The sequence below is a fragment of the Dermacentor variabilis genome, chromosome 1, assembly GCF_050947875.1.
Source record: "Dermacentor variabilis isolate Ectoservices chromosome 1, ASM5094787v1, whole genome shotgun sequence".
NCBI classification, from domain to species: Eukaryota; Metazoa; Arthropoda; class Arachnida; order Ixodida; family Ixodidae; genus Dermacentor; species Dermacentor variabilis.
Window position 1 is genome coordinate 70,799,276 of NC_134568.1, and position 72,089 is coordinate 70,871,364.

The following is a 72,089-nucleotide window of genomic DNA, read 5'->3' on the forward strand; positions in this document are numbered from 1 at the left end:
TGAGTCTCTAGGTGCTCACGTAGTGCACCACGACTCGCGGCGTAACACTTCTTTCGCACTTTTGTCGGTTGCGCACTCAATTCACGCTTCGCAGATGCAGATATAGAGCCTATTGTGACGTAGCTTTAGTCCCGTTTTCTTGGCTGCACTTCGTCTTACACACTTGACTACTTCTGTTGCCAACATCTTCTTCAGTTCTCTGTAGCCTAATTGCTCCTCGCTCAATTTAGTTTGGTTTGGTGCGTAATGGTACGGCTCATCCCCTTACGGGTGGTCGGGCTTGAATAGAGTGCTCAGCGCGTGCTATGGTCAAATTTTGCGAGCTTCACTTCTTTCTCCGCAGTTGACGACTGATTTTGCGTCTTCACTCCTTTGTAGCCGACTTCTTTAATTTTTCTGTAGCCTACTTCTTCACTTCTCGCCTCTTGTCCTGCTTGTTGTTCATACGAGCACATACTTGTGGCGCATGCCACTTCTAAGGCGTTAGCCAAAGATTGGTATACACCCGGTGTCATATGCCTAGTGGCACATATCCAGTAGCATAAGTAGTTTACTTGGTACCCGCTAAGTGGGAGGAGGCAGCAAAGAAAGCTTCCCTTTAAAACGTGCACACTCAAACACACGAAATACTCGAGCACCTAAGTTATCTATGCAGTCTTATTGAGACCTGTGTCGCACAAGAATGCTAGAAGCGCAATTATAGTAGTGCGAAAAGCAGTGCCAGGACACCACCATAGTCTACGACGTATGTCAAGACACAAGTTTAAAGCGTTTATTAGGGCAGCCCTTGGTGGTTTTTATTCATCTGCAAAGGCGAATCACATGGTCTGAGCCCGAGTGAACAACGCAAGGAGTTCTAGCGTTGCCACAGTTCCTCGCTTACATAAACAAACTGCGTGGTCATATGAGAAAAAGGTGACAGCGATAAAAAAGAAAATTAAACGTAACCTCCTTGAGCGGGAACTGTGCGAGATATGCGTAGCTTTACATGGCGGTCGGCGTGGTGCGGAAAGTCTTATGCGTGGTAATGATGTGTGTGGGGGGTTATGGTGATGTAGTATGCGTTATTTATTCATGTGTGCGTGAGAAGCACGAGCAGAGAGATGCACATATTTGCATTGCTGAGCTTATACATGCCGCGCCACGCCGACTACCATATAATACCACTCATATCTTCGACACTTCCTCTTCAGGGAGGTTCCGCTTAATTTGCTTGCGCGATGCCCGGAGCAACATAACCAACTTGTTCATACCGTCATAGGCAGCGGAGTAGGGGGGGGGGAGAGGGCGGTTGAGCGTGCATGCGTAATTAATGCACAAGTGGGACATTGTCTCGTTGTGCGTCCCTTTAGTCCTTTAGTCCCTTTAGTCACCTTCCATTATCACTAGTCGGGTGTTTACCAGGGCGTCCCACACTGTTTGATATCCCCCCTTTTAGTAGACTTAGGCATAATAAACTTAGGCATTTCTGGACCAGGTTTTCTTTTCATTTCTGGACGACGCAACCTTTCTACGTGTTCCGTATGGGGACGGAGAAAGTGGATGGGCTCATAGAAATATAGAGGCCGCTTCTTGGCCAATTCCCCGTTTTGGGTATGTGCAATAGTATGGAAATCAATATCATAATCAAAACGCGGCGATAATCTAAATAAGCCATTTAGCGTTGTCACAATAGAAGCATAACTGCTATTGAGATGAAACTAAACTAATTTGATTTGATAATGTTTACAGCATTTGGGTGCTGTGTATGTTGAACGTCCCGTCGCCGGACTCGCTTTTTTGAAGAGTGAGGATGAATCTGTTCAGCGAGAACCCGACCAGGGACCGACCGACCGACCCAGGCTAAACCATGGGATGGCCGGCAAAGAAAGCTTCACTTTAAAAAGTGCATGCGTGCGTATGGTGTGTGTCAGAGAGGAGGCTGTGGGTGATAAGCGTTGCACTTAACACCACTTTGGGCTGCAGAAGCTGAATTGCAGTGCTTAGCAAGCAAAGGTTACGATCAAGATTTCCTGGGAAGTATTGCGGATCGGAGAAATGACGAAAGACTTACTTTCCCTACTAGCGATTTGGCTCACTCCGAGATTTTAATCTTATGTACACCCCCATGGTAGCTGACCCCTGAGGCAAGCTAGCTGACCCGCACGGGTCACTCGAGCCGTGACTCTGACTCCGTGCCTATCGAGGCCCGCGTCATTTGAGCGGCCGCTATAATGATCGGTCCCCTACATCCACACAGGTGAGCGGCTAACTGGAACTCGGAGATGAATTCCTTGAGGACCGGTTTGGCAGCGCCTCCATTCTCCTACGCTTTCACGCTGGATTTCATTTCCGGTAGAACGCCTGGACGCTTCCTTGCGCCAATTGCGTGCCCGGTGAAGTTCTTCACGATGCTTGCCTATGATCGCTACCGGCGTTATTAAACTTGGTTTCTGCGGGCACTTCTTTTTAATTTAATTTTATACATTTCTGCTTAGTTAATGGTCACGCCTGGAAGCTTGTTTAGCGTAGGCAGTATTCGTTTTTCGAGTGAGTTCCTCCTTCAAGTTGAAGCCAGTGCGGACGCGTTTAGCCGGCGTTGTTCTTTATTTGGGGGGGGGGGGGGGGCGCTCATTTAGAACTCGGCGTTGACCGCTCGCAGTTTTATTGCATCATTCAAGCTAAAATCTTTCCGCGTTTGCAGGTGATCGCGCACCGGATCGTTAGTCGAGTCGGATAGCTATAATTCTAGCTCGTTCATGTGTGTGTGCGTGCGTGCGTGCGTGTGTGTGTGTGTGTGTGTGTGTGTGTGTGTGTGTGTGTGTGTGTGTGTGTGTGTGTGTGTGTGTGTGTGTGTGTGTGTGTGTGTGTGTGTGTGTGTGTGTGTGTGTGTGTGTGTGTGTGTGTTTGTGTAAATAAACTTTATACGTAACCGCACGCGAGCGAAGCGAGTGTGAGCAGTTCGTGCGCTATGAAGTGGGTGGTCCCTTCACTGCAAGAGTCCAGTGGCTTCATCTGCCCTTCTCGCTGGGTTGGTCAGTTCGAGTTCGTGCATGTAACATTGCTTTTGTTAGGACCAGCCAAGGTGGACACTGCAAATCAAAATAAGATCACTGTAAGGTCGCATTTTGCTTAGGGTGTTGACAGGAGCAGCGTTGCGTAAGCGCGATAATTTTTCTTAACTGGGACATACAGGGTGTCCGAGCTAACTTTAGGCAGAGTTTAAAAATATGCGAATGCCATTTACCTGGACAGAACCAAGGTAATGTTGTTTGCCATCGCTTGGAGATACTCAAATTGTTTTTTAGTTCCGCCTAATTGGATAATTAGCCTTAATAAATTGATCAACTTCTCAAGTATACTCAGATGAAATGTGTCAATGACAAAATTATAGAGCGACTTGAAAAATTCCCGATACAACTTTCTGTTGCTCAATACGTGCTACATAAAAGTATTTTTTCCGAGCGTGCAACAAGCCCGCGGCTACACGTGTAAAATTGCAGCGCGACTTGCCGCTTGAGGCACTTCGCGTACATGCGCGGGCTTCTTACAGTAGTCTGTAAACAAATTTTTGGGCTGTACTTCAAGAAATGTTGGGCTTGCATTTTGGCATGAAAATCTCTTAATATAGGTACTTTGAAAATAAATTCACTTCAGAGACGTATCTGTTTCCTTTTTGGCAATAACCTTTTTTTAAATAGATTTTCCAACATCTGGCTCATTGGTTAAGCTGTTACGCAAATCACACAGCCATTCGAACTATTGGCTTCAAACTTATTTAACACTGATTGCTCTTCACTTCGACTTCGAATGCAGAAATTTATGTTTGCACAGGCCTATGCACTAAATTATGTTATCCTGTATTTTGCTTTGTATTAGGTTGCGTAGTGTACTTGTGAGCCTCAGAGGTCATCCGTCTCCTCATCTCCACTATGGTTCCCTTTTCTTTTGCGATAGCAAATATATGGACGCTCCAGGCGAATTCTCACTGTTAGCGCGGGCGTGGAGTTTCGTATAAAAGTCCGAGTTCGATAAGATCGTACCTCGCGCGCCGTTTGTTGTGGGCGCGAGGGAAAACGTACGAGGGTGAGCCGAGAAGGATAGGTGGTTTGATGCCCGCCGTCCTCTCCCGTGTCCAGCGTTAGACATCACGTGATAAAATGCGCGCTTGAGTAGATAGGGCGGAGGGGGGGGGGGCGAAGCTGAGCAAGCGTCTGCTCCTCTACCACAGCCGTGTCTGCACACGGCTGCCCGCGCGGCTGAGCGCATACGCGGGGCTACGCGCCGTATCTCGGCGGTGATCTGCGGCGGTCGCCGAGGTGACTGGTCGCTTCACGTGCGCTGTCTTTCTGCACGCTTATGGTATCTTCGACTGGTCGCCTGTATGCCCCGAAGCAGAGTCGGGTAGATCGGTCGTTTCCCGAGCTCAAAGGTAGGGGACAAGCGCGCAAGCCGAACGTGCGACTCGCTCTCGGAGGAGGAAACTGCTGATGCGAAACCACGTGACTACTGCCAACGTGCTATGTTTCGCCCAACCAAAGCTCCCGGCGCTGCCGGAAAAATCGGCGGACGTGCCGGCGGGACCGACGCTCGTCGAGACGCCAGCATGCAGTGGCCTAGGTTGCCAAGGTTACGGTGGGCCGTCGCCAACAGCAGCGACGCGGCGCTGCGATGACGTTTCAATCTCGATGACTGCTCCGACGACAGGGCTCGGAGCGCCTCAGAGCGCTCCAAGATAGAGGAGAGCAATCGAGAACCAGCCGAACGCAGGGCGCCCACCCTCTTTCAACCAGCCGAAGACAACGCCGCTCGCGAGAGCGCTCCAGAGTGCTCAGAAACGACCAGCCGAAGATAGCATTAGTGTTGGAGGTTGCGTAATCTCAAGAGTCGGCCACGCATTGATTGAAGCGAGAAGCAGGCTGAAATTATTGCTCCCCGAGGCCGGCATTCTGCCTCACGCCAGCGTTGTGACAGCTGGTGTTCGTGGTCATCGAATGAGATCTGTTAATGTTTGCATGTGCGCGCGTGACACCGTCATTGTTAAATCAATTAGCGAGTGAATGCTTACTGCAGTTTATACGGTCAATGAAAGTAGGAACTTCACTTCAGGTACTTGTTTAATACATTGTTATCGCTACCAATGCTTCGCCTTTCGAGCGAAGCTGCGACTTTTATGTCTTTATGCCGGTTCTTAAGGCCAGTCTTGTCGATTTTGTCATGCTGCGCTTCGTGTGTATTGCTCGAAATGAAGTGGTCATTTTTTTTTCACTCCTCAACGTCCTCTGTCTTTCGCCAGAGAGGCAAACGCCTTTGCCTATTTCTAGTCATTTGCCTCTCGAGTACGTCACGAGCCATCTTCAATAAAGTTTCATTCATTCATTCATTCATTCATTCATTCATTCATTCATTCATTCATTCATTCATTCATTCATTCATTCATTCATTTCCCCCTACAAATAAATTGGATGAAGGTGATTAATACATGAGTTGCTGACACATCTTCCACCAATTTCCCTGTTAACTTCATGCACCCGACAGAAATATTCGGATAGCGATTAACCAATTCGATACATCTTAATATTGCCTCTACACGGTCAATAGGGAGGTCTCCGAAATCAGCCTTCTCGAGCGGCCGCCTGACGGCACGCTGTGTTCTCCTGCGCTAAAATTATTCCCTTGCCATGTTAATTATACCTCCGGTTAATGTCCCATCCTCTTTTTTGAGCTTTTTCGGATTTGGGGGCGATGCAACATAACCGTGTAGGGAGCCAGATGGGGAACGCGACCGCTCAATAAGAGATTTGGGCCGTGCGTAAAATAAATAGATAGATAGATAGATAGATAGATAGATAGATAGATAGATAGATAGATAGATAGATAGATAGATAGATAGATAGATAGATAGATAGATAGATAGATAGATAGATAGATAGATAGATAGAATATTTGGCAGTCAGAAAGCGATGCAAGGTCTTTGCAACCGACCGACACGATAAAAACAGGGGGAAAGCGCGTATCTTGCCTCAGTGCGTTCGTGAATGAACGAGCTCGGAGAGCGAGATGCTCTAAACATGACTCAAGCTACCCTGTTGAAAAACTTCAGATGCAGAACTTTCTAATCCACGACTGATTCCTAACAATTTACTCAAAGGATTGTCGCGACGCTTGTACATTGCGGGGATGTGTATTATTGGACCATTTAAGCGCTTGTAGAGCAAAAAGTAAGAGTGGTAGGGACCCGTTCGCTTTGGCGAAATGCGAGGATGAAAGCGCGACAGATGTTTTTATAGGCTAGGATTGATAACTTCAGTGAAACCTTTGAACAAATGGAGGAAATGAGTGACCAATTGATGTCCGGCAAAGAAGGATATGCTATATAGTGGTAGGATCTGCGCATACTCTAGAAACATGGGCAAAAAAAGAATAAGAAATGCTAGAGGCCGCCACTGGGTCCAGTGTTTGGCTTCAATAACAAAATTAGCCCTCTATGTGTCATCGGCTTGGCGCCTTGTTTGCGAAGCGTCTCAGTGCACGTAATACGTTTGCTTTCTTTCAGACTCCGCGTTTACCATTGCCCAACGCTGCGGTCGCCTTCTTCGCTCTTCCGTCGTGGTTGCTTTTCACTGAATATTGCTGCGCGCAGTACCACTTCCGCTTTGTCCTAGGATAATTGGCAGGGTGTTTATTTCGCAGTATTCGTGTAGAAATATGGATTTTGGTGGATTTATTCCTCTCGATGAGCTCCTTTGTTGGTGTACCTGTTGCACGCTTATTAATAATTAGACAGCACTGAGGGCCACTGCCTACGAACTCTTTTTTTTATTGTTTGCTAGAAGGACAAAGTATACACGTGAATGACGTACACGTGCGTGAAACTTCACGCAACAAGTTCGCGTTCACGACTGCTAGTTTTGCAGCACGTGGTCACCACCTGCGTCCCCCCACTGCAAATGGCCATGGAAGCGTCAGCGTTAAATGCTCATCGACATTTTGTTATACGACACGCGGCCGAAAATTGCTGGAGCTTTGCCCAAATCTCTTCTCGCCCCGAAATGGGCTCACACGTGGAGCGAGTAGTGTTTGTGCTGGCAAATGTGCACAACCTGTATAACTTTACACTACCGCGGGAAATACGACTTGTCTGAACAGATGAACCGCATACGTAGTATTCAGCGATTCATGTCGCCAGTTTATTTGTTCATGCCAGTCGTGTGCCGCTGCTGTATTGCGAATCTACTTCGTACCAACTCAGGGGAGAAGCCTACGCCGTGCTCAACTTTATTATGTATTTATTATATATTATGTTGCAAGAAGTAGCAAGTATGCGCGATATTCATTCTATAGTATAACGACAGCAGTAATACTGCAGCTGTATAGGTAGCTGCGTGTTATCGTAGCTTTCGAGCGGATTTGTGCCGTCGTGGAAGAAACGCTTGCGCCGCAGCGATGATTCTACCTCGGGTAACAACTGCGTCAGCCATCTGGCCGGCAGCGCAGTAGCCAATTGAGCCATTTGTAGCTCTCAGGGCTGTATTAGCCTTACTTGTAGGTAAACTGAGCAATGCACCCGGCGCAAACACCGAGCGCCTAGAGACAATCTGGAATTCTCCAAGGTGTTTCTTCTGTAATTTGCACCGGTGTAAAGTTATGCTTGGATAAATGCGCACAAGCAAAAGGCGCCAAGGCCGATCTTCAAAACTGATCTTGCGTGAGACAACTGCCCTGTTGTCCGGCTTTCCACTTCCCTCCAGTCATAACAGCAATCGGCGGGATAACAAGACCATCGTAACAGCGGTAGCTAGCCGTAGACGGTAGCATAAGGGAGATAAGTGTTGTGAATGCGGGCCCAGGTGGCTACCGAACTTTCCTGGTTGACATTGTGCCTGATGTGAGCACCGTATTGAACCACCAGTCATGACCTCGATGACAACGACCAATCGCTTACCTTTGTCGTTTCCACGTGTAATTGGCAGGGGTGAGGGCCCTACAAACTAAGTTTAGGAGGATAGAAAGCTGCTTGCGTGGCGATATTGTCGATACTGTTCCTTTCCTCGAACGATCGTGGCGGTATTTTTTCTTTCATATCTGTTCCGCAGAAATACCGCATCTTCAGGGGCTGCGCCCGTATATACCAGTATTTCAGTTTACCGAAGAGCTAAGAGAAAGCTCACATGCACTAGACAACCCATACACGTTTGAGTCTAGATTTAAGAGTGCTATAACAGCGTTTTTCACGTAACTTGGGCCAAACATTAAAAATATGCAAATGCCACGTAGCTAGGCCGAACCAAGGTAATGTTATTTGCCGTCGCTTGGAGGTACTTAAATTATTTTAGCTTGCCACCTAAATACATAATTAGTCATAATTAATTGATGAACTTCTCAAGTATTATAATTATATGAAAAGTGTCAATGAGAAAATTGTGGAGCACATGAAAAACTTCCGATACAGCTTTCTGTTGCTCAATACGTGCTACATAAAACTATTTTTCCAAGCGCGAAAGAATTATGCCCGCGAATACACGGAAAGTACTTCGAGGGGCCAGCCGCGCGGCAATTTTTAGTGTATTCGGGGGCTTCTTTCATGCTTGGAAAAACACTTTTATGTAGCACGTATTGAGCAACAGAAAGCTGTATCGGGAGTTTTTCATTTTGCTCTAAAATGTTCTTATGGACACTTTTCATATAATTATAATATTTGAGACGTTGATTAGTTAATTAAGACTAATTATCTATTTAGGCGGAATGCAAAAAATAATCTGGGCATGTCCAAGCGGCGGCAAACAACATTACCTTGGTTCTGTTCGGCTGCGTGGCATTTGCATATTTTTTAAGTTTGGCTCAAGTTAAGTAAAACTCCCTGTATAGTTACAGGCCCCACATTCGAGTACAAAATTGCAATTGATATTCTTATTATTGATATTCGTCGAGCTTTTTTCTTATAGTCCACATTACAACAACTTTTGCGTGCGGGTATACTCTGAAGGAGACAGAGAGACGAGCGACACGTAAAAGAGGCCGGGGGGGGGGATGTAAGTGGACAAACGTGTTTATCTGAATCTAACGCTCACGGCATTGGTTTTCTGTTTTATATTTCGTACGATTTCCTCCGCAGGAGGTAGTAGCAGAATTTATCTTCATAAAGTATGTGATCATAATTCCCTGAGAACGCTTATGAAAGTACAATTTTCATGTTTTGGGAGCAACTCATAGAATGGTAAGAAAGTTGAGAAGGACAACGTTGCTTTATAAACGGAATTTCAGCCTTCGTACCGTATTCCTTTCATGGCTGTTAATACGTAATAGCTTACATAACGCAAGGTAGCGGTAATTACATTTATAAAGTATGCGATCAGTCCTCGGCAACGTTTATTAAAGTGCGAGTTTCATGTTTTGGTAGCAGCTCAAATAAAGGTGAAAAATTTGAAAAGGACAACATTGTTTTATAAGCGCAATCTCAACCTTCGGACCTTATTCTTTACGTAGCTGTTGATATGTCACTGCTTGCATAGCGCAAGGTTTGTCTAGCACTGAAGCCTCTCGTCTTTTTTGCATTTGTGTTGCCAGCACTCGGACAACTAATGCCATGTGTGTGAGACGCTCAGGTGGAGCAATTTCCGGCCTCGTTCGCCAGGCTAAACACGCTTGTACGTACAACCCACCACCACCAGCTCTACCACCCCCCACCTGCTGATATTGTACAAAAAAAAGGAAGGAAAACACAGATATTACTCAGAGCCGTTCTTTTCATAATCTGCTGATGCCAATTTACGAATGTTTTATCTCGAATTCCTTCACACCACGCCGTTGTGGGGGACTCCGAAAATATTTGGATCATCTGCAGTGGCGTAGCCAGAAATTTCGTTCGGGGGGGGGGGGGGGAGGCTCACATTGCAGTTTGGCCTCCTCCTAAGAGACAACATTAGGTCGATGCTCCTATCTAAATAGATTTGGAAGGAGAATTCATTCTTCTCGGCAACCACAGCACCAAATTTGATGAAGTTTGTTGCATTTAAAAGAAAAACTAAAGTTCTAGTGACTGTTTGGTTTGAATTTTCGATTTAGGTCGTCAATATTTTATTCAAAAGTGGCAAAAATTGAAAAATTTCCAGAAAACGAAACAATGAAGTTTACAACTCTGTAACTGAGCCATGAAAATTGATATCACAATTCCGTGATTTGCACATAATAGTACATCTACAGCGGACAAAATTTATATGTTACACATGAATCTCAAAAAATTAAATATTATGGAAATACGGCTCTTGCAGAACCCTTGTACATAACATAATCAATTCATGTAAGACACAAATAGACATATCGAATTCGTCTGCTTTGAATGGGGTAATGGATGCCGTTTACAGAACGGCGATATCTGTTCTTGATGCAGAGCTATTAATTTGTAAACTTCGCCCTCCTATATTTTTCAAAGTTTCGAATTTTTCAAAAAATTTTAAACAAAGTTCCGGCCCTAAAGCTAAATTCCGCTTCCAACAGGCACTAGAATTTAACTTTCTATCTCAAATGCAACAAATTTCATTAAAAGCGATTCAGGAGTTATCTCAGAAAAGCGTTTCTGCGTTTTGCATGTATCTGAATAGGCTGCGTCGGAGTTGGGCCCAAGCTAAAGCTTCCTCTTAAACAATTTGCCTAGGGATCAAATACATGAAAAATAACTGCATTGCCATTGCCAAAGATACTGTAAACGAATTCTTGAATGCTACGCACTGTCAATACAAGTAAAATATGTATTGTTCCATCAAATATTACACTCGTATATGCCAAAAATTGTGCCCAACATAACTGAAGTCGATGTTTCCAAGTTTTTGGTCTATTTAATAAGTAAAGAAAATATCACACGAGCTTTAGAACTACATCAGTTCGAAAGCAGCAAAGCAGTGCATGCCGCTGATATGAAAAATGTAAAGGCCATGAAATGAACAAGTTGAGGACAAATATGTTAATGAAACTTTGTCATTCAAGATCCTTGTTTACATTCTTGTACATATGCAACGGCCAGTGAAAAATATCAATGACGCTGTCACTTGTTTCAATGTATTACGCAGGAGCAACTGTCAACGGTCGTGTATCGTGAGTAATTGCACCGAAATTATAGTCGCAGCAGAGAGCACGTATAAAAAGCAGGAGTTCTGCAGAATATACGAGGGCGAGTCAAATGAAAGTGAGCCAATGCGAATATACGACAAACGGGGCACTTTATTTAAAAGTAGCCTCCATGAGCATTTAGACATTTGTCCCATTCGCTATCGAGTCGCGTAATTGCCGTCTCATAAAGCTCCTTGGGTTGCCGCTTCAAAACTTCTGCAACTGACTTTCACGTCATCGTCCGTGACGAATCTGGTTCTCCTGAGCTTTTTATTCGGTTGCCCCAAGAAGTGGAAGTTGCAAGGCGACAGATTTGAGCTGTATGGTGGATATTGCAGCGTTTCCCACTTGCACTTCGCCAGTTTTATATTAACCACATCAGCGACGTGGGAACGGGCACTGTCGTGGAACAAGATGATCCCATTCGTCAATTTTTCACGTAGTTTGTTCTTTATTGCGACACGCAGCCGATCCGGCGTTTCACAATATCGGAAACAATTCATAGCCTCTCAAGATTTAGCAAATTCTATCAGTAACGGCCCCTGACGAGCGACAAGTAAAAGTCAACAACACCTTTCTTGCGGAGATGATGGCCTTTGCTTTCTTTGGGGGTGGTGAATTCGAATGTTTCCATTGTAAGCTTTGCCGTCGTGTTTCAAGCTCGTAGTAGTGGCATCATGGTTGGTCCGCGATCACAACTGCAGACAAGAAATCGTCACCCTTATTGTGATACCAGATCAAATGAGTAAAGGCAGCGCCGAACTTCTCCGTATTCAGGCGGTGCATGGTTCAAAATCTTGAGCATCCATTGCGCACACAAGAGCCGATAACCGAGATGTTCATGAATTATGGCGTGAACGGTGACGGTGAAGTGAACCGTGACTGATGTTCACACGCTGTGCCAATTCATCGATGCTTATCCTCCGTTCTTGTGTCATCAGCTCATCAACCTTTGCAATTTTGTTAGGGGTGATTGCACGATGGCTTTGGCCTGGTCTGGGGTCGTCTTTGCAACTTTCACGTCCTTCTTTGAACCATTTGTTCTAACGCTTCACAGTGGCCGATGAAATGCAATGTTGCAAATGTAATAAGTGAATAACTGATATTGTCTTCACCCTTTTGTACCATTTTTACGCATGGCTATGCACACATATACAGGGTGTTTCAGCGAACATTTCCTAAAACTTTTAAATGTTCCCTGTGGCAGATAGCCCAATTATAGTTCATGAGCTGCTCTACTGGAAGACGCGGACATTATTTGCAAAAAAAGAAAAATTGAAATGCATAATCTACTAATTCATAAACATCACTAATTAAGTTTTTAACTAATTACCTTATGGCCCATATTGCAATTTACAAATTCTAGCAGTGGAGTTCGCGAGGAGGATCCACTTGGAACGAATTCTCAAGATGACACTAGTTTCGATATATTAATTTTCGATCTTTGCGGAAAAATCCATTGGCGTTTCACTTAAGTTACAAAACGTCGTTTTATGCGTTGAAGCACAAAGGTAACTGGTACGCCAATGCACTTTTCCGCAAAGTCCGGGAATTAATATATTGAAACTGGGGTCATCCTGAGAATTCGTTCCATGTGGATTCGCCTTGCGAAATTCACGGCTAGAATTTGTAAATTGCAAAATGGGCCATAATGTAATTAGTTAAAAACATATTTAGGGTATGTTTGGTAATTAGTTGACTAGGCATTTCAATTTTTTTTGCAGATAATGTCCGCCTCTTCGAGTAGAGCAGCGCATCAAATATAATTGTGGTATCTGCCACAGGCAACCTTTAAAAATTTTGAAAATGTTCACTGAAGCATCCTATAAATGTGTATACAACTATGCGCGAAAAATAGAACAAAAGGTTGCGGAAGATATCACCTAATATATATATATATATATATATATATATATATATATATATATATATATATATATATATATATATACTAGTCTGCTACTCTGAGCAGGGGACGTAGTAATGGATGCGAAAAAGAATGACGAAAGATTATTATGAGGCCAAGAAGAAGGGACGTGCCTATACATAAAGACAAGGCACTACGCGTATCACATGTAAGACTACTGATGAACGCATCTGTCGTGAAGCCTGTACGTAGAGCAAAGAAGGTCAACTCAATACTCCCGAAAAAGTGTTCTGGACATCTGTATTATACGCCACCCACATGATGAAACGTCGTACACAGCGTGCGCCGATAAGGCTGTTTGTCCGAGCGCCGTAGCAGCGAAAGCATAAAGTTGTATAGCGGCGTCCGTATTGCGAACACATGCGCCCCAAAGCAAATACACACGCACGCACAGCGAGAGAGGGAGTGATAAAAACACATAGAAACAGCCGTAGGTCTTCGTGCGTTTCGCCATCCCTCACGTCGGTTAACTTTCGGTTGAACCGTAAGCTATATGGAAGACGGCGTGCCCACCGTGGGGTCACGCCCATGCATGACCGCCATGATGGAGGGGAGGAAGTAATAACGTGGAGAGGCGAAGATATCTTTATGTGCTTCGTAGGCATGCTTTGGCCTTTAGGCTTTTCACTGTGGCCGCATCATTGGAACTGCATATTCATCTAAGTCGGAAAATGTAAAGATCGACAGCCGTGATTGACAACAGGGTTCGCCGATCGTGTAATGCTGAGAAAACCACAGAAAGCAAGCGCAACAACGATGACTCCCTTCTTTTAGACGTTAAATTTGAAGAAAAATTAAGTAGAAAGAAAGAGCATGGCTGCTATGGAACTTCGGTATCGTTTGATGCCGCCATCGGTGAGCAATACGCACGACCGGAAATTGAATACTCAGACCTTTCACGCAGGAGAAAGATCACCAGCTCTTCATATTCGAATCCAATGACATGCGTAAGTTGGAAGCGAGTATAGGGGCATCGATGGCAGGACGCATAGGCTATACGTGTAATCTGGCGACCACAGCGCACCGGCTGCCGTGTGTGGGCGGCCTATGCATGAATTATTGCGAGCGCTAGAAAATTACACGCAGGTGGAACGAATGCGCCGCCAGCTCTGTGGGAGAGAAATGACCAGCTGTCGGCGTTGCCATGGGAATCGAAAATCCTCAAAAAGGCTGAAATGAAGATGCATGGCTGCAAACAAGCAAACAAACAAACAAACAAACAAACAAACAAACAAACAAACAAACAAACAAACAAACAAACAAACAAACATGCAAGCTGTATAACTAAATAACAAGCTAACACACTAACTAAATAGCTAGCTGATAAAAAAAGGTTAAGCGATGTTAACTCTAATGGACGACAGCACGCTAATCGAATGGACAGTGCGCCGACTCCGCTGTCATCTGTTACTACCACGTAACAGATGGACGTTATCACATGGACGTTGTGGCGGGCGCAAGTAAGACAAGCGTTTTCTTGCTGCTTTAGGTCAGCAAGTTCGGCAAAATCTCCCTGAATTTTCCTTATATGTACAAATATTCCGTCGTGCCGCTTGGAAGATCAAAAAGTAATTTAAGTTAGCACTTTTTTTATGTTGTTTGTTACTGGGAGCACCGTCGGAGAAGGTATTATACGGGGACGTGTGTTTTGACTTGAAGTTCTAAAAAAAAACATTTTTACACTTACCGCTGCTCCGTTCTAATGCCATCTGCTTGGAAAAGGGGCAACTACTAATAATCACCTAACCTTCTCGAGCCAATCAGGTTTTACTGCACCTATAACAGTCTAGCGTTGTTCCTATCCATATTTTTATGTCCTTTGTCTTAATTAAAACATGTATCTCTATATTGTAAAGCTACCTATAGCTGTTATTGTTCCGCCTCCCCTTGCTTTCTTTCCCCCACTAGCACTTAAAAAATATATGGCTTTTCTGGAGTGCTTAGCATAAGCTTTGAATCCCAGTGTTTCTGCAAGATGGACCTTCCCTATGGTCCTGGCTCGGTGAATATCTTGACATCTTGGCATTTTTACAATGTGCTCAGTTTTCTCCGGACTTCCTGTCTTTCCTTTGCTTTTAGCTTTCGCTATTTCTCTTTCAGATATCTGATATGTAGCTGATATTTTCTCCGGTATGCTTTTGTCCTCAGACAGCCAGCCCGGGTCCGAAATAGCAAGGCACTGCCCCTTTGTGTTATCCTACAAATCTCCTCTCCTGATTCCTTGCTTGCTGTCTTTGTAGATCTCCATGCACTTCTCTGTTTACATCTCCTATAACGAATTTACTGTTTCCTTTTCCAAACTTACTTATAGATGACTTGGGGTTGTCAATTTGAACTTCAAATTACACTATACTTTGTTTCCAACTTTCTTGGCCACTATTCTGTGTCCGCGCGCTTGAGGTACAGGTATAGTTGGGCACTTTAGCCGCCAATTTCTTTCCATACATGTTCCTGAGTATTTCTTCAAAACTAAATTTGCTTCTTTCAGAAATGCGCAGCAGAGCGACCTCTGCGTTATGGATTTATCCTCCGTCAAGTCCCGTTAATTTGATTCCAGGCAGCGTGCGATCGAACCATGTCGCAGCACGATCATAGGAGATCGTTTCTAAAATGCGAACCCTCTGTGCTATAGTTTCGCAGCTTGGAGTGCCGACGCGTTCCTTGTCTCGTTTTGATGATGTGCACACGTCACGATTAGGTGCGCTGCAGCTCGCCGCCTCGTTTTCAGCCGGCCGAGCCCGTTGGCGGTGTATAATAGCGTAATACACTCTGTCGACGAGCTCGCGTGTGCTGTTAAATCTGACACGATGCCGTGCCTGCCCTAGGGAACAAGGTAAGGCGCCGTTGTAACCAAGGCAACAACAGCGCCTGCAGTAGCCAACCGAGAGCCGCTGTTCATTCCCTAATGCGTGGCCGTGCCACTTGGGTGCCGATGCAACGGTCGCATCGCTTCCCCCCTGCACTGTGCTGCTTTTAGTGCCCGCTCTTCTCGCGTACTGTTTTCTTTATTTCGTCGCTCCCTCTTGGAGCGCGCATGGCGCCGACATGTGCTTGTTGCCGCCAGGGGTGGCTCCACCCTTTCCTGGAATGTTTTGTAGTAGAAAGAAAGAAACCCAACTTCCTGAGTCAGCGGGCTCTCCATATTTCACCACGCTGGCCTGTATACGCCGGTTCTCTCCGCTGTGCAGCGCGTGATGTATTCTAATAAGGACGGTTCGCTGGGCCGTGCGCGAATTTTACCAAGTCAATATTAAGCATTCTGAGCAGAGGAAAGAATAAATAAACAGAGACACGTAACTAAGCGAGAGTGGGCAAGGTAGTGACAGACCATACATACAGTGCTACCCCTCGTCTGATGTCGAAACATTTGTCGTGCGTTTCCGTGCAAACGTTGGTAAAAGAACAGATTCCCTAAACTCAGTCAAATTCCTCCTCGCCATAAATTACGGCCAGCTTTTGGGTGGTCTCTAGGGAAGATATAAAAGCAACATATGAGGACAAAAGGGCACAGTTGCTGTTTCTGAGGATTAACTCAGAGTATGCGAAGTAAGGATAAAAACAAAAGGAGAGAGGTAGGGAGGGATGCTGCTAGCTGCAGGTGTACCTTGAGTGAGTGAGTGAGGGAATAAACTTTATTGTAGGTCCGGCGAGGACGCGAACTCGTCGCGCACCCGGCTAGTCCCACGTCGGGACCGGCAGGTCTAGCCCACCGGCCCGGTCGCGGGCACGCTGGACGGCCAGGATTTGCTTTTCTAGAGCGGGGCTACGCAAAAGCGAGTCCCACTCCTCCTTGATGAACTTGGGGTATGTCGACCCACACTCCCACAGCATGTGCGCTAGAGTGGAGGTCTGGCCGCAGGAGGGGCAGGCGTCGTCGCGATACACGTCCGGGTAAGCCTCGTGGAGAACGGACAGACACGGATACGTACAGGTCTGCAGAAGCCTAAGCGAAACGGCTTGCGCCCTATTCAACTTGGGGTGAGGGGGTGGAAAGACCCTTCTAGACATGTAGAAGAATTTAATAAGCTCGTTATGAGTAGCGGGAGCGTCCCTGTGGCCGTAGGGAGGAGGGGAGTCGGTGCTTCTTGTAGAGGAAGCGCGGTCGGTGAGGTCACGCGCAGCCTCGTGAGCAGACTCATTGAGGTTCGGGGGAGCACCCTCGACCGACCCTACGTGAGCTGGAAACCAGTGGATTGAATGATGCGTGAGAGCATCTCGACTCGAGCTGCTAAGAAGACGAGCAGCTTGCTTGGCGATGCAACCCTTCTGAAAAGCCCTAACTGCTGTTTTGGAATCGCTATATATCTCGGATCCACGACCGTCTAGCAGGGTGAGGGCGATGGCGGCTTGTTCGGCGACACCGGGGTCTGAAGTGCGAATGGAGGCGCAGTTGGAAATCTTGCCGCTGGAGTCGACCACAACGATGGCAAAGGTCTTCCCATCGCTGTACTCCGCGGCGTCGACGAAGCCTGCTCTAATGTCTCGTTGCTTGATCTGTTTGAGGATGGCTGCTGCTCTGGCCTTGCGTCTGCCCTCGTTATGGACGGGATGGACGTTTCGGGGCACAGGCGCCACTTCGAACCTGTCTCGAATGCACCTGGGGATCGGGGTACTGACCATCGGGAATCCCGCAGGTTGGTAACCCAGCTCTTCGAGGATGTGTCTACCTGCCGCTGTGGTGCTCAAGCGAGTGAGTTGCGCGCGTTCTTGGGCTTCGGCAATCTCCTCGGCAGTGTTATGCACCCCCAGCCTAAGGAGATCCTCGGTATGGGTCCTGATGGGTAGCCCGAGAGCCCTCTTGACCACTTTGCGGATGAGAGCGTTGAGTTTGTCTCGCTCCGCTCTGAGCCAGTTATGCATAGAAATTGTGTACGTAAAGTGACATAGTACGAATGCATTGATAAGCCTGAGGAGATTGTTTTCCTTCATTCCTCGGTGCCGGTTTGCTATTCTGCGAAAGAGGCGGAAAGCGTTGTCCGTCTTTGCGATGATCTTGCGGAGAGCCGTTCCGTTCCCGCCGTTGAATTCGACAAACATGCCCAGGACCCGAATAACGTCAACCCTGGGTATCACCCCCCCGTCACAAGTGCGAAGACTGATGCTGCTTTCGGAGACTGGCTTCCAATCTTTGGGTCTGCCTCCCTTCTCTTTTCTGTAAAGCAGAAGCTCCGACTTGGCGGGGGAGCATCGAAGTCCGGTGGGGCGGAGATACTCCTCGATCACGTCTATCGCCTCCTGCATGGATTCTTCGACTCTGCCCTCGCAGCCGCTGGAGCACCATAAGGTGATGTCGTCGGCGTATATGGTGTGCTTGACGCCCTCTACGCGTGCCAACCTTTCGGAAAGACCAATCATACAGATGTTGAACAGGGTGGGTGAGATGACGGCGCCCTGAGGAGTGCCCCGCCCTCCGAGGGGCACATCGTTGGAGCGGAAGTCCCCAATGCGAAGCTTGGCCTTCCTGTCCGTTAGGAAAGAGCTGACGTAGCTATGGAATCTGGAGCCGAGACCCAGATCTGAAATGGTCTTTACGATGAAGCTATGGAGCACGTTGTCGAAAGCTTTCTCGAGGTCCAGACCGAGCAAAGCCTTGACGTCTCTGGAACGGCCATCCACAATCTGATGCTTTATTAGGCGCATTGCATCCTGCGTCGAGAGTCCGGCGCGGAAGCCGACCATGTTGTACGTGTAAACCTCGTTGTCTTCGAGGTACCCGTTGACCCTGTTGAGGACGACGCGCTCCATGACCTTGCCGACGCAGGAGGTTAGAGAAATCGGCCTGAGGTTCTCGATGTTCGGGGCCTTGCCGGGCTTGGGAATGAGCACCGTGCAGGCCATCTTCCATTCTGCAGGAACAACGCCGCTATTCCAGGACTCGTTGATTTTGTCGGTCAGGAAGACGATCGACGTGTCCTCGAGGTTTCTCAACATTCTGTTGGTGACTCCGTCTGGACCCGGCGCAGACTTGCGGTTGAGCGCGAAGATGGCCTGTCTAACCTCGGCAATGGAGAAGTCTTCGTCGAGCTCGGGGCGTGGAGGGCCTCGGTAGACTGGGAGTTGGGTCACTGGATCTCCGTCGCGACGGACGGGCAAGTACTTCTGTACCAGTTTTGCGACGAGCTCATCGACCGTGTGAGACCTGGTGGCCTCGTGAAGGGCCCTGGCCAACGTATGCCTCTGATTTGACTTTGAGCCGCTTTCGTCGAGAAGGTGCTTCAGCATACCCCAGGATTTGCCGTTGCGCATCTGTCCGTCGATGGATTCGCAGAGCTCGTCCCACTGCTGCTGGCATAGCGCCTTGCAGTGGTCATCGATGACCTTGTTGAGCTCCGAGATCTTTTTTCGGAGTCTGCGATTGAGCCTTTGACCCTTCCATCGGCGGAGCAGGGCGTTTTTGGCCTCGATCAGGTGGGCAAGTCTGCTGTCCATCCGCTCGACGTCGAGATCGGTTTCCACTTTCTTGGTAGCCGCGGAAGCGTCGTTCCGGACGCCTTCGCACCATTCTTCGAGGGTGGCGGGTGCCCTGGCTCTGCTGGGTTCTTCGCGAATCTTGCGAAAGTGGTCCCAATCGATCAACGTGAATTCCTTGATCCTACTCCGAGACACCTTGAAGTTGGTCTCGAGAATGTAATGGTCGCTGCCGAACTCCATGGCGGTGTTCTCCCAGCCTACGTCCTCAACGTTCCTGACGAACGCTAGGTCAGGTGTCGAGTCCCGGGTGACGGAGTTGCCGATGCGAGTAGGAAAATTCTTGTCAGTGACCAGAGTGAGGTCCATCTCGTTGGCGTCTTGCCACAGGTTGCGCCCCTTGGTAGTGTCGTAGACGTAACCCCAGATGCCGTACGGTGCGTTGAAGTCACCGACGACGACCAAGGGTCGAGGGCCGGCCAAGTCGGTCGCTTTCTTGAGGATGGTCTTGAACTGCTGGCGCGAGTCCCTGGGGTTGCTATAGATATTGAGGACGAACACGCTGTTTCTGCGCTGATTCTGGTGTGGTACGTCGAGCAGGATCTCAACCATGACATATTCAATTCTACCACACCCCAGCTTGAGGTCGTGGGTGAGATGAGTGAGCCTTTTATCAATCAAGGTGCAAATCCCTCGCCCCCCGGGCAGGCCCGACACGGCCCTGTAGCCCTGGAGCGAGGCGGCGGAGACTAACGTTTCCTGGAGAGCAATGACTTGAGGTTTGACAGCGAAGGACCTGAAGAACTGCTGCAGAGGGGCTTTTTTGTTAGAATATCCCCTGCAGTTCCATTGCCAAATGCGAAAACTCTCTTTGGACCTATCCATTATGGCGGACCGGATGGACTACCACCTAACGGGGCAGTTAGGGCTGTGCAAAGACTGGGTCCTCCTGACGCCGCTCTGGTTGGATATTGAAGTCTAGCTTCCTTTAGTATGGCGGGAACGGTGAGCGGTTGTACGACGGAGGCGGGTGTAGCCATTCGCGCCTCAATGGCGTCTATGCGATCAGCGAGAGCTCCGAGGCCCCTGTTGGGGTCTCCGAGTGCAACCTGAATTTGACGAACGTTATCGGTGAGACAATTGACGCTAGCAGTGACCTGTTTGAGGCCATCTGCCAGCCCAAAGAGAGATTGCTTAATCTCGCTGACTTCTGAGGACATCGCTCCCGATTCACCTGTTTGTTTTACTACTGCTCTGCGTTTGGAGGACGTCGCAGTACCGTCTACTGGGGCTGGGATTGGAGTCTCTGTGGCCCTGTCTGGCGCACCGTTATCAGACGCATTCGTAACGAGTTTCCGAATCTCTGCCATTTCGTTAACTAGCCTCTTGATCATGTTCTTGAGGTCGTCGTTTTCTTTTCGTAAGCGAATGACTTCCGCGTCCCTAGCTCGCTCTGGGTGTGGGCCATTACGAGGTGCCTGAGCAGCTTCTATATTGGCACCGGGCTTGGGACGTACCAGATCGGCCCAAAGGAGGGTCGGCTGCTTCCCCAAACGTGTAGAGGCCAGCTGAGGTCCAGATGCTGGCTGGGTTCTGCAACCTGGGCGGCCCCTAGAGCCGGATCTGGATCTTGATCGGACTCGGGATCTTGACATCGACCTGGCCCTGGAGACGGAGCGGCTCCTGGTGCGACCCCTGGAGCGGCCACGAGACTTGGATCTCCCCCTGGACCGGGAGCGGCTGCGACCGTATTGGCGTTCAGGCGATGCTTGCCGGGCTTGATTCGCGCCCTCCATGGGCGGGAAATGTTCGGCGTTGAGGGCGCGGGAGCGTTCCCCCCGTCTGCGCCTGACGAGATATGGCGTCTGAAATCGTCGCTTGCACTCCTTGGCGGCGGTAAGGTGGTCGCCACCGCACAGCTTGCATTTGGGATCGCACCTATGCTGGGCGTCAGGGTTTGCTTCTCCGCATCCTCTGCAGATGGCGTCGTTGGGCGAAGGGCAGACGTCGGAGCGGTGCCCGAGCCTGCCGCAGCTGTAACACACATCCATTTGCTTGCGAAATAAAGTGCACCTGACGATAGTGCCGCCGTAGGAGACAAAATTTGGCACTCGGTACCCCTCGAACAGGACCACTACGGTGCCGGTGTTCTTGATTCTTTTGGCGCCCAGCGCCGTGGGATTTCTCGGGTTTACGAGTTTTTTGTCGAGCACCGCGGGCCCGTCGGTAAGGGAGACGCCTCGGATGACGCCCTTGCACGTGTAGTGGGGGGCGGCCTCGTAGGCGCTCACCTCGAAACGTTGACCGGCGACGGAGATGCCTTCGATACCGACGTAGCGTGCAGCGTTGTCCCGGTTTGGTGTGCTGATCACCATTATGTTTTGTTGAAAGTTGGGACACATCGTGTCCGTGTCTCGCGACGCCGGATCGAGCCCGGCAGCCTGCCATATGGCGTCGGCGACTGCGGTAGGTCCACACTTGCTGATACACAGTCCTCCCCTGGGCCGCACGACGATCTTTGCCTCTTCTTTGGGCAGCGGAGGCATCCTGGCCCCGCGAATTATCTTGCTTTTAATGCCCGCGCGGTCGGCGGGACGCCGAGCGTTGGAACCGGCGTTATGCTGAACGTCGGCCGCACTGGCATTGGCCGCATTTCTCTTGCTCCTTAAAGAACGTCTGGCGGCAACGAGCTGCCACCCGGAGTCTTTAGTGAAGTCCTCGGGGGATAAAAACTCCCCTTCCACCTCACACTCCATCACAAATTCCGTGGAAAAAGCCTCTGACGAGAAGAGGTGGGCGAGCGATGCCTCGCCTCGCGAACCCTAACACGGTTAGGCTCAGCACACAGTGATGGCGTAGTCGAAAGAAAAACGGGAAGAAATGTCACAAAAGTCCACCCACCCACAAAAGTCGGGTATCGGCGTGTTCCTCGTGACGTCACAGATCCGGAAATGTGGAAAGTTCAGGGGTACACACTCGAAAAACATCCGAAAACGATGGCAAAAAGCGGGAGCCGAGCGAACCACGTCAGGTGTGGCTCAAACCCACTGCTCGGTGTACCTTGCCTTGCAAAATCTGCCGGCAGTTGCTCCGCCCGAGTCTCACTTATCAAGTGCGGTATAGGGTCTCAAGCCCGCCACAACACTTGCAGCGAAGACTAACGCTGAGGACAGAGTTCAATCGGGATACAACATGCCGCGTGCCATCCATTCCACCCCCTAGTAGCCCGCCCGCGGATATCCCCGTTCACACTCCAACTCTGTATCGCGGAGGAACTCCAGGAGGAGCGGGAACACCTCCCTCGTAAATATCCAACGTCCTCACGGGAACTAACTGCTGCTCGCAATTGTGTGTGGAGCAATTAAACGCTTGAGTCAATCTGTAGGATTCGGCGTTTTCTATCAAATTCCGGACATGCTAACAAATAATGTTTAGTGTCACCCAGTTGACAGCGCATGCAGGATGATGACGCTGGAATTTGCGCTGATCCCATGCAGATGCGATAAAAGAGGGAGCGTCAGTTCTGCCTAGTCGCTTAGTTAAATATGAATAGAACCATGCACTAGCGCGTAGAATACAGGAGAAATGACGCAAATGTTCTATCCGCTGTTTCTAGTACATTGATTAGCTTATGAAAGAACACCCGCTAAAATAAAAGGGATACACAAAAGGATTGTGTGAAGACATTGTCATACTGAATGGACAGGGCACCCCTGACTGTCATCATAATTATTCAGGACCTAAGGACATTAATGTGGAGTGCACTGATACCACCACCATATGGTGCACCTCGCCATTCAATATTCAAAATTTTCGCGATGGCGCAAACAGTGACGTTTGTCAACTTGTGCGATAATTCAGGGCAATGAGCGCAGCCTCAGCAAGGAAGTTTTAATAATAATAATAATAATAATAATAATAATAATAATAATAATAATAATAATAATAATAATAATCAGTATGCCGGAATGAAACGAATGTACATCATCATCATAAGCCTATTTTATGTCCACTGCAGGACGAAGGCCTCTCCCTGCGATCTACAATTGGCCCTGTCCTGCGCCAACCGATTCCAACTAGTACCCGCGAATTTCCTAATTTCATCGCCCCACCTAGTTTTCTGCCGTCCTCGACTGCGCTTCCCTTCTCTTGGTACCGATTCTGTAACCCTAATGGTCCAACGGTTATCTAACCTGCGCATTACATGACCTGAAACGAATGTACATTCTGCACAAAATACAGTGAACTCTCACATCAGTGAACTTCAAGGGACCCCAGGAGATAGTTCACTTAAAGGGACCCTAAAGGCAAATACTAGGTGGACGTGGACTGTTTAAATACCATTTCAGAAACCTCGCAATGCTGTTCTCGTGCCAAGAAAAGCCTTAGTTTACGAGAAATTTGCATCTGAAGGGTCCGAATACCTTTTTTAAAATTCAAATCTCCCGACACTCAACCGGGGGACTGGTGACGTTGCCTACGCCATCACCACTGATTGAAGTGTTTATTAGAAAGGATGGCCCGTGGCCTAAGATGGGGGTAAGGGATAAGGTGAACGGTAAAATGCCTGCCTCCTTAGCAAAGGACAGCAAAGCGTTCATTCTTCTGGTGGCTTATACTTGCGGTGCGACCCAGTCTTCGTATGCGACTCCACCCTTAAATGCAGGGTGTGCTTATCCCTGAGGCTGGATGTGGCAGGAGAGGACCAGATCAGGTGTTTGAGATTGATGTTGATCGCAGGGCAGTTGGGGTACTCCACTTGTGTTCCTCCTCTCCATTTGCTCGGAACACCCTGTGTAATGGATGTCTTAGCGGTGGATTCGCGGCTGCAATTGCTTTTTTGGTCTAGTGGCGTAGACCATTAGATCATCTTGCGACATCACGTGGAAGTTGAATTCTCTGCTACTCGCAGTTTGTGCGAATTTCGGAAACCAGCAAAACCAGCGTAGCACTACGCGATAACGAAACTACTGAAACGCGAAAGCGTGGCCGGCGCAGAGTCGAGCGAAAACGAAACCTTTCGGCCGCCCGCGTCGTTGTGAAGAGTAATTTCAATGAGCTGTTTTTTCTAAAACTGAAATAGAACTAGGCAAGTAGCATTTTATTTCGTCTTATAATACCATAAAGAGGTGTTTTTTGGAACGAATGGTTGAGTACTAGTGACAAAACTCAACTGAGGAGTGCTTTCGCCATCGGGCAAATACTTGAATGTCCTGGGGGAGTCTCTAAACGTGTCCTGCATTTACCTCAATTTCTCGATTATTAAGGCTCTCTTCGTGATAATATTGACGCCTTAGATATTCTAGAGCACTAGTCTATCACTTCACCTTAACTTAACATTTGCATTTAGTGTCCCTTTAACTGAAAGTTCACGAAACTGAGTATTCACTAGAATGTGGAAAAGCATAGGGCACAGCAGACAACGAGTCAAAAGTGTGAAATGCAATTTTACAATATGCAAGTTATGGAGTTATCAATATATACAAAGTGCGTAACAGTTACGTTGAAGCTTATCTCATTTTGAAAAGAAAATGCAATTTTCATTTGGACTGGTGCTATTAAAGTGTAAGAAGTAACACAGCTCTCCAGAGTCTATCTTTTTGTGCACTTCCTATGGCACAGCTTGTTGATAAGACACGAAGTCTCGCAACTTTCCAATGCATCCTACAGCCTCGGCTAGAGTTACAGTATTTGAATCGGCCTCTACTAGTGCATCTTCCTCGCCGCGCCCTTTTTAGGGACGAACACTGGAAACAGTTTCCAGGTCTAATAGTTCAGCACAGGTAAGAAGCTCCCTGTCACTGCACATAGTCTTCAAACGAAGTGTTGCTGTCAACATCCAGCTGGTGACAGACCTCTGTCCACATCACTGGGTCGATCATCTCGTTGCGCTGTTGCTCTTGCTCGCTTTCACCGCACAGGGGGGAAATGCCAAATTTATGCCAGCAGTTTTTAATTGTAGCCGATGTTACTGTCCACCAGGAGCCTCAAGTTCGTTCAACTGAAGTATTCGCTATTCAGAAATTTGTTTAGCTGAACTCTTTTTGCATGGAATAAATAGGAGACCCGCCGGGATTTCCTAAAAGTTCATTATTCTGAAATATGCGTTAAACCGACGTTCGTACAAGTAAGAGTTTACTGTTTTATAAATGAACTGTCATTGGGATCATTGGCCAAGCCTTCAGTTAGATTGTGCTTCAACTATGTACTTTATTGGGAACAAATTGTGTGTTTATCTGGAAGTTATTATCAACCTAATAAACTTAACACTGGTATTCCACTTGGTTCGATACTTGGACCACTTTTATACTTAATTTATGATAATGACTTACCCCTGTGTTTAGTACCTTATAGTTGTATACTCTATGCTGACGACATCACCATTGTTTTTTCTGATTAACACGTGGATATTTTGTTAGCCAAACTGAATGCCGATGCAGAGAATATATCAAACTGTTGTGAAAGGAATGGACTTTTAATTAATCCTAAAAAATCTTGATTTGCAATTTTCACGTGTCCGCAAAGAAACGTCCCCAGCAGTCCCGCTATACGTAATGGCAGCATTGTTGTTGTTGCGTCTCACCATGCTAATTTTTTAGGTGTCGAATTGACCGATCACCTAAAATTTTACATCCATATTGCCGCATTAACAAAAAAAAAGTAGCGTTTGACATTAGGGTACTCATTAAAGCTCGCTGATACTTTACATCGACAGTCTTCATCTCTCTTTAGTACGCCTTCATTCATAGTCATTATGATTATTGCATTTCCACCTGAGGTAATACCCCTCACACGCTCATTGCAGCATATTTAGAACTCAGCACTACTCATCATAACTTTCAGCAGTCCTACGACTAACTTCTCCACACTTCTACGTACTCACAACCTATTATCTGTGCAGAAGCTTCATAAATACTCGCCAGATATTCTGATGCACAAATCCCTTTAATGTAAAACTTAATGTTAAGGTAACTGAGGAAAACCAGCTTATCCATTCTACATCTACGCGATTTCTTTCCAATAATAGCCACTTGCTTCCTATGCCCAAGACTAACAATGGCAGGTTTTACGCTATGTTTTCTGCTACTTAAATTTGGAATTCGTTACCGCCGAACCTTAACCAAAACCCTGCACTATTAGCCTTTTTTAAACACAACCTTCGCGCTTTTTTTTATTCATGTACCTAAAGGACCTATTACAGGTATTACATAGGGGATTACAGAACATTGCATAACATATCACGGTGAATACATAATGAAAACATAGAAGCAAGACGAGCGCCATTTGCTGAAAAACCTAACGTTATAAAAACATACTGAAAAACGCACTGCAAACACTGAGAATATGCTGAAAGAAGTAGAACTATAATGGCAATGACAACAATAGAGAATAATACAATTCTAAACAGTCGGCACGCAATAAGCACTTCAGTTTGCTAACAAAAGCGTCGTGGTTGTTGACAGAAAAGATTTCCGCAGGCAGCTTATTCCAATGGTAAATGGCAAGGAACAATGGTGAATGACGCATAAGCTTGGTACGAGCGATCTTTGGTTGTACTTTAAAGCCGTGGCATAATCGGGGAAAGATGAGATGAGCCGGTTTGATATGAGACTCTGTGAATGGATTGTAATAAAGTCGGTGAAAGTGAGATAACAGGGTAACAAGTCTTCGCGTTTCCAGTGAACATAAATTTAGACGCGATTTGATATCAGTAATGCTGGAGTAGTGAGAGTACTTCCTTGTGATAAACCTAGCGGCCTTATTCGGCAATGATTCGAGTTTCCCGGCAACGTATGCTTCCAGATGATGATGGCGTATTGCAGTTGCGATCTGACTAAAGTTGTGTATGCTTATAGCGTGGTTTCCTGATTTGCGGAATGTGACGCGTAATAAAACCCAGGGTCTTCGAAGCTTTGGTGGTGATGTAATCAATCTGTTTATGCCATGTCAGGTCTATGTGAACGCCTAAGTATTTGACTGCAGGAACTTTCTCAATGGTCACGTTATCGATAGTATAAAAGGGGGACGCAGTGAGTTTAGCCGTGGTAAATTTTACAGCTTTTGTTTTGAAAACATTAATCTCCATCTGCAATTGTTCACACCACTTAGCGATTTTGTCAAGATCGGACTGCAATGCATTAGTATCAGAAGGGTCAGTGACCTTTCTGTAGATAACACAGTCGCCGGCACATGGTCTAGTAGTAGAAGTAAGGTTGCTGCTTATGCCATTAATATAAATAATAAATATAAATAAAATATAAATAAGAAAATCGGCCCAAGCACAGAACCTTGCGGCACACCAGACTTTACACTGTTTAGTGCAGAACAAGATGCATTGGCAGAAAAAAAGTGGTGTCGGTTAGTTAAAAATTCCAATCGTGTACTTCTGTATTAAGTAGAATTGACACGTTTTATTTCTTGTTGTTTTCACCACAGACGCTGCACTATATGAATAATTAAATTTCATGTTATCGGAAACTAGTCCTCCCTTCAGTCTTTGTCTATGGGACCTCCTCCTATATATACCTTGTAGATGTAACATATATCCTATGCATAATAAAAAAAACATTCTAATTCTGATTCTGAACTACATAGTGGTTCTCTCCCATAGGAAACCGTGCTGTCTAGCTCGCAGCTTCTATGGATGCTCGTTTATGCTCCCAGTTACTGAGCTTCACGAAAGAAGTGTCAACAAGAACGGGAAGATTGCCCCCCCCCTCAAAAAAAAAAAAATTTACGCGCCTAAAGTTTGAGTCACTAAGCACGGTTTAATGCACCGTCGCGCAAAGTAGAAAGTATCTATGGAAATGCCTCTCTAATGCAAGACACTGTCTTAGCGAGAACGCGCGGGACAAAATACAACAATAGCATATAGCAAGTTTTGACAACGTTTTTTTGAAGTTATGTACGTTGCCATTCACCATGCAAATGCGTACTGTAATTGCAGCTTTAACTCCTTATTTGTTGTCACACATCGGGTATTGAGTTTCTTGTAAATTACCCATGAAATGCTCAACTTAAACCTTTGCTTACCAGTGCCTAATGTGTCCCAAGCGATCTCTCCAGACCGTTTCTTCGTAAGGGGCCGCTTTGTGCCCCAATTTCGGAGGCTCCTACTCATCTACCTTTACCCCACGTAAGATACATAAGCGCTTTGGATCATTATAGTCGGGGCACTTTAACAGATAACTGCTCTCGCATAACTGATGGCGCATTCCGTTGGCAGAATAGGAGCAGAGGCAGTGAGCAATAGCGCAGCGAGAGAGCGACTGCTTCCTCCCTCAATTAACGTTCCATCCGTTCCGAGAGCAGGTGCGAGGGTGAAGGCGGCTTCACGTGATCCATATTGTTTACGCTGAACCGGAATGACGAAAACAATAAAAATCGTAGTTTCGCCCGAAAGGCGAAGCATCAATTGCAATAGCAAATTAGTAGACAGCTATACGAAGTAAGGATAGCAGTTTTATCGGCCGTATGAACTTGTAAACATTTGCTTATTAACTAAATTAACAAGCACGGTGTCCAGAGCGCACACGTAAACATGAAAACATGACCGCGGAAACTCGCTGTCAAACCGCTGGAGTGAGGAAGCGCAGCAGCAGCAGCAGCGAACGAATTGACCTTCGTGCTGCCTCTCGCTTCAACGTGAACTAAGCATCGAACGCGCAGCGCATACGAAGCGCATCACTCGGCGCAATTTGTCCACATCGCAGATCGCTATTGAGATGAGGCCCGCGTAACCGCGCATTTTGTCCGCATGACAGAGCGCTTTCGAGATAGCGCGCCTGTGCGTCCGCGTCGTACGCAGCAGCCGCCAGAGTAAAATGTCTCGCCCCCCCCCCCCCCCCGGCCCGCCTTCTTCCCGGTTACTCGCGTGCGACGGAAGACGGCGCGCTTCTTCCCCGCTTCCTTCCCTTGCGCGCGAGATTGAGCCGGGGCCATCGGGTGACTCTCACAAGTTTCACTCGCACATACAGCATACGGCGATATTATGCTTGGACTTTATACGGAACATCGCGACGACGACGACGACGACGACGACGACAGGAATGCGCCTGGAATGTCCATACATTCGTTATAGCAATTGTAAAGTATATCACGCGTTTGCTGCACGTGATTTCCTTCGCACTCCGCTTTTCGTAGGAGCAGCTCGAGCTGCTCTTGGCTGCTCTCGGTGTCGCCAAACTGCTTCTGTTCTGGCTTTGGATCATAGCGCTGTTGTTCTTGTTCACCCATTGGTACGCAGCTGCTCTTGAGAGAGCACTTTGGGGATGCTTTTGAGTGCTTCTGTTGGCCCAATGCAACGTATCATTAAACAATTATTTAGGTGGGTTCTGCAAGAATATTTATTTCTTTATGTTTTGCAACTTTGTACTCTTCTCAACAATTCAAGTGCCATAAATTAAATATGGGAAATGTGCCCTACGGAAGTCCGCATTTATTGAGGACAGTTTGGATAACATTTTGAACCATATGTATAGAGCGAGAACATATATGATGCTTATAAATACAGTACAACCTGCAGTATCAATAAAAGAATCGTCCGTATAGAGACCAGAATTTTCAGCGCTTGTAGGTGGCAGCCATCTTCTGCCTGAGACTGCAAGAACATGCAAAATGAATGACTGTGATAGCGCTTAGCCTGTTCTTACCGCAGCCTCGTCGCCAGTTTTCAACTGCCGTGAGCTGTCACATCATCAAACCCGCAGTCTATCATGCCGCGAGGACTGATGGGAACTGGGCTCGAGATTCTGTACACTTGCTCTAAACAGGCGTGCGAGATTAAAAACATTTCTCTTCTATATGCATCACGTGACTCGAGCGAGCGTTCTACCAGTACAAGTCATCAGGAAAGAAATAAAGGAAGTTGTGTGCGCGCTGCAGACTAGCAAGGCGCGAACCACGGTCTGACGTGATATGTGATGTCATTCGATTAGAATTCTAGTTGGGATTTGTATAAATGACAGGAAAGTATTCTTGACGCCAACGCAAAAAAAGAAAGGAAAATGTTTACGCCCACTGGGAATGCAATTACTCATCCCACGGCAGCGCAGTGGTGCGAAGTTAATGAAAGCCTACTCACACTGTCGTATGTTTCATTATTCACCTGCTCGGACGTACATCCTCAGTGCCCATTAACTCACCTGGAAGTGGGAACTTGTTAATTAAAGTTGCAATCAGGCAGCCATCCAGTGACTATCCTGCCTATATCCTAGCGAGTTCGTTTCCGAGTCTCCTGCGTTTCATTTGCCAAACCGTACTTCCGGGACTTTTTTTGCATGATTATGATTATTGATCAGCCCTTATACGTGTTTCATCAAGCGTCAAGACGATGTTGCGCCGAAAATAACATTAGCTGTTTTGACAAAGGGCGCTTTGGAGGCGTTTTCAGAGATGTATTCCACTGGAAATGCTCCTAAGTTCGCAGCATTGCAGCTCCAGTGGCTTGTAAAGACATAAAAAAAGAACGAAGGGCGGGTAATATTTTTTAAGCAGATCGGAAAACCCGCGAAATTTTGTAGCTGCGTATATACTCGATCTGCTCCTTTCGCAAAAAATAGGGATTTATACTGTTTCAACAAACCTCTCGAATGATATATCCGAACTGTTAGAGAACGCACCATCATTCTTTGGCGCATCTGCATACGTATTTGAACAAGGAGCGCCAAAAAGCGACAGATTTCGCTGTGAACTACTACATATCCCAGAGCTTGCCTGACAATCCAGGAAAGACATTAAATTGATTCTTGAATTATTGTGATTATTGTTATTATTATCAGTAGTAGTAGGAGGAGGAGAAGGAAGAGGAGGAAAAGGCGAAGTTCCGTACAGCCCCACTTTAGCACAAAGTGCCACAGCGCGATTTTCGACGAGGAGATAAATCGAAGAGCAGACAAGGACATCACTTGTCTGCTCTTCGCTTTCTCCTCGTGAAAAGCCGTGTCTGTATTTTGAATCATGCAGAATCTTTAGTCCAGTGTTTGACGTTACCCACTTCAGTTTCACGATGCGTATACCTACAGGTAGTACATGCAAATATATGTTCGGGGCTTGCACCTAAGATAACTCGCCACGATGTTTTAGTCACGATATGTGGCACTACATCTGCAGGCTTGGATTGATGCCTGACACCGGCGAAGATGCCGAGAGCGAGTGGGGCTCTACTAATCCAGGTACAACCAAATTAGGAAGGCGCACTAAGCTTGAACAAAGACACTCCCTCACCAGAAGAGGAATTGGCCTCCCTGGTGCAGTACTCGGTCACAACCTCCCTAATGAAATGATCTCAATGAAATGGCCCTCAGTCCCCAGTGGCTGCGGAGCACCTGACCAAGGCGGCGGTCAGACTTGCAACGCAGCAGAAGGTGCTAAGAATGTCTGGGTCCGGACAGGCCGCCTATGGAAACTGACCCTTGCAACGTTTAACACCCGAACCCTCTCGGGTGAAGCAAGCTTAGCAGGACTCTTTGAAGAACTATCAGACATTGGTTGGGATATCATCGGCCTTAGTGAGATTAGAAGACATGGTGAGGCTTACACATTGCTGAATAACGGCCATGTCCTCTGCTATAGAGGTCTCCCGGATAAGAAGCAATACGGGGTAGCATTCTTAATCCATAAAGACATAGCGAGCAACATTGCCGAATTCTACAGCATCAACGAGAGGGTAGCAGTAGTAGTAATCAAACTCAATAAAAGGTATAGATTACAGATGGTACAAACCTACGCTCCAACTTCCAATCACGACGATGAGGAAGTAGATCAGTTTTATGAAGATGTTGAATTAGCGATGAGAAAAGTGCAAACGCGCTATAGAGTAGTAATGGGGGACTTCAATGCAAAAGTGGCGAAAAAGCAGGTGGGTGAAAAAGCAATTCGCAACTACGGTGTCGACTCTAGAAACGCTAGAGGGGAGATGCTGGTATAATTCGCAGAAAGGAATAAGCTGAGAATAATCAACCCTTTTTTGCAGGAAACGTAGCGACAGAAAATGGACCTGGAAAAGCCCTAATGGTGAAACAAGAAATGAAATTGATTTCATACTTTCTGCCGATCCCAGCATAGTGCAGGATGTTCAAGTAATAAGTAGGGTAAAATGTAGTGATCATAGGTTAGTGAAGGCCAGGATCCACCTCAATTTAAACAGAGGAAGAGTAAAATTGGTCAAGAAAGAACAGGTCAACTTAGAGGCAGTAAGGGTAAAAGCAGACGAATTTAGGCTGGTACTTGCAAACAAATATACAGCCTTAGAACAGAGAGTTGATGATGATGACATAGAGGTAATGATTGAAACCGTAACGAGGCTGGCTTCAGAGGCAGCAATTGAAGTGGGAGGCAAGGCACCAAGGCAACCAGTAGGCAAGCTCTCCCAAGTAACAAAGGACCTAATAAAGAAACGACAAAGAATGTAAGTGTCCAACTTAAGAGATAAGATAGAATTCGCGGAACTGTCAGAACTGATCAACAAAGCGAGAATAAGTGATATTCGAAACTATAACGCGAGAAAGACTGAAGAAGCCGTAAAAAATGGACGCAACCTGAAATCAGTGAGAAGAAAACTTGGTATAGGACAAAGCAAGATGTATGCACTAAACGATAAGCAGGGTAATATCATCAGCAATCTCGAAGATATAGTAAATGCACCGGAAGAATTCTATACTGACCTTTAGAGTACTCAGACGACTCAGGAGCGCTCTATTCAAAACAGTAATGAACAGTATACAGAAACTCTTCCTATAACTAGCGATAAGGTCAAAAAGCCCTTGCAAGGCACGAAACGGGGAAAAGCGGCAGGAGAGGATGGAATAACAGTCGATTTAATCAAAGATGGAAGAGACATAATGCTAGGAAAACTGGCGGCTCTCTATGCGAAGTGTCTATCGACTGCAAGGGTCCCAGAAAACTGGAAGAATGCAAAGGTTATACTACTCCACAAAAAGGGCGACGTCAAAGAACTAAAAAATTATGGGCCCATTAGCTTACTCCCAGTATTACATAAAATATTTGCCAAAATAATCTACAATAGAATAAGGACAACACTGGAATTTAGTCAACCAAGGGAGCAGGCTGGCTTCAGGAATCACAGGCATCACATCCATGTCATTAACCAGATTATCGAAAAATCCGCATAGTACAATAAACCTCTCTATATGGCTTTCATAGATTACAAAAAAGCATTCGATTCAGTAGAGATACCAGCAGTCATAGAGGCATTGCGTAATCAAGGAGTACAGACCGTTTACGTAAATACACTAGAAAATATCTACAGAGATTACACAGCCACACAAGAAATTCTACACAAGAAAAGTAGAAAGGTACCTATAAAGAAAGGGGTCAGACAAGGAGACACAATCTCTCAAATGCTATTCACTGCGTGCTTAGAAGTTGAAGTTGAAGTTGAAGTTGAAGTTTATTTTCACCACTAACAGTACAGTGTGTTTTACACAGAACAGTTGTGGCGTGGAAAGTGGGAAAAAAGCTGCGCTGATGCAGCTTGACTAGCCCCACCTCCCATCCGTACAAAGCAGCAGAACGACAGCACAGCAAACTTCATACAGTCTTAACGTATGATAGAAAAATAAAAATAAGTATAAACGTGTACAATAATTCTCAAGTATACATAAATATATGCGCCCTTGGGTGCCTACAAGTACATTAATCATTCACGCACAAAAAAAACAAAAACCAATGACATGTAAATTATTGCAAGGTAACATAACATTAAGACATACTGTGAACAGAAAGGAGGGCTTTAGTTAGACAGAATTTTTCTAGGCTTGTAGCAGATTATGTAAACATGTTGAATAGCTCCCTGCCTGAAAGGACACGCAAGTGATCTTCTGTAAGCTTGAATGTATTGAGTACGTGTGGAATGGTGAATTTTAACATTTGGAGACCGTAGTTCGTTCGTGTTCGGGGAATGTGCCAGTGTTCAGAATTTCTGATGGGACGCAATGAAATGTTCGGCTGTAATTGCGCTAAACATCTTAGGTTTAGGCTATTTCTACGAATTTCTGATCTTAACGACAACAACAATTGATGTTCATAAGCAACACTGAATTTTAAAACCTTAAATTTCATAAATAAATGTGATGTATGATCTCTATAGCCTAAATTGGCAACAGCCCGCAAAGCACACTTCTGAAGTGTATATATCTTTTTCTTTAATGTTTGAGTTCCAGATGCCCATACCAACTGGCAGTAGCGTAGGTGGGAACTAAAAAGCGCATTAAAAATATGAAGTTTCTGGGGAACCGGCAGAAACGACTGACACCTCCTTAGAATACCTAAGGCTTTTCTTAGTTTAATACATAATGTTTCAACGTGAGAATCCCACAGCATATGTTGATGAAAGATAATACCTAATGTTTTGACAGTCTCTGAAAATTCAAGTTCAAAATTATTTAGTAGCAGTTTATGTGAGTACTTGCAAGCCGTTCCTTTCGCGCGGAAAAGAACGGCCTTGGTTTTAGAGATGTTGATTTGTAATGAATTACGACAAGACCATTCGGATAATTTATGTAAAGTTTCATTAGTTGCTCGAACCAACTCATCTAGGTTTGCTCCTGTAAAAAATAAGCTCGTGTCATCTGCATAGATAATGTATGTTATTGATCGATCTATGTTTACAATATCATTAATATAAAGGTTAAAAAAGAGAGGGCCTAATATACTTCCCTGCGGTACACCACGTTTGATTTTTTTGGGCATAGATATTTCCCTATTTATTGACACACACTGGTACCGGTCGCTGAGATAGCTCCTTATTAAGTCGAGTGTAACGCCTCTGATGCCATAATAGGGCAATTTTTCTAACAATGTTTGGTGATCAATCGTATCAAACGCTTTTGTAAAATCTACGAATACGCCTAGTGTGAGCTTTCTTGCTTCAATGTTGCCTAGTATGACCTCTTTCTGATGTAGAAGTGCTGTCTCTGTCGATACACCTGACCTGAAACCGTATTGTGCCGCTGTAATCACAGAATGCATGTCTAAAAATTTTGAAAGTCTAGTGAAAATAATTTTTTCCAGAGGCTTTGAAAATACTGGCAATATCGATATTGGTCTGTAATTACTCATTTCGTTTTTGTCGCCACTTTTGTAAAGTACCGCGACCTTGGCTTTTTTCATACGCTGAGGGAACAGACCTGTGTTTAAAACAAGATTATATATATGGGTCAAACAAGGTACTAATAAATCGAGGACAAAAATAACTGGTTCCATTTTTATGCCATCGATGTCTTCGCTCTTACTTTTTTTAAGTTTCATAAAAACATTAGTTACCTCAGATTGTTCTGTGGGGCAAATGAATATTGAGGGTGTTATTGGCGTGGGTAAATAACTTAACGCCTTCCCATCGTGAGTACTGTCCGATAAAAAACTAAAGTGGTCGTTAAATTTATTGGCCAACGCTTTTCCCTGAAATACATGTTTGTCAATTTTAAGTTCGTTGACGCGGGGTGCTTGTTTACGTGAAAATATAATTGTATTCAGTGTTTTCCACATTTGTTTGGTGTCTATGATGCCGTCGAAGATAGTAAAGTAATAATTACGTTTGGTTTGCCTAACGTTTAGTATTGAAGCTATCAAACTGGGAAGGCTTAGGAGTAAAGATCGATGGTGAATACCTCAACAACCTTCGGTTTGCCGATGAGATTGTTCTATTCAGCAACAATGCAGACGAGTTACAACAAATGATTCAGGACTTTGACAGGGAGAGTGTAAGAGTGGGACTGAAGATTAATATGCAGACAACAAAGATAATGATAAATAACCTGGCAAGGGAACAAGAGTTCAAGATCGCAAGTCAGCCTCTAGAATCTGTGGAGGAGTACGTTTACCTAGGTCAATTGATCACAGGGAACCCGGACCATGAGATGGAAATTCACAGGAGAATAAAAATGGGTTGGATCGGGTGCGGCAGACATCGTGAACTCCTGAGTGGGAGCTTACCGTTATCATTGAAAAGGAAAGTATACAATCAGTGCATCTTACCGGTGCTGACATACGACGCAGAGACTTGGCGGCTGACAAAGAAGCTTGAGAATAAGTTAAGGACCGCGCAAAGAGCGATGGAACGAAGAATGCTAGGCATAACTTTAAGAGACAGAAAGAGAGCAGTTTGGATCAGAGAGCAAACGGACCTAGGGGATATTCTAATAGACATTAAGAGAAAAAAGTGGCGCTGGGCAGGTCATGTTGTGCGCAGACTAGATAACCGTTGGACCATTAGGGTTGCAGAATGGGCACCAAGAGAAGGGAAGCGCAGTAGAAGACGGCAGAAGACTAGATGGAGTGACGAAATTAGGAAATTTGCGGGTGCTATTTGGAATCGGTTGGCGCAGGACAGGGGTAATTGGAGAAGGTCTTTGTCCTGCAGTGGACATGAATATGATGATGATGATGATGATGATGACAACGATTATGATGATGATGATATGTGGCCTTCGTCATGCCAGGAGCCACCAGATCACGAGGTCGACTGCGTTCGAACGGGGCTGCAATGTCAAAAACGCTCGTGCACTGTGAGACTTAGGTACACGTTAATGACATAATTCCGGAAAATCTTTCGTTGCTGTGGTACGCCAAATCAAATCTGTTATTCGCACAGGTAGCCACTTGCCGTCAGACGAATATCACTGGCTATAGACAGACGGCACTGACCGGCGAATACGAAGACCATACCGACCTGTGCATATATCAACACCAATTCATAAACGGCAGCGCACGTCAAAACGGGACTTCGTACTACACTAGCAAAAGAAAAAGAAAGAAAACTGCGCATTTGACAGGAGAAGTGCGTTTGTTTACTCGTGATGTGCGCAGGCATCTCTGTCTCATGGGTCAAAAAACGTGCCGATACTCGACTCATACCTCACCTTACTTCCGGACCTTTCACTCCTTGTTTACCATTTGCTACGCCAACAAAATACGTATGTCTTATATGTATAGCTTATCCGGCGTAGCTGAATGTATGCTGACTCGCTCACTATTTCAACCAAATGCGTTTTTGTCGTCCGGATGTTCTCCCGGGTTGCCTTGCGGTCGTATGCTGTACCTATCTCTGCTGCTTTCGTCTCGGGTACCACGCAGCACTGAATGCCGATGACCCTGTCTAGCTCGTTTCGAGTGCTGGTCACATACACGACCGCCGTTCGTGTTCGCTGCATGCGCTCGATCTCTCCCTCACCCCACCCGTGAATGGGCACGACTGCGAAGCACCTATAAGACGTTGGGGTTCCGCGTTGCCTGCTCGGAAAGGTCGAAGGCGCTGAAAGAGAGAATGCCTACTGAAAAGAGAGAAAAAGACAGAAAGAAAAGAGGACCAGGAAAAGAAAAAGGCATGAGAACGGCGTTGTGCTGTAAAGGACAGCAGAACAAAGATCCCGCGGTGGTTGAACGGCCAGCGCCATACCTTATCCTCTGACATAGCGGATCAGGCACCCTGATCTTGTTAGGTTAAGCCGATCAGCTGGCCTCCTCCTCGGAATATCGTTTGGCAACACTGCAGTTGTTCTTGCGATGGTTATTTTCTGTTTTCCTTCCCAATACGAGAGCGATAGAAGAAAGGGCAGATGGAGTAAGTGAATTCGTGAAAGAGCCTTAGCGTGCACGTGCTCCTCGGTGCTCGCGTGAACTTGCGCTTCACCATGTACTACAATGGTGCCTATGCACCGAATGCTTGACCTTACTGTGCCTGTTTTCTCGGTTACTGTCGTCTTGCAAATGATAAAAAAAGCAGGAATTAATTGTTGTTCGTGCAGGAAGTAAGCGCGACGAGGAAGGTGTAGCAGTTGATAATGCAGATGGCGGAGTGTTTTCACGTATACTGCGTCCGTTGCGCTCAGTTGTGCCGTACGCAGTCAGTATCTATCATTACCGATTGTTGGGATGTCTTACTGTGACGTAAGGTGACGTGTGAATATGTCACGATAAGCTGAAAAGTAATTTTTCCGGTGTTTGAATTCGTCAACGTGTTCGGCAACTGCGGGATGTGGGTTCGGACGCGGAGCGTTGGTGAGACAGACTCTTTGACAAGCGGCTTAATAATGTTCACCAATGCAGTGTCGCCCTTTGAAGCAATTAGCTTTTCTTTCTTTTTCTCCATTTGTCGTCCGTCTTACGTGGATATCTCTGTCGCATTAAAATGAAGCATGAATTAGACAATTTGCCCTTTAACAGCGGAATCACAAAGTTTGTGTGGTTCCCGATGGTCAGTTAACGGTTATTTTTTTTCTCGGCTGCCGATAGCGTGATGGGCACTCTTATGAGTGATGAATTAATCTGCTTAATGGCCTGTTTAATGATATTATAGTATTGTGTTTTATGCGTGATTTATGACGATGTATTTTGCCTATTTCGCGCCAAACACCTTAAAGTAATGGAACTGACGAACACGTACGCGCGCACGCACGCACGTACGCACGCACGCAAAGGTCGGGTCAGTCCACCGGCCGAAGCTGTTGGGCAAACGAACCCAAGACAACCGTGAAGTTGTGCGTCTCCTCCTTCTAGATATATTTGGCCACAAAAAAATCCCATCATGATTTATACATGGTCAAACATCTCGTTGAGGGCGGAACGCAGAAACACATATGTACGTAGATTTAGGCGCTCTTTAAAGGGGTCCTGACGCACCCCTCGGGCTTGGCGAAAAAACGCAGTTCGCGGATAACATACGTTTCTGTGAACATCTCAGCGAAATTTTGCAGTCGTGCTTGCAAGCGGAGCGCGAGGTCACCTTTTTCTCAAACACTCTATTTTCAAACGAGGCTTTCCGCTCACCCGTTTAGATATGTGGACATATTTAAGATTCCCATGGACCACTGCTATTGACTGATAGCTGACATCAGTCAAGAAGGGTGTTCGGATCAGTGCGCTTCTTCCTACTGTTACTGTGTATACTTGCCGACGAACTTTACTTAACGCGTGCTCAATTAATCGAAAGCCCATGCTTTGAACTTCGATAACAATAGCGTAATTCCGGAAGAAGCCAACTATTGTCTGCTGGCACTCGGCCGCGGCGGCTCGGGTAATAATTAAACTTTGGCCACACTGCTTGTCGGTGTCTGACCCGAGGGATCTACTCAATTTAAATTAGTTTTGAGTGCTCAACTAGACTCCCACCACGCGAAACTTAAGGTCAGACTACACGTATGCTAGCCAGTGGGCGCTCACTCCTGGCTTCCTGGCTTGACACCTTGTCAAACATCGGTTCTTATTGAACTATTGACGGCGCTTCAAAATGCGCAATTTGGATGTGGCTGCTGTCCGTCGGTCACGCTGGTGCAGGGCAAAGCCAGTCCGCACCACGTAGCACGGCCAGACTTGAGCACGTGAGCACGAGCGCGCACTCAGCCCTGTCGTGCACATAGCAGACGCTGTGCTGCTTTGGCTGCGTCTGTTGCGCAGCATAGACACCGTGGTCGCCGCGAAGTATCTCGACGTGCCCGTTCACTGCGCTCGCTGCGACGCGCTGACGACGACCGCGTGCAAAGCGCCAACATAAGAAGTATTAGCGTCTACGTGAACATCAAACTCAAGTTTGAACTGCGCGCCATGGGGACGTTCAGTAGGCAGAGCGTTGTGGGCAGCGCCTCGTTCTGCTGTCACCACCGCTGTACAAGGGATTGAAGAAGAATCAGGAGCCCCAAGCGATCACACGCGATCTTTGCCTATACCCGCTTCTGCTGAGCGCATTGAAGTACTTTTTGCTGCAAAATATTTCCGAAATAGAACTATTTTAACTTCAAATGCATTTCTCGACTTCGACAAAAAGTGTTTCATGACCTGTTGAGAAGCCCACGTTGTGGTCAAAATTAATACTCAGCCTTCCACTAACGCGTCCCTCATAGCTCCAGTGTTGCAATGGAACGTTAGATACAGCAAATCAATCAATCAATCAATCAATCAATCAATCAATCAATCAATCAATCAATCAATCAATCAACAAATGAACCAACCAATCGATTGAGTAATCATCATCATCATCAGCAGCAGCAGCAGCAGCAGCATGGTTATGCCCACTGCAGGGCAAAGGCCTCTCCCATACTTCTCCAACTACCCCGGTCATGTACTGATTGTGGTCATGTTGTCCCTGCAAACTTCTTAATCTCATCCGCCCACCTAACTTTCTGCCGCTCTCTGCTACGCTTCCCTTCCCTTGGAATCCATTCCGTAACTCCTAATGACCATCGGTTATCTTCCCTCCTCATTACGTGTCCTGCCCACGCCCATTTCTTTTTCTTGATTTCAACTAAGATATCATTAACTAGCGTTTGTTCCCTCACCCAATCTGCCCTTTTCTTATCCCTTAACGTTACACCTGTCATTCTTCTTTCCATAGCTAGTTGCGTCGTCCTCAATTTAAGTAGAACCCTTTTCGTAAGCCTCCAGGTTTCTGCCCCGTACGTGAGTACTGGTAAGAAACAGCTGTTATAAACTTTTCTCTTGAGGGATAATGGCAATCTGCTGTTCATGATCTGAGAATACCTTCCAAACGCACCCCAGCCCATTCTTATTCTTCTGATTATTTCAGTCTCATGATCCGGATCCGCAGTCACTACCTGTCCTAAGTAGATGTATTCCTTTACCACTTCCAGTGCCTCACTACCTATCGTAAACTGCTGTTCTCTTCCGAGACTGTTAAACATTACTTTAGTTTTCTATAGATTAATTTTAGACCCACCCTTCGGCTTTGCCTTTCCAGGTCAGTGAGCATGCATTGCAGTTGGTCCCCTGAGTTACTAAACAAGGCAATATCATCAGCGAATCGCAAGTTACTAAGGTATTCTCCATTAACTCTTATCCCCAATTCTTCCCAATCCAGGTCTCTGAATACCTCCTGTAAACACGCTGTGAATAGCATTGGAGAGATCGTATCTCCCTGCCTGACGCCTTTCTTTATTGGGATTTTGTTGCTTTCTTTATGGAGGACTACGGTGGGCTGTGGAGCCGCTATAGATATCTTTCAGTATTTTTACATACGGCTCGTCTACACCCTGATTGCGCAATGCCTCCATGACTGCTGAGGTTTCAACTGAATCAAACGCTTTCTCGTAATCAATGAAAGCTATATATAAAGGTCTTTTGTTGAGTAGCCTTTACGGAATCCTGCCTGGTCCTTTGGTTGACGGAAGTCTAAGGTGTTCCTGATTCTATTTGCAATTACCTTAGTAAATACTTTGTAGGCAACGGATAGTAAGCTGATCGGTCTATAATTTTTCAAGTCTTTGGCGTCCCCTTTCTTATGGATTAGGATTATGTTAGCGTTTTTCCAAGATTCCGGTACGCTCGAAGTCATGAGGCACTGCGTATACAGGGTGGCCAGTTTCTCTAGAACAATCTGCCCACGATCCTTCAACAAATCTGCTGTTACCTGATCCTCCCCAGCTGCCTTCCCCCTTTGCATAGCTCCCAAGGCTTGCTTTACTTCTTCCGGCGTTACCTGTGGGATTTCGAATTCCTCTAGACTATTCTCTCTGCCATTATCGTCATGGGTGCCACTGGTACTGTACAAATCTCTATAGAACTCCTCAGCCACTTGAACTATCTCATCCATATTACTAATGATATTGCCGGCTTTGTCTCTTAACGCATACATCTAATTCTTGCCTATTCCTAGTTTCTTCTTCACTGCTTTTAGGCTTCCTCCGTTCCTGAGAGCATGTTCAATTCTATCCATATTATACTTCCTTATGTCAGCTGTCTTACGCTTGTTGATTAACTTCGAAAGTTCTGCCAGTTCTATTCTAGCTGTAGGGTTAGAGGCTTTCATACATTGGCGTTTCTTGATCAGATCTTTCGTCTCCTGCGATAGCTTACTAGTATCCTGTCTAACGGAGTTACCACCGACTTCTATTGCACACTCCTTAATGATGCCCACAAGACTGTCGTTCATTGCTTCAACACTAAGGTCTTCTTCCTGAATTAAAGCCGAATACCTGTTCTGTAGGTTGATCTGCAATTCGTCTATTTTCCCTCTTACCGCTAACTCATTTATAGGCTTTTTATGTACCAGTTTCTTCCGTTCCCTCCTGAGGTCTAGGCTAATTCGAGTTCTTACCATCCTATGGTCACTGCAGCGCACCTTGCTGAGCACGTCCACATCTTGTATGATACCAGGGTTAGCGCAGAGTATGAAGTCTATTTCATTTCTAGTCTCACCGTTCGGGCTCCTCCACGTCCACTTTCGGCTGTCCCGCTTGCGGAAGAAAGTATTCATTATCCGCATATTATTCTGTTCCGCAAACTCTACTAATAACTCTCCCCTGCTATTCGTAGTGCCTATGCCATATTCGCCCACTGCTTTGTCTCCAGCCGCTTCTTGCCTACCTTGACATTGAAGTCGCCCATCAGTATAGTGTATTTTGTTTTGACTTTACGCATCGCCATTACGCATTGAGAAATCAGCCGATGAATATATAATTAAGTAATCAACCAATAAACGAATTAATTATTAATTAATTAATTGACTAATTAATTCACTGACCAATTAAGTAATTCATTTGTTAATTAAGTACTTAATTAAAATTTTCAGCGGCTGATTGTTTAATCGAGTGGTTAATTAATTACTTAATTGTTTAACTAATTAATCAATTCATTAAATAAATAAATAAGCAAAATAACTAATTAAAGGGAATTGTATTTCCCTGCTGCGTTGTAGTAGTGATTTCGTCCTGGCTGGAGATTTCAACTAATTACCGCAAATGCACACGTTATTAGAAGGAAGTATCCTCTCGATAGTGGAAAGTTGTTGAAATTTAACTAATCATTTGAAATATCCTTCTGCTTTTTTTTCGCAAATGCTGACCCTTGAGTCCCCGCGGTGCATTCCGGCGAAGTTCCGAAGATAGCCTGAGGGGCATTGTCCAAAATTTTTGGTTATATCCAAAACTGAAACTCAGCCTATGTCCCTTTGGCAATTAATGACTTTTCTTCGCCGTTACAGTCAGCATATTTCACTTTCGGTTCGTGTTTTGCTTATACGATGGTCTGCCATTTTACGATAGTTAAGACTGGCCGCACAGAAGAAAGAACAGGAGTTGGGACCACGAAAGGGCGAGCACAACCATTCGTGTTCTCTGTATGCGAAGAAGCTACACATATGCTATAGGTGGTTTGTTATTGCGTTGGCGCATTATGTGCCGTCCACTTAGTATTCCCGTTTCGTATACCCCCTTCCCTCGTAAGAGGACGTACGTGATTGGGGAACAAAAAAAAATAATATTCGTTCGTCCCCGCCTCCCTGTCGTTCCAGCGCATTTCCGCTGCTTTCCTGTTCCGGACCAGAGGGAAGATACCTTTCGCTTTACTTGGGACCTGGAGATCAGGAGATTACATCATTTTCGCAAGTTAACTGCATTGACTGAAGACAGTTTTTGTATTTCAAAAGTACACTGAAATGTAGTGCTGCCTGTGAGAAAATCCCGCAAGAACATAATAATAAAAATAAAGTGTAAAAGAATTGAAACGAAGACTATGACAATGTTAAAGCGTGGTATTCCCCGTTTCGAGTTATTCTATACGTAGGCCCCTGTGTGCCTGAAGCGCTTCCAGGGCAAGTGTAACGAATAGCGTTTCCTCTTTCGTTTCAAAATTTTCTTGATGCCACTTCGAAACAATATTCTGGCAAATAACCCCCGAAAGATGGCACTTCGGCATTTCAGAAAATAGCGCGACATCGAACCACTCATGACAGAGATGATGGGCTCCATTTCATTTTGCACTGCGATGAAAAGAAGAGGAAGAGTTTAAAATCAGGGTGCAATCCGTGTGACGCTTGCCCGCTGTCTTCCGGCTGCTTTAGGTTCATTTTGCCTTTATTTATTTATTGTGACCCGATGGAACACCTATATCTTGTGCTTTCTTCTCGATTATCCTTGGTCTGCTATGAAGGCGCACTGAACGTCTTCTTTATTTTGAGCCCACACGAAGCATAAAATCTCCGTGCTCATCTTGTGCTGAAGTGCTCGATCCTTCGTGCTTCATGCGAGTGTTCCTGTCATGTAAGACGGATTCATTAAGTGGACGATGTTTTCTCGATAGGGATATTTTAACCTCTGTACAGACATCCCCTGGCGGAGCAGAATTCGGCAGAGTAGCGTTTCACTGCGTACAGGAGGTATAATCTGGCGAGGATTTGCGTTTCAGCAAACTGCGACGCGCGCTAATTTATATGAAACATCGTTGTTGCTTATTATGGATTGCAAGTCTGAGCAAATAGGCCACCTTCAGTCATCAATAGCAAACCAGTGAAGATATCTATGAAACAACAGCGTGTTGTTGTTTTCTTTGTGGCGTAGCGAAAGAAGGACGCGCAATGAACCACAACCTGGATTGCGCATTGTAGGCTACACAGGCAGACTGACGCCCCGGGCACCGCGGTTATAGCGCTGACCATGCATAGGTGTCATGACGTGAGCACAATGTCGATTGCGTTAGCTCCGTTGTGTCTGTCCAGAAGCCCGGCATATTGCGCTTACGCTTGAGCGTGAGAGAGTTTTCTTTTCCTGTTGGTGTTACCTACGTTAAAGGCTAACTGCTGCTTGCATGATTATTACGGCAGAAATGTTAAGTTTTCCGGGTGTTAAGCGCTCGTTGAAAGCGAACCGTTTGTTCTCTTGCGGCCGGCTATTGTGATCGCTTTGTGGGTGCGCGCCGCATGTCGCTTCCTGCGAGAAAAACAAGATGTGATAAATCGGGTGATGGAGGAGGGGAAAAGGTTGGCAATAATAATCCACGCCAATGTTGTACCGGATGTTTCACGGTTGGCCGGCCCTGCATAGCGGCTGAACTTGAGCCATGGATAAAAAAGAAAGAAGAAAACCTAAGCCTAAACCGTAGCTTCGTGAAACTAACGACATATGGTTTACCGTCATGTGGAGCTCCCAAGAGTATTTTATTATCCCGCATAATTAGTTAATTAACTACGATTAAATATGAAAAATTGTAAATGTTCATTATACAGATTGCCCCAGCTAAATTTAGACAGAGTTTAAAAATATGCGAATGCGCCGTAGCTGGACAGAACCAAGGTATTGTTGTTTGCCATCGCTTGTAGATACTACATTATTTTTTTCGTTGTGCCTAATAAGATAATTAATCTATAATAATTAGTCAACTTCTCGAATATTATATTTAGATTAATATTGTCAGAGAGCAAATTGTAAAGCGACATGAAAAACTCCCGATACAGCTTTCTGAAAAACGAAGAATGAAACCGAAGAGAAATGTCGCAAAATACGCCCCCCCCCCCTCCCCCAGACACGTACCGTGTTGTTGGCTCCCGTGATCGGAGAGCCCGCGTGCACTGCTCAATGTCGAATTCCACGTTCATTACATAGTAAAGGCTTCGTGGGTTTTGTTCTGGATTAGCTGACGCCACCAGTAACTTTCACAGCACGACGCAACTTCACTGATAGAGGCTGTGGCTGCGAACACCACGACGGAAATTTGTACGGCCAACTTGATTCAACGTTTGGCACATGTTTAGACAGGAGAAGTGCGTTGCGACGCCAAAAACTGAACAAGCAGCCACTGTTCAGATTTTGAGGTTACAGGAATGCATTGGTCTGCTAGAGAACCTTGCCTGGTGGCGGCATTCTCAATCGCGTACGCGCTATCACCAGCACAAAACGGGCTGTCGCGACATTTGTTTCAAAAAGATAACGAAAGCGGTCGATATTCCTCCATGTACGCCGCACGCAATGCCGAGTGCTTCGACCGCAGAGCAAAAGGGGTCGCGCTTTCGGAGGCGAGGGGCGTGATCCGGGCGCAAACTTCCATGTGCGAATACAGCCTGCCCCCCGACACACACACTCCCCCATCCCAATTTCACACAGGCACGCCTGTCTACTCAGATCATGCCCCTTTCCGTGTTCCTCAGACTATGCCCCTTTTTGTGTTCCTCTTTTCATTCCCATATTCGAGCAAAATATCGATCCCATTTTAGTGTCGTGCTAGTCGTAGCCGACGAATAATGGGTGGTCGGTTCTTGGCGCATAGGCTACACGCCGCCTTGTTTGAAAAGTCTTCTCAAATGATGAAGGATTATGATGTCGTTTATGACCGATGTCGGAGCCACTGTTGGAGCTAAAAGGAGGAAAGGTTAATTGCGCACGTTACAAATGTAGTTAGAGGGCTCATAACAGAAGTGTGGGAGATATAGGGATGAACAATGACAGAGCTCCTTTGTCAGCCCGTCGCGTTAGCTTAGTAGATTATAGGGCCGCTGAGCTCAAGGTCACTGGTTAAATCCGGGCCGCGGCGGCTGCATTTCGATGGGGGCGAAATGCAAGAACAGTCGTGTACTTAGATATAGGTGCACGTTAAAGAACCCCAGGTGGTCGAAATTTCCAGAGTCCTCCACTACGGCGTGCCTCATAATCAGAAAATGGTTTTGGCACGTAAAACCCCAAAATTCAAAAAATAATTGGATTGTGGTTTTGGCACGTAAAACGACAAATATTAATTTAAAAAATTTATATTACGGAAAGAGAGATTTATTTACAGAAAGGCAGAGAAGTCAAAACTTATATTGTTACTTACTATAGTGACCGAGAGAAGTTACGTGCTTGATGAAGATGTGCAATGATGTATCCAATGCGAAACCATCAAAGATACAATCGCGTATCTTTGCGAATGGGCCAGGTACGCCGGCGAGGTGAGGAAGCCGCAAAGAACGTCGCGGGGGAGGACAGAAAGAGCGGGAAAGAAAATTGAAATAAGCGAAGCTGCAGGGAGAAATGTTCTCCAGTGAGAAAAGAGTCGGAGATCGTGTAGAGGAACATGCTACGTGAGAATTTTTCCCAACAGCTGCTTAATCTCGCACACCGGCTGCTTCCTGATCCGAGTAAATATAAACCCGCATCGAACCAAGCACACTTCTGACGCGTGTCGTGCTACTCCTGGCCGCTCGCTTCTTTGGCGCAAATATTGTGAGAGCTATGCAAGACCACAGTCTGTAGGATTCAAAGGCGATGCTATCTAGGAAGTTTGTTCAAACAGACAAAAACACACTAAGCGAAGTTTCTCACGAGAACAGACCGTGTTTCACGACCTGTTTACGAGAGAAGCTCGTGAAGCGGTGAAGCCAATGTAATGACAGGTGCTCGAGATGGGTAGAATATATCTAGCCCACTCGGTAGTGCTCGCAACACTTGCGGGTACCTTCAGCGCGCTTCGGCAAAATTAGATTACACGCATTCACACTCAATCATCATTCAGGTACACGCCCACTCACGCTCAGGGAAACTCACTCGCCTTCTCATCACTCACTGTTCTTCAACGAACGTGGGCGACTGTGGCAACTTATGACGCATGTGCAGCCCGTGCAATATTTAGCTGGGCAGCGCAGTCGGCGAGTTTCCTGTCAACCAGCACTTGACTACGGAGAGAATTTGCTAGACGGTCGGTTTTGCGCTCATGCCCACAGAGTCCGTGCTTAACGTATCGAATGTCTCGCAAGTTATTTCTGCCGTGAGGCGCTGCAAGAAAGAAAACTCGGTGGCTGCACAGCCCATGCTAAAATTTTTACTGGCTGTAGCTATCTTACCGCAGCACTTGCACATGGCTTCACTCGCCCGTTGACTTCTCGCCTTCATTCGCCCTAACTAACATGACTGACTCGCGCTGACACATCCACCCATAGTCAAATACATTTTACACGAGCTCACACTTACAACTTCAGAATTGGTGTGATATGAACACATTCCTGAAGGACTGTGGCGACATGCGCTGAACAGGCAATGTTTAGTGTTTATAGGGTTTGCTTAGTTTTATGCGGCATTTGTTTCGGGAAAGCTGAATCTTACATGATAGAAAATGGCGGTAAGTGAACTTTAAGAAAAGGGGTCATCAGAAATATTTTGCTCTTTTAAAGCTTAACATTGTTTCGTTTTTTGAGCTTTCTAGAGCCAAGCAAACATTTCTGGATAATGCATTAGTTAATGGGAACACTTCGAAACCTTTTCATGCCTTTACAATTGCTAAATTATAATGTGCTGACCGGCAGGTAAAGTAGTTTTTGGGATGTGCCTTTACTACCTACGTAGTTCTGTACAGCAGAACGCTGCAGTTAACGCTAATAACACGTTTCGCCATCTTGAATGAGTATACGAAATATTTTCCTGTCTCTCTTGCATGTGTGACATGCTCCGCGCACTCCATAGCATACAAGCCCATCCACTTTCCATTTTCTTATACATATATTTCTCCTTTTCCCCTTGCGCATCTGTGTGCTAGGCAACCGACACACATTGTTAACTTCGCCGCATTTCTTTCTTCGTCTCCCTTTCTTCCTTTCGTTCCCACACCCGCGGCACTATAGCTACAGTGTCTGTGGGATCACGCTCCTGAGCTTGAGGTCGCGGGTTCAATATGGGATCAAAATTAATCCGTAGTGACCCCGACCAGGGCAGGCCTCATGATCAGATCGCTGGGTAGCAATATGGTCGCTCGTCTGGTTGACTTCCCTGTCTCTCCTCTCTTTGCTTTCTCTCTCTCCCTCTCAGCACGTGAAACCCCGGAAATCAATTTTCGAATTTTGCTGTCGTTCCCGAAGTGTCCGTGTTTCTTCATCTTTTCGTTTCCATTTAATCATTAATTTTCTGATCCCGCTCGAAATATATATATATATATATATATATATATATATATATATATATATATATATATATATATATATATATATATATATATATATATATATATATATATATATATATATATATATATATATATATGCGGATCGCATGCACTGTGAGAATCGGTGTAAGCGAAGCTTTTTATTTTGTTTGTTTTGATTGACAATGATTAGCGGTGATGTTGGCGGCTAATGTGTGAATTCTTCAGCATTTAGTCCAATACGAGAGTGGAGAGTTGATGTTAAACGTTACCTTGCGTACACCACTGCTGTTTGTCTGCCTAGTACAAAGAACACAGAGGCAGACGTGTTTGCTTGAGGCGTTGTTGTGTGCCATTGTTCATAATCTCTGAGAGGGTTAAGCATTATCTTTGCCTGAAATGGCACATCGCGTCGGGGCAGAAGTGTTAAACTTGATTGAATTATGGAGCTGTACTTGCTAAAACTACGATCGGATTGTGAGGCATGCCATAGTGGCGGACTCCGGATTAATTTTGTCACCCTGGTGTTCTTTAACGTGCACCTAAATCTAAGCGCACTAGCGTTTTTGTATTTCGCTCCCGTCGAAATGCGGCTGCCATAGTCGGGATTTAACCCGCAACCTCGAGCATTGCAACAGCCGTCAAGCTGCCGCGGCGGGCACAGAAGTGTTGATTTGATGGTCGACCGCTTCCGTAGTGTCTCCTGGACCCTACGTTGTTTTAATGCGGCTTTGCGTCTGCATACCTTGCGCCAGTTGCCCGCTTGACAAGTGTTAGTAGCCAACTGGTCACTTATTCTGCTTAACCTCCATGCCTTTCACCTCTTGTTTTCCTTCCTTCCTTGACAAGTTTGCATGGAGTTTATTTTTCATAAATAACAAGAGCGTACCGTACCATACCTTCACTTTGCTCTCAACCGCTGTTTCCTTACCTACTCACGTCATCTTTTTCCTTTCCCGCCTTCTCCTCCTGTATGGGAACTGCCAGTGTGGCAAGGCTATTCACTCGTATCGCGATTGCGTCGGTTTTACCTGTTCTCTATCTCCTCGCCCCCCCCCCTCCTTTATACAGTTCTATCCATGTCCTCTCTCGTCTTGCACGTTAATATAAAGGTAAGCGCTGCAGTTTCTGCAATGCTTTTGAGGGAGGTCACGGATAAGTACAGCTTTCGATAGGCTAATGTGGCGACACGCAGTGAACTTCAGAGAGCATTGTGCCCATGCGACGCGATGTGAAGGTCCAAACGAGTTTATCGCGTCGATTTTCATCTCTACAATGCTCCTGCCATGTATATACAGGCTCTGAACCCCCCCCCCCCCCGACAGCATCGGTCAGCAGCAGTGCAAAAGTCGAAGGAAAAGGCAAAAAAAGTTTCGCTTGAAAATAAACTTTGTCTTTAAAGAGCAGTATCACGTGAACCTCGGTGATCGTTGAAACAACACGGATTAGTTCTTGCTCCGCAGCACCATCAAAGCAGCGCGTGAGCGCGCATGCATCGGCACATACATGCCGCGTGTTGTCAAGCGGAGACGCATGTGCTTCACCTGCTTCCCCTGACCATTCTCTACTTTGTATTAATTGACGGAAACACGCGTAGCGCACTTAGCGGAGAAAAATGCTTCGTCGTCGCTCCTATTTTCCATCGTCTCGACTATCGAACGCTAATGGACCATTAAGTCGGTGCACGGGGCAGTACAAACACATTGATGCCGAAATGTTTCTCAACGCTCCTGGTTGTTTCACTATAGTGGCCATTTCAACGCGGTTCTTGCCGGGCAAATAGCGGTGCTCTGTTCCTCGCCTGCTACATAAACCTGCTGCGTGTCTTAAAACAGGCGACCATTTATTTCATTCGATTTTCGCTAGGAGAAATTGTCTACTTGTTCACAAAATGGCTACTTTGGCCTCGATCGAATGGTTCTTAGTTTGGGATCTCGGCAGGTATAACAAATAGCGCAGCACCTAAAGAATGACTGCTTCTGGGGAGGGTAAAGTAGAGAACACTGTTCTTTATTATCCTGCGAGCAGGAAAAACTACCGAAGACATGGAGTCCCCGGAATGGTTTTTTTTTTCTGTCTGGTGTCAATTTTGCGAGACTGAGAGGTTCTGGTTCAGGTCAAGACCCAAGCACAGCGCGTGCGCTGAAGCGGGCGCCGCTTCCGTGATACCTGGCTTCACCTGGCTCACCGGAGCTTGCGCTACCTCTGCGCAGGTATTTTGACTGCATGCATACAGTACTGTGTGTTTGTGTCAGAACTTACACTGAGCGTAGGGAAATCCATGGGCTTCCATAAAAGTTTCTTTGAATATTTTTAAGAGGGAATGCCAGACAATCGTGATGCTGGATATATATTATTAGGAGAGGTAGCTGGCCAATCACTAACAGTATTTGCGGACGTGAAATGTTTTTCTTCGCGATCTCGTGGCCACCAACGAAATTGCAAAATAGCCTCTCGGCGTGCTATCGCAGACAAACCCCCGTGGCGTCTGCGAGCTGCGTTTTGCGTTTTCCGTCACACTTTGTGAGCGGTGTCAGATTCGTCTGTATTTGCACTGAAACATGCATATCCGAAATTTTGATATTTGTCTGACCTACGACAATAATTTTTTGCGTCATCTCAAAGCTATCATTGCTCGACCATGCATAGCGCAGTCGGCTGGTATGCCACCGACTAAAGTAGCTAGGTGTTTTTTCTTTCAAGGAGCCTTGGACAAATTACACCACGCCTTCTTTTGTCATTTCTTCCTCCTGCATTAAGCGTGTCCCTCGTGCTGCTTATCCATCATGAAAAACTGGTTGTTGTGTGCTCCAAACCTTGAAAGGTAACTGCAAAATAAACGCAGCGATATGACATCCAGGCTTTACAATGTCATTAAACTCTTCGATATTACTTTTCACCGCACGCGTCTTGAAAAATTAAAGGTATAATTAAAGGCCGAATTGAATTAAATTGCGAGCTTAACCTCCAGAAAAAGTACAGCGGATTTTGAGGGACCCGTGAGCTCGAGGTCAGCAGCGCAATGCCATAACCACAGAGCTACGTCGGCGGGTAACTAAAGCCGAAAGCGGAAGCGCCCTCGAAGTGGAGACCGAGTCTGCAGAATTAGACCACAAGGTTGAGGAAGTTTCGTAAAATGAAAAGTTGGTGTCCGCCAGAAAGCAGCGCAATGCTTTCTTATGAATGTGGACAACAGAGGTGACTTTGTAAATGAGAACGAAGACAGAACTGCGGCCAGCAGGCATTCTTCTCGAGGGAAAAACACTCAAGCAGAAAAGGTTTCTGTACTTCCAAATGGCGGCCTACCCTAGGTCCTTGGGAAGAAAATTGGGGCGCCCGAAGATGAGCCTGTCACGCTATACGGCGTAGATGCGTGATCTCGTGCAATCGCTGGGAGTCTGCCGACTATTGTTGTCCAACTTCTTGTTCCCCTGTCTGACAGAACGGAACGCTCTTCTTGACAAGGCGCGGAAAATGCGCTTCTCAGCTGCTGTCTTTCGCCGTGAAAATGTAGCAGCTATTTATAATAATGGATCATTCTCTTTGGCAGCTGGAAATGATAGTCATGACATTCGCCAAAATGAAGAAACTGGCGTTTCGCGTGGTCCAACGCGGAGCAGATGTATTTGCACGTCAAACTGGAACATCTCCTTTTGTGTTGCACATCACTTTTGTCAAAGATATTGAAAAGAGGAGTACCAGAGCATGCGAATAATGAACGCTAGAGTTGCTTATACAAATAGCGACGGATATAGGTCTTCCAATACTTCGTGAGACCAATTTATTAATGTTAGACAGACATTGCTACATTTATTTTCCGCTTCTGCTGCTTATATAACGACTGTACAGGTCTGTCAGCACCTCGTGAGTTCATTTTACCCACGTCAATGACGAAGAAGTACGTTTATTATCTTCATGACAACGCTAAGTCTGCCCGAAACACTAGATGAAAGCACTACGTTTCTTGATGGCTTTGAATTTTCTTCCACCTAACAACGGAGCCAGATACTTAGTGTCTCGACGGATGTGACTTTCTCAACATAACTGGCTACGCATCTGAGTTCACGGCCGATGTCAAAACAGATGAAGCGGGACCTTGCTATTTGTTAGTAGTGCCCAAAGTTGCGAATAAATAACGCACACGATTGACCAATTGATTACCAACGGCACAAATTAATTATCTTGCCCTGGCATTACTGCAACGGGTGCAAACTGCTTAGTGTTAAGGCGCAGGATGCGTATGCCAAAACATCTATTAAGAGTGTTTCGTCATCGGCCAGTGGTCAAGCTCCGGATAATCATTATAGCAATTGGTATGCTAACGCGCCTACATCCAGTCATGATGACCAGGAAGTCGAAAGCGTCTATGAAGACATGGAATCGGCGATCTGTAAAGTCAAAACAAAATACACTATACTGATGGGCGACTTCAATGCCAGGGTAGACAAGAAGCAGGCTGGATACGAGTAGTACATTTATATGGCAGCTTATAGGAATAGCAGGGGAGAGTGATTAGTAGACTTTTCAGAACGGAAAAACTTGCGGATAATGAATACCTTCTTCCGCAAGCAGGATAACCGAAAGTGAACGTGGAGGAATCCGTATGGCGAGATTAGAAATGAAATAGACTTCATAATCTGTGCTAACCCTGGCATCATACAATATGTGGACGTGCTCGCCAAGGTGCGCTGCAGTGACCATAGGATGGTAAGATCTCGAATTAGCCTAAACTTGAGGAGGGAACGAAAGAAACTGGTACTAAGAAGCCGATCAGTGAGGTAGCGGTAAGAGGGAAAATGGAGGAATTCGGGATCAAGCGACAGAACAAGTATTCGGCTTTAACTCAGGAAGAGGACCTTAGTGTTGAAGCAATGAACGACAATATTATGGGAATCATTAATGAGTGTGCAGTAGAAGTCGGTGATAACTTCTTCAGACGAGATACCGGTAAGCTGTCGCAGGAGACGAAAAATCTGATTAAGAAACGGCAATGTATGAAAGTCTCTAACCCTACAGCTAGAATAGTACTGGCAGAACTTTCCAATTTAATCAACAACCGTAAGATAACTGACATAAGGAAGTATAACATGGATAGAGTTGAACATGCTCTCAGGAACGCGGGAAGCCTAAAAGCAGTGAAAAAGAAACTAGGACTATAGGCAAGAATCAGATGGATGTGAAGAGACAAAGCCGGCAGTATCATTACTAATATGGACAAGATAGTTCAAGTGGCTGAGGAGTTCTATAGAGATTTATACAGTACCAGTGGCACCCGCGACGATAATGGAAGATGGAATAGTCGAGAGGAATTTGACATCCCACAAGAAACGTCGGAAGAAGTAAACAAAGCCTTGGGAGCTATACAAAGGGGGAAGGCAGCTGGAGAGGATCAGGTAATAGCAGATTTGTTGAAGGATGGTGGGCAGATTGCTCTAGAAAAACTGGCACCCTGTATACGCAATGCATCATGACCTCGAGCGTACCGGAATCTTGGAAGAACGCTAACATAATCCTAATCCATAAGAAAGGGGACGCCAAAGAAGGGAAAATTAGAGGCCGATCAACTTACTATCCGTTGCCTACGAAGTATTTACTAAGATAATCGCAAGTAGAATCAAGAACACCTTAGACTTCTGTCAAACAAAGGACCAGGCAGGATTTCGTATGGGCCACTCAACAATAGACTAAATTCACACTATCAATCAGGTGATAGAGAAATGTGCGCAATATAACCAACCCTTTTATATAGCTTTCATTGATTACGAGAAAGCGTTTGATTCAGTCGAAACCTCAGCAGTCATGCAGACATTACGGAATCAGGGTGTTGACGAGCCGTATGTAAAAATACTGAAAGATATCTATAGCGGATTCACAGCCACCGTTGTCCTCCATAAAGAAATCAACAAATTCGCAATAAAGTGGGGCGTCAGGCCGGGAGATACGATCTCTCCAATGCCATTCACAGCGTGTTTACAGGATGTATTCAGAGACCTGGATTGGGGAGAATTGGGGATAAGAGTTAATGGAGAACACCTTAGTAACTTGCGATTCGCTGATGATGTTGCCTTGTTTAGTAACTCAGGGGACCAATTGCAACTCATGCTCACTGACCTGGACATGCAAAGCAGAAGGGTGGGTCTAAAAATTAATCTGTAGAAAAGCAAATTAATGTTCAACAGTCTCGGAAGAGAACAGCAGTTTACGATAGGTAGCGAGGCACTGGAAGTGGTAAGGGAATACATCCACTTAGGGCAAGTAGCGACCGCGGAATCGGATCATGAGAGTGAAATAATCAAAAGAATAAGAATGGGCTGGGGTGCGTTTGGCAGGCACTCTCAGATCATGAACAGCAGGTTGCCATTATACCTCAAGAGAAAAGTGTATAGCAGCTGTCTTACCAGTACTCACATACGGGGCAGAAACCTGGAGGCTTACAGAAAGGGTTCTACTTAAGCTGAGAACGACGCAACGAGCTATGGAAAGAAGACTTATGGGTGTAACGTTAATTGATAAGAAAGGAGCACATTGGGGGAGGTAACAAACGCGAGTTAATGACATCTTAGTTGAAATCAAAAAAAGAAATGGGCATGTGCAGGGCACGTAATGAGGAGGCAAGATAACCGATGGTCATTCAGGGTTAGGGACGGGATTCCAAGAGAAGGGAAGCGTAGCAGGGGCGGCAGAAGGTTAGGTGGGTTAGGATGTATTAGTTCGTGCACAATACGGGGTTAAAGTACTTTGATGGTTGTGCTGAGCGTGACTCCTCATTAGTGGCTATATATAGTGTGGGGCCGAGTGCTAGCCTGTTACTAAGCAGTCGGGAATAGAATTCCAACCGTAATTTATTTTCCGCGTAATTCGAGTAAAGGAATGGTATTACATTGCATTGGTTCAGTTGGAGTGCTGAAAGCCGAAAATTTCTTGTAATCAAACCAGACAACCTGCTGTCGGCTTCGTTCATGGCTACTGATATTGTACCGAATATGGGGGTCTCGCACAATACAAGGATATTCGAGCCTGGGTTTCACTGATAAAAATAAGCTAGGAGCTTAACATTTGGTGTACCTTTCTTAAGTTCACATTTCATGAAACACAATTTGCGAAACGTATAGACAAATAGGTTACTGACATGAAGTTCCCAGTACAGGTTGTAAGTGAGAGTGCCTCCTAAGTATTTGTACTTAGTGATTGCTTCAAGTGGGGAAGTGCCTGGCACTCCTGTCACACGGGCACCCGTTTAACTCCGTCGTCTTTGCGTCGATAGAGATACACTCGGTGTCACGCGGCGGCTCTTCTGCTAAAGGAGTTCACTGGAGTGTTTGTTCAAGGGAGATTTGCGATCTCCCTCGGCGGCTGAAAGGAGTACTCTCGTTCCCATACTTATTGTTGTAAAATTGAGAATTTAATTATTGTTTGCATTAAAATTAATGTTGTTTGCGTTCACAACGTTTCTATTAAATAAAAAAAACAGTTCAAGCACAATTCAGGAACAGTTATAATTGTTGCTTCGCAATAATCGTGACCTAGGCAGCTTAGCACCTTGGTTTTCGTGTCTTTGTCGTGCTAGTTGTGCAGTCGTCGGGTTGGTCAGTCATAAGTGACACCGTCACAGTACAGAAAATAAAAGGAAAATTCACGAGGTCGCCGTGCATGGAATGTTGCGTTTTCGGCATAGTTTGCGGCAGTACGGGAGCAGGACGCAGAGCCTATTCGCCACTTCACAAAGGAAAACACAGAGAAGCACAGGGTGGCTAGCGTTGCTGTCAGCACTCTATATTTAGCGAGCGCACTTCGATTTTTACCAAGGTGTAGGCTTTTGCGGCTAGTATAGCGAATAATATTTTTATGGAAGGAGCGCTAATTATAATAGCTACAACCCTAATTAGAAGTTACGTTATGGTATTGGTACGAAAACCAAGCCCCACCGAATGCACCTCTGGCGACTTTTAAAAACTCATTATGGCCGTGTGACACGACCACAGCTTGCTTTAGGTCGAACTCCCTTAAGAAGTCTCGCCCTCCCTTATCCTAAAGGACATCGTGTGTGCTCGTGTGACACGTGTATAACTTATATAAATATAGTGGCGCTTTCTTACTAGCTCTACGGGAAGAAAAATAAATTTTCTACAATGAGAATCATCTCCTGTTGTTTAATGATAAGATCTTTTTACTAAGCGAATTCGAAAATACCGGAGACACATGACAAGGCGTCGGTGGCTTCTCCTCCTTAAGCACAATACTGTAGGTACACAGTCAAGCCTTTTGTAGATTTCGCCTAAAATCAGTGGGCTGAGTGTACTGGAAGCGTATTCGGTGTTGAAATATGCTAATGTTTACATTAATGTTCAATGTGTGTCCACGATAGGCGAATTCTCCTGGACCCATAACGTTGAATGGAATTGAATTCCGGGCTTTTACGTGCCAAAACCACGATTTGATTATGCGGCAAGCCTTAGTGGGGGACCCCGGATTAATTTTTACCACCAGGGGATCTTAACGTGCCCACAATGCACGGGTCACGCGCGCTTTTGCATTTCGCCCCCATGGAAATGCAGCAGCCGCGGCCGGGATTTGACCCCGCGACCTCGTGCTTAGCCTAGCAACACCATAGCCGCTAAGCCACCACAGCGGGTAAGAACCCATAATGTGTCCGAGCCACAAGCTGTGATAGGAGAAAACAAAACAAAGAAGACCCTAGCACAAGCATAAAGCAAACTACTACCGTAGAAGTACCGTAGGACTTGCAATGGCCATGAGGCATCAGCTTATTTCTGGGGTCACGTCGCCGGTCTCATCCTCGCCTTCCCCCGTCTTTATAATATGCCAGGAAAATCCGCAAAGTTCTGGGACCACACTGGCCAAAACAATTGTATTGAATCACTCGGGCATAAGTTCTGTTTAAGCAACATCAAACTCGCTTCTTCACGAAAAGTATTTTTCAGTTGCGACTGAGTACCCAAGTGCCCCCCCCCCCTCTTGTAATAATAATAAAAAAAAAACAAAGCCACAAAAAATGATTCGCGCGTACTTAGAGAGAGCAAATAGGGAAAAAGAGGGGCGTAATGACACATTGCCGATGGCGACCGCGATAGCTAAGGGATATGTCCGCTGGCTTTTCCTAAGCGTTCTTCGCAGGAGACATTACGGACGCGGCTCGATAAAGCGAATGCTCCGATTTCGGGTGGTAGCGCTGACGCGTTGTACAGTCCAAGATGCGTGCGCGACTGTCCTGTGGCGTCACGGACGTCTGTGTAATGTTAGGCGAGGCTCGCTGGCCACAAATCACTTTGCAATCATTCTACGCTGCAATCATCTCAGCTGAAGCCCTGATGTTCTGGAAATGGGAAGCACGGTGCCGTCCACTTGCCAGAACGCAGTGCTGACAGCTACTGAGCTGTTTGTCGATCTGATGAAATGCTACCGGGCATCTCACGTCGTCTGCGCACGTATAGGTTATACGACTGCCGTCGTTTTCTGGCGACCAAATTCTCATTTTCGTTTTCCTTTTTTTTTCTTTTTTTAATCATTGTCTCCTCGTGCAAGGTCGAAAAATACGCCACGAAATATACATTGCCGTGGCTACTTCTGCAGGTGAGCTTTTTTCTTTGACGTCGGTAAGCTTTGCGGCTGTTTGAGGTCCGTCGTATTTTTGTTTACTCCCAAGTCTTCCATGACCATTACTGGTGTCGTAGTTTTGTGAAAGGTGCATCGTCGGGATCATGTACACTGAAGTGATTCGCGTCTACCCAATTCCCGTCGTTTTGCGACGTCCATCAACTTCCGTTGAAGGCAGCAACGCCGGCCTTGCTGTTGTTCGTGTCATTGATTGGCCTACCTGATTATTCGTGGTGGACGTGGGGGCACGCGCTGTGTATGCGCGGCTATAGTTCTCGCTTGCTCACTGCTTGTTATGCTTTGTTTCCTTATAGTTTTTCTTCCCACGTATAGTAAGAGACCGGAAGTACGTGTTGTCGAGCTCCCTGCCATTACACTTCTCTCTTTCTCTCTCCCTCTGCTGGAAATAGTTTAGCCTAAATGGACGAAAGCCAAACGCACGAATTCTGCGACTGTTACTTTATCCAGCATTTGGTATAGCCATTAGAGATTGTTTTATGGTAGTATGGAATCAACACGGTCAGCTTTGGGTCGCATAAGCTTTAAGTCGCAATTGCAGTGAAATTAAACCACCGAAGAATGAAATTTCTTTTCTGTAGTATTATGCATCCTGACTGCAGACTGCTGTGGCCATACCTATAGTCATGTCATGGCTTTCCGTCCTCTTTATGCTGTTATATCTAAACAGTGCATATAAATTGCATATTTTGCTACGAATCGTACTCGGGAAGGAAGGCAGGCGAAGGGTGGGGGCACAGATGAGTGAATGCTCCGCATGGAGTGGCGCGACTCACGTCTTTCAGCGCTTGCCTTTAGTGCAAGCAACTTGGACAAAATTCTAAATATTCATATGTTCAAGAGAGCGTTCAAGAGAGGGTTATAAGAAAAGCAGGCATATTAACCAGACAATAGTCTAGTTGGCTACCCTACGCTGGGGAAAGGCAGAAGGGGAAGAGAGAGAAGACAGAGAGAAAAGGGTGCATAAAAAGGCAGGGATGTTAACCATAAGCAGTTCCGCTTGGCTACCCTGCACGGGGAGAAAGGTGAAGGGGGATAAAAAGAGAAAGAGAGCGGGAGGGGGAGATAGAGAGAAATAGAGACGAGCACGGACAAACTGCGTACACTACAGAACGGTAGGGGGCGGTGATCTTAAAGTATATCGTGAAGCCCCGCAGACAGCAGGAACCTTAATAACGCGAGTAGGGCCTTCAGCGCGGATGTCCTGTGGGAGTACTGACCTAAAGCTTTGAGTTCTGATAGTGGACAATTGTCCAACTGGTCCAGTATTCTGCACAGCACTTGCCTCTCCGCCCCATATCGCGGGCAGACACAGATAATATGTGCGAGCGTCTCATCGATGTTGCATGTGGCGCACGTGGGGCTGTTGGCCATTCCAATAAGGAAAGCATATGAGTTCGTAAATGCAACGTCTAGCCACATACGGTACAGCACGGTCTGTTCACGTCGTGGTAACCCTGGCGGTAGGTGCATCCGTATGTCCGGAGACAACGAATGCAAACAACACATGGTGAAAGCGTTCGAGTCCCACAGATGGAAAGTGCATTCACGAGAGATCAATCGCAGCCCCGCCGCAGCGTCTGTTCGCGAAAGCGGAATCAAGACACGTTGACCACTTTCATGTGCAGATCGGGCGGCTTCGTCGGTGTGGTCATTCCCGCTGATGCTGCAATGTCCTGGAAGCCATAGAAAGATTATGTTGTGTCCCTTGTTATGGCTGCGATGACACATGTGTCGAATTTCTGAGGTCAGTCGTTCAAGGGAGAGAGAGAGGGTATAGGGACGTGCACGGACATTACTTAAGTGCAAGCCGCTCGTGCAAACCAGGCGATCTCAGAAAACACAAGTGCTTTCACTGCCTTCTGAGCCGATAATCGGTGGAGACGGTGTTCTAGTGCGGTCTGTTCAGAGGACGATCATCTAGTTGCCTCAATGTGTTGGACAAAGATTGTCTTTGGGCTTGAAATTGGGGACAGGGGCGCAATAAGGTGGTCAATGTTCTCCTCGCGCCCACAAACATCACATGCAGGACTATCAGCCATTCCAATAACTGCTGAATAAACTTTCGTGAAGGCAACTCCCAGGCACAACCGACAAAGAAGAGACGCTTCGCGTCGGTGCAGTCCGGTCACAAGTCTGAGTTGCAGGGAAGGGTTTGTTATGTGCAGCAGTGAAGGGTTTATTATGTGCAGTTTATTATGTGCAGTATTCCACTCTGCTAAGGGGAGCGTGCGTACTAGAATGCGAAGTTGTCTCGCAGCGTTGTTCCTTGAGAGAGGAATGGGGACGCAGCGTTCTTCTTTGTTTGACGTCCGAGCTGCCTTATCTGCGTCATAATTTCGAATGATACCGTAGTGACCTGGTATCCATAGAAAAGAGATATCATGACCTTTTTCTCTCAAGTGATGGACAAGTCCCAGGATTTCGCCCGTGAGCTGATCGTGAGTTCCATGTCGGAGAAATGACTACACACATTGCAAGGCCGGCCTTGAATCGCACAAGGCTGCCCTTTTTTGAGGACTTTCAGCAGTTATCATATCAAGCGAGTCGCGAAGAGAAGCGAGCTCTGCAACTGTAGGCGCTGAAGTCTTGAAGCGCGGGGTTTTCCCCATTTTTGGTATAACTACAGCGTCACTGGAACTGGTTGATGTAGTTGACCTGTCAGTATAGACGTGCGTGTAGCCGCTGTATTTCTCGTACAGGAGGAATAAACTAAGTTGGTTGAGTACAGATGGTGGTAAGTCTGACTTTTTCTGAAGTCCTGGGATTGTTATGTTTACTTGAGTACAGCTGACACACCATGGAGGAATCGAAGAGAAAGTGTTGCCGCAGGTGCGTAACCTGACCTGAGGGAGGCACGGCGTGCGAAGACAGTTGCACTGAATGTTGTGTGGGGCCTTTCTGCTCTGAGAATTGCGAGGTAGCGGGTAGGGGTCCGGGCGAAGTGTCTTATGTGCACACGCATTGTTTCCGTGGTAATGTGCGTTCTAACAGTGTAATCTTGAGCGACGGCAATACCTTCAGTCATTGATGCACTCAGCGGTATACCAAGGCACATCTTGACGGCTTGAGCTTGGATGCCTTGGATTGTATTCAGGTCAGTTCTGCAGGTGTTGGAGATGAGTGGTAGGCTGTACCGCAGCAATCCAATAAAGAGGACTCTATACAGTTGCAACATAGACTGTATTGACACTCCCCAAGTTTTTTCCGCTCGAAACTTAAACATATGGCAAATTCCCCTCAGGCGCTTTCTCAGATAATTCACATAAGGAGTCCAGGAGAGATTTCTGTCAATGACCACTGACAAAAATCTGTGATTTGTGCTGAACGAGATCAGCTGTCCGTGGACGGATATCACGTTTGGAGACATTGGTTTCCTGGTAAATGCCACCACTGCACACTTTTCACATGATACTTGAAGTCCTTCTTCTCGAAGGTAGGATGATGTTAAAGTGGCTGCCTTCTTAAGCCGCGCACGAAGCTGCAGTCGCGTCACACCAGACGTCCACTTATAGATGTCATCGGTATAGATGGAGAGCCGAACGATGCATGGAAGGATGTCGGCGAGCCCAATGAGTGTTAGATTGAAGAGCGTTGGGCTCAGTACTCCGCCCTAAGGCGCCTCAAAGTTACTGTAATGCTGGGAGGTTGGGCCATCCTCGGTAAGAAGGAAAATGATCTCTTATGTAGATAGCTACTAATCCAGAAATAGGTCTTGCCGCCTAGTCCTGCTGTCTTTTACGCGTTGAAAATCACTTCGTGCGTTACGTTATCGTATGCTCCTTTAACAAGGCAGCAGATAATCTATTGCGGGACTTATGATGCTCGAAGTAAATCACCAAGCTGCTAACGCTGTCTATGGAAGAACGAACACGCCTGCAAGCGGCGATTACAAATATTCAGATATACCTGGTAATATTCGATGTACCATTCTAGCCGTGCTAGAACCATCCTCTCCATAAGTTTGCCGGTGCGACAGGCAAGCGCATTTGGTCGGCATGATGCAATGTCTACAGGAGACTTTCCAGGCTTGAGCAATAGAATTAGGAAACTGGTCTTCCATTCTTGGGAAACCGTACTTGTGTGCAAGGAGCTATTGAAGAAGAGCAGGAGCACTTTCCGAGCCTCTTCGCCAAGATTACATAGGGCACGGAACGTTATACCGTCGGATCCTGGTGATGATGAACGCTTGCACAAGACAAGTGCAGCTTCGAGTTCGTCCATAGTTAAAGGACTGTCCATGCGGGGGTCGCGTCGAATCGGCGAGTCGTCGAGCGTCGATGTTTCAGCGGATCTAGTTTCGCCAGCATTCCTCCTGCATAAATCGTCAGCAACGTCAATCTCTCTGCATTGTTGATGAAGGGCCAAATACTTGAAAGGGTGGCGCAGCTGAGGGGTTCCACGGAGTACGCGAACAGTTCTCCATATGTGAGACAGAGGCTTTCGTGGATCTATGACATCCACCTTTGCTATGCAGGTTTTTCCATGCGACGCTGAATTTTCTTTGGAGTTCTTCTGGCCATCCTTAAATCATGTACAGATTTTGTGCGCCTGTATCTTTGCTCTGCACGGCGAGAAATTGCACGAACCTTCTGCAGCTCAATGTCGTACTCCGTGCATGTAAACGTTCTCGGAAGCGAATGCATGGTAGCCTCTAGGGCACCATTTATGGTGTCCTCTAAGCTTAAGGACAAGGAATCACGACAGCTGTCTTCGACAATTGAGTTGAACATAGGAAAGTCGATACATTGAATGACGCTGGCTAACGTAGAGCCCGTCAACCCTTCAATCCTAAGATAAGAGGGTAGGTGGTCACTTCCCCACGTTTGAATATCTGGAAATCACCTGACCTTTCTAGTGAAGGAGCGTGAAACACAGGTGAGGTCCAGGCAGCTACAGTAGACATTTCCACGCAGAAAGGTGGGCTTCCATCATTTAACAAGCACAGTTCTTGTTCGGAGGCAAATGACAATAATCTTCTGCCCCTAGAGTTCATCTCGGAACTTTTCTAGAGATAATGGTGGTCATTAAAATTTCCAGTCATCACCAAAGGTCGGAGTCGCTGTCTTTATTCGTCGTAATCGCTCGCAGTCCAGCCGACTTGAGGGCTATATGTAGGCTCCAACTGCTGTTAAAGTGAGCTTGTCTTTCTTCACTGTCAGACATACGTACTGGTTTTCTTGGTCAGGTGGCACCGTACACCATTAATAAAATATATCCAGAGAGGGAGATTAAGATGGACTGCAACGATTGTAATGACATCATTGGGATCAGACATATGCTGGCGGGGTGCCCCGCGATTCTCCCCAACCTCGTTGAAGAATGGACACAGTGGGAGAAAAGGATTCAAAGCCCATTGTTTCAGGACCAACTAAGGGCCGTCCAGAGGGCCCATAATGTCGCTGAAAGGCTTGGCCTGACAGTGCCAACGTGGGAGCGGCCCGCCTTGGCTTAAGAAGCCGAGCCTCCGGACCTCATTACAATAAATGTTTTCACACACACACACTGGATGATGGACATACTTAAGATCTCGTCGTATGAAAACGATGATCTTGCTGCATTCTCCGTGGGTGGCGGACATGAAACACTCATGCCCGGATAGTATGATGTTAGCTGATAGGGGTCCACAGACGACGATGATGGGGAACTTATTCATGAACACAAACTGTCGGAAGTCCCACATGCGGGACTTAAGTCCTCTGACGTTCCACTTAAATATCGATGCGTTTCGGACCTCGTCACGAAACGATCGCTTCTCTGGACCTATGATTTCAACGAAATGCTGCAAGTACTGGACTCAAAGTGTCCAGAACCTGTAGCGCGCTTTGCGCAGAAGATTTCATGTTGTTAATTATAACGCGAGTGGTATTAAGGAGGGACCGCAGGATGTTGATGACCTGGAGATCAGCCAGCGTCGCTTCAACAGTTACCGAAGCCGTCGTGGTTTGTGCGTTTTGAGGTAACTTAGCAGGGCGTTGAGCCCTCAGTAGCTCAGACCATTCTTCAGGACGGACGAGCCTCTCCGCTTTGTTTTCTTTCCAATTGTATCTGTCTTGGTAGTGGTACCCGTTGATGCGGCAATCCTTCTGACGGAAAATGGCGTGTGACTATCTACAGCTGCGGTATTTCTTGAACGTTTTCGGTATAGATGCCGACGTCGCCGCAGACCGGAAGCAGCCTCTCGATGCATTAAATTGTCGAAAACCATTCGTTTGAGGATCGCGAATTCTTTCCGCACCCGCGGGCAATCCTTTGAAAAGGCCTTGTGAGCAGCACTGCAGTTAGGGCACTTTAGAACATCTGTGCTGCAGGCGTCTTCTGAATGGGACTCAGAGCACCGCGGGCGCTTTACGTTCTTCACGCAGACATCGTTTACATGGCCAATCTTGCAACACTTGAAACACTAGTGAGGCTTCGGCACGAATCGTCGTACTGGATGGCGGACGTGCCCTACTTTGGCGTACGTGGGGAGGAAAGCTGCCTCCTTCAAAGAAAATCTTCACGCAACGTGTGTTTCCTTGTCTGAAAATCCTCGTAATGAAAATGCCTTCTGTGGTTGGTTTGATCAGTATTGCCAAGTCGTAGTTCGGGATGGCAACGTCGATGTCATAAATGACACTCGCAATACCATCGCCGCCTGCAGGGATCATTGATCGCAGCTTGACCTTGTCGATCTCAGTTATATTACGTAGGCCTTGTAGGGCGCTGCGATGTAGCATATCAACTGCCAGTTCATTTTTCCGCGAGTTTATTCGCACGTCTTTAATCTCATTTGGTGCGATTCTCTCGAGTAACAAAGAGAGGACGTGCCTGTTTAGGAGCCGCAAATTAGTCGCCGGGTCCACGGGCACGAAGAGCACAGCTTGTGGCCAGCGCTGCGGTGCACTCTTCATGGAAGAAGCACTTGGCGACGAAGATGCCCGCAGTAGTCCTTTTTTTGTTTGCTGATCTGCTCATCACGACATTGAAGTCATCGTCCGTCGAGTCGTAGCTGTCCGAGCATAACTCAGTGGCCTCACTCTCTGTATCGCTTCACGCACTTACACATTTCCTGGACGCTATCCGATCTTACGGCTGTGCAGCAGGAAGGTCCTCGAATATCTCTTCATCCACTGCTGCAAGGAGGGAGCGGCAGCTCCCAGAAATGCTAGGAAACAAAGCGAAAAAGCGGAGACAGAAGTACAAGCGTTCTGCAAAGAATCGCTTCGCCTTCCTCAGCCAAAGGGTGCACAAAAAGCCTGACATATATATATATATATATAGCTGGTGGATATCATTCCTTATTGTGAAGGTGTTCGGGCTTTAACTACGGAACGCAGGAGTAACTGGAGCACCAAGTTTATTTGTTATGGGTGGGTTTGGTCAAGCTACTTATATTCATGCCTTTGATTAACGAAAGAAAGGACAAATAATTACAAATCCAGGGTAGCCACCATTTCTTTTTACGATGACTGCTGTTTTTTCAAATGTTTTTTTGTTTTTCTCTATTGGAAGCCTGCGACTTCGTATGTCTGCGTAAGTCCGCGGCCTCAGTGAGGCTGCCAACGGCCTGTGGCTCTTTAATTGACTGCCTTTGCGAAGGTCAGCGAAAACCTTTACTAAGCTTTTTACTAAGACTAGTCAGGTGGTATACAGCATGTAGTTGCAAGCTTCCTTCTGTATAATGGATTTCCACTTTATCTGAATTAAGTGACTTCAGAATGGTAAGCCACTGAAATATTTTTTAGCAAAGAATACCCCTGCCCAGAAAGACCGCAAAATTTTATATAGTTGCAATTCTGCGGGATGTGTCGTCTTCGCCGCGAACTATTTTGAGCGCAAAATAAAGTTTTGACAATATCTTGCGAAACTCTCAAGCTGCACTCCTGACTATCGAAGCCCTTTGTGCACAAAAAGCACTGTAGGCAACCAGGCCCCGTGTGAAATAAATTCCTCGTATTGCTTCCTCCCACGTTTGTTCACGATGATCCATCTGTGGGCACATATATGACATGACAGAGAAGGTGCAAAATACAATATCACTGCGCTGCCGCAGTTTTGCAGGTCTTTTGTGTCTTAGGTTCCTTTGGAGACTATCGCTAGAGCAATTCTTTCACGTTGCCGCCGTCCTCTTTATCCTCTTACCTACTTTCTGTTTTACCTGACCCTTCGTTCGTTGAGAAGCCCATACATAAATGACCGAAAGTGATGATATTATTGACTTAGCATATTGTTGACGACGCCGACATCATGTATATCAGCGATAGATGACGACATTATTGCAGGGTCAAATGCACAGTAATTTAGAGAATAGAGGCTGTCTTCAAGTATGATCGGGTGTTATTTCGTGATATACGCGCACGCATTAGTGTTTGCCGAAAAAAAAAACGAAAACGCGCATTCGACAATTTCCCGCCGATGGTACAAACACCTGATAATAAAGGAGCCGACATGTCGCTGCCTGAGTCGGCTCTTTCACAAGCACCTGCTTTTACCCGTTCGTTTAAAAACTCTCCATTCCGTTGGTGTTCCTGATGTATTTAGAATGACGGGATTTTGACGCAAATCGTTCGTGTTTGTAGAACGCGCCATCATGTGGCAGCGTTTCTTTCTTTCTTTTTTAATTCTGCCCGACGTTTATTCTTACGCTCTGCAGACAAACCTCCGTCCCGATGCTCGTCCCAGACGTGTGTTCGGCACACAACTGTAGCCAGTGTGTTGGTCACGCGGCAGTGAACGTGTTATCGTCTATCGAGGGTTAACTCGCACGCGCCTTCATCGAAGCGACCTCCCCGGCCGTGTGCCTCTCATTGAACGATCTCTCAGGCGCTGCCCTTCTGCTTCACTGCTAAATGCCGGCGGTCGCAGTTGTCCTCCGTCGCGTGCCAGGGGGCCGCCCTACGGCTAAACGAATGAGACGCGCCATGCGCCTCTCCCTAATGAAAGACGGCGCATTAACGCGACGCGTGCCTTCCTTTCGTCGGCATGATTGTCGTTTCGCGCCGCCAGCTTTTTTTTTCCTTTCTCTCCGCCCCTTTTGCTCCAACTTCTCGTCCTCTCCAGCGCGCTCGCGCGCCCTCTGTCGAGTGCAGTTATTGAGCCACTCCTTTACGCAGTGGGTAGAGGTGTCGGCGCAGGTAAGTGGCAAGTCGTGCTTATCAGCACGTCGGCGTTCAGGGCTTTCGCTGACCAGTCTTGAGCAGTAAGGGATAATAATGAGAAGCGAAAAAAAAAAGAAGAACGTGGGGGGGGGGGGGATTGAAATATGTTAGGAGAACGCACGACAACATTGTGACGGACTTCCAACGATGGTGCATTGCGTCCGCTTGACAGCCTTCGCTCCCTTTCCTGAACCTTCGCCCTTCAATCCTTTCGGAATTAGAGAGAGAGAGCAAATGATAAGGAAAGGTAGGGAGGTTAACTAGGACTGCGCCCGGTTGGCTACCCTACACTGGGGAAAGGGAAAAGGGGACGGAAAGATTAAAAGAAGAAGAGAAAGTCCACCGGGGATATCGTTCAGTCACTCAGTCCGGATCATAGTCGCTGACTCAATCCAGTAGCCTTCAAATATCGCAGCAGAGCTGTTGTGGCCTTTTGTAGCTGCAATATGCGAGGCCATGGTCCCAAGATCTTCTTCAAGGTGAACGGTGTTCTATCGAGCTGATTGAGAGCTGTGCAGAGGTCATGTCTTTCGTTTTGAAAAGATGGGCAGTAGCACAGTAGATGTTCTATAGTTTCCTCGGCACCGCAGGCATTGCAGTCGGCGCTATCAGTCATTCCAATCAAAAACGTATATGCATTGGTGAATGCGACGCCCAAGCGTAAGCGGCACAGCATTGTTTCTTCATTTCGCAGAAGTCCTGGTAACAGCCGCAGTTGCATAGAGGGGTCGAGGGAATGCAATCGTTCTTGGGTGAATTCAGGTGTGTGCCACTTCTGTAATGTCATACGGTGCGCTACCTTGCTTAGGTATTGGGCTGCGTCGGTCCGCGATAAAGGTACAGAAACAAGGGTTGCTCCTTCGTGCGCTTTCCTGGCAGCTTCGTCAGCGAGGTCGTTGCCGGAGATACCGCAATGGCTAGGCAGCCACTGAAACACGACGTCGTGTCCTTTCGCTATCATATGATGGTGCACTTCTCGTATCTCCGACACTAGTTGTTCACACGACCCGCGACGAAGAGATGACAGAAGACATTGTAAGGCCGCCTTCGAGTCGCAGAATATTGCCCACCGATTAGCGGGTTGGTTGTTAATGTAATCAACGGCACCTCGGAGGGCAACAAGCTCCGATCCGGTCGATGTTGTCATGTGAGAAATCTTGTATTGGACGCTAATTGATCGTGATGGTATAACCACTGCGCCGGTGGAGCTGGTCTGAGTGGAAGAGCCATCCGTATATATGTGGACACGGTCAAAGTAGAAAGTGTTCAAACAATCCAGAGCTGCTTGCTTCAGGGCAAAGGTAGGCAGGTCGGTCTTCTTTCTTATACCTGGAACCGTGAGACGCACTCGAGGTTGTTCTAAACACCACAAAGCTGAGGTTGAACGTGCGGAGGGTGTGAAGCCCGATGGTAGACAGGCACGATGGATGCTGACCTCGTTGGAGAAGGACGCCTGTGGTCGTCGTTCTGGCAGGCAGGCAAGAGAGCTTGACTGCATGCGTGAAACATGACGAACATGGGCCCTAAGCGTGTCGATGCTAATGTAAGTCGTGATCGGATGGTCTCGAGCCATTATAATGGTTCCTGCTGTTGAGGCGCTCCGCGGAAGTCCTAGGCAAACAGGTAGTGCCTGTGCTTGCACGCTGTGTAGTTCTCGAAGATTTGACTTGCATGTTTTAGCAAGCACGGGAGAACTATAACGTAGCAATCCGATAAAAAGTGCTCGATATAACTGCAGCATGGAGCCCACTGACGATCCCCATGTTTTCCCGGCGATAAACCTGAAGACATGAACAATAGATGTGAGCTTCTTCTTCAAGTGGGCAACATGAGGGCTCCAAGAGAGGTCCCGGTCCACAATGACACCCAAAAACCGATGATTTCATTTGTAGGAGATAGGCTGATACTGGATAACGAGACATTGGTTTTCGTGTAAAAGCGACTAACGCATATTTTTCTGTTGAGATGGTAAGGCCTTGTGTGTGAAGATAGTGAGATGCCTGTGTTGCTGCTTCCTGCAGCCTTGCGCGAACCTGCAGACGAGTGACCGCTGACGACCAGATGCAGATATCGTCGGCGTAGATTGAGACACTCACTGTTTCCGGTAGGGATTCGGCCAGCCCAAGAAGCGCGAGGTTGAAAAGAATAGGGCTTAGAACCCCACCTTGGGGAACTACTCGGCATATGTAGTGGTCGGTAGTCGGACCATCTTCCGTACGTACGCACAAGCACCTTTGTGTCAAGTAGTTTCTGATCCATCGATATACTCGCCCTCCTAGTTCAATTGTCAAAAGTGCGTCTAGAATGGGTTGATGGGAAACGTTGTCGTAAGCGCCTTTCACGTCCAGAAAGAGCGCTACTGATAATCGTTTCCAAGATTTTTGCTGTTTTACAGATGACACTAAGTCGATGACACTGTCAATCGATGAACGGCCTCGTCGAAATCCCGCCATAGAATCAGGGTAAATCTTGTGGTGTTCTAGGTACCATTCGAGACGCATGAGGATCATGCGTTCCATGAGTTTCCCGACGCAGCTGGCAAGTGCTATAGGCCGATACGATGCCAGTTCGAGCGGCGACTTTCCTGCTTTTAGTAGCGGTACCAGGCGGCTGCGTTTCCACTCCTGTGGGACGACACCATCTTGCCATGAACTATTAAAAAGACTGAGGAGCTCTCTTCGTGCTTCTCGGCCTAGGTGGCACAAAGCAGTATATGTTATGCCATCGGGCCCTGGTGAAGACGAACACCTACAGAGCGCCATAGCAGCCTCTAACTCTTCCATGGAGAATGGAGCCTCCATACTGGTATCTCGTGGACCGGGGACGTCGCTTAAAGCCATGTCAGGGACTAAAACTGTGCCGCCGGCGATTAGCGTGCAAAATTCCTCTGGAACGTCTATCTCACGGCGGGTTTGATAGAGAGCAAGGGCGTTAAAAGGGTGTCGTTGTTGGGGTCTTGAGCAAAGACCCCTTAGGGTACGCCACACACAGGACAATGGCTTGCGGGGGTCCAGTGACTCGCAAAAGCATTTCCATCTTTGGACCGCTAGCTTATCCATTCGGCGTCTTATCTTCTTTTGCCTGCACCGAGCTTCTCTGAGGTCAAGAATTGACTTTGTGCGCCTGTACCTCCTTTCAGCACGGCGACGTATTGTACGAAGCCTTTCCAATTCAATGTCATTCTCTGTACGCTTTTTCGAATGTGTGAAGCAACGCGTGCAATCTTGCATTGCGTGTGCAATGATGTCTTCTAATCTGCGTGCGGTATGTTTCTTGCAGGTGTCTTCTACTCGATCTAGAAAGACTGACCAATCAATTTGGCGAGATACATCCGGTAATGCGGCGTCTAGACCATTGATTCTCACATAGGTCGGAATATGATCACTTCCATGGGTTTCAATATCAATGAACCACTGCACGCTCGAAGTCAGGCAACGTGACACCAAAGTCAAGTCAAGGCAGCTACTGTACGTCGTGCCTCGCAGAAATGGCGGACTTCTGTCATTTAGAAGGCACAGGTTGTGGCCTGATGCAAAGGATACGAGTGACCTGCCCCTCGAATTTATGATGGAGCTCCCCCATATATGGTGGTGAGCGTTGAAATCCCCAGTTATTATCCAAGGACCGGGAGTAGTAGCCATAATATCTTCTAGTCTTTTGCTGTCAAACTGACTTGTTGGAGATAGGTAGACTCCAATAATAGTAAAAGACAGCCTCTTCTTTTTCACACTAACACAGACGTATTGGTTACCGTCGTGTGGCGCTACGGGTTGCGAAAAATACGTTAGGTCCTTGCGAATGTAAACCAGAACCTTACTACTACGGACACACGTTGTTGAAACAAAAGGTTCATATCCTGATAGTCTTATGGAGGCTGATAAGTTCGGTTCACAGATAACAAGTATAGGAAAGTGGTAGTCAAACACGAACTGTCGAAAGTCCGAAATACGTGACCTTAGGCCTCTCGCATTCCATTGGAATATGGAGGCACTTCTGACATCATCCCGGAACGATCGCTGTTGCAGTCGATGAGCCATGGTTCTGCTGTAGAAGTTCTCAAGCACTGGACTTCTGAAGGCTCGCTAGAACCGGATTGATGGCATCCAGCACTTGCAACGCACTTCGAGCTGTTGGTGTCTGTATCTTGTCCAGAAGAACACGAATAGCACTCACCAGAGAGCTGATCATGACAACAATTCGTTGATCTTGGTCCATCAGTTTATCAGCAACAGTCGAAGTGCCCCTTGCTGTAGAAGTCTGATGTCGCTCAG